This window comes from Octopus sinensis, unplaced genomic scaffold (assembly GCF_006345805.1).
Source record: "Octopus sinensis unplaced genomic scaffold, ASM634580v1 Contig13757, whole genome shotgun sequence".
Lineage (NCBI taxonomy): Eukaryota > Metazoa > Mollusca > Cephalopoda > Octopoda > Octopodidae > Octopus > Octopus sinensis.
Genome location: NW_021833039.1, coordinates 20,845 through 86,457, shown reverse-complemented (window position 1 = coordinate 86,457; position 65,613 = coordinate 20,845). Strand labels below are relative to the sequence as shown.

Genomic DNA, 65,613 nt, shown 5'->3' with positions numbered 1-65,613 from the left:
CGTCAACCCACCACTACTGTTCCCCCTGAAAGATTTCAAGCAAACAAAGTTGTTGGACAGATGAAGAGGCGATCGAGACCTCCTCAGGGTCCGGGCACAAAAGGCAGGGACATCGCCAGCCGGGTGCTTGGCGCTGAGAATTTTGAGGACATCCGGGTTATCGAACGGACGGAATCGGAAGACGAAAGAATACGGACCGCGAGCCGACATCATGCGCCCATAAGGCAGGAATTGACCGTTTGGCGTAAACGAATACGATATCTTAAGAGTAGTTGGGTCATGGGACTTGCCCAGAAGAGGAGGCAGAATGAAGGAATCCTCCATGAACTTATTAATATTTTCCTTGATGGAAGAGGAAAGGGATTTTACCGAGCCCAAGCCTTGAACTGGGGAGCCCAGGGCAAATATGGCAAAGCAAAACAACCGTTCCAATTCGGAATGGACTGAACACAAATGACTGACTCGATCAAAGCAGACAGAGCTTCGCCGCGAAAAACGGGCAGAACGAGGAATTCTATAGGAATACGATAGGACGCCCGGTAATCACGAGCGAGTCTTAAGACAGACTCTGGATTAAGCAGGAAGGTTCCGGCGAAGGGATAGGATTAGTAAAATCAGAGGACCCGGTACAGATGGCAGAGCGAAATATGACGGGGGAAAGAAGAGCAAGCAGAGCAAACCATCGGGAAGGGAAGGGGCAGATTTCTTAGAAGCTTGATGCAGGATAAATGGAAAAAGGCATAACAACGGTCCCAACGGAATGGTCTTTTTCGATTTTACGGATATTGCAAACAGAACAGACAGACATAGATATGGAAAATTAGAATTAGCAAAAAATGGATTATTGGTGAGATAGAAAGAAATAGAAGAGGAAAAGAAAACAAAAAAGAGAAAGGGAAGCAACAATGGATTATGGATAGCAAATAACAAGAAAAGAAAAGAAAAAAGTCACCACAACACAACAACGTGCAGTTTTTTTTTTTTTTTTTTTTCCGTGAATATCAAATAATCACCTGTCAAACCTGAAGTCATAACCTGTCAAACTGATTATTCGCCATCGTGGGTCGCGACATAATCAAATCACGAAGTCTTCATTACACAGAATCGCACAAGTTCCCGACGTGGAACGTTAAAGGATTAATTAAGGGGATACTTAGTCTTAAAACGGGAATAAGTCGACTTAATTGGATAACCTAGTCTAACTTCCCGAGTAGTGACAAAATACATGAGAGATAAAAAATTTTTGATCGGTATTAAAAATTCGCCGAAAAAGTTGAAATATTTGAAAATTAATAATTTGCAATATTGGAGTCAATACCGAATGGATAGCCAGAAAATGTATTTATGTCAACGAAATAAATAAATAAATGTCAACGAAAAGAAAAATTGCGGAAGTTTGTAAAAAAACTTAAAAAATTAAATTATAAGCTTTTCTAATCTTAATGTTAATGCCAAAGAGGCATGTTTTTCAATCTAAAAACACTGATTCTGCATCAATTTTTTTAGATTCCGTTTTATTTCACCAGTTTAATAAAGCACCAACTTAACTCATCATTCTAATCATCTGTTTATTTTTTTCAGAAAACACTTTCAGATCATCTATTATTCACTGTAGGAGATTTATCACTCGGACTGCCTAGCATTTTGAGCAGCGCCCAGATAGATAACAAATAATACAGACGATAAGGTGTCGCCTTTTGGAATATAAATTTCTATTCCAGTGGATTTACAGATACACAAGTCTGGGAACTTTTAACTATTTCTTGCATGGTTTCTCTATATTCTACGTTTTTCTTTGTAGTTTTAATACAATTGGTCCTTGTTTTATAGGAATATCTCGACGAAATCAGACTGCATTTGTTATTTACCTAAATGCCAGGTCTCTTATAAAGTATGAGTATTAGGCACAATCGATTGAATAGTATTTTTTACTTTTTTAATTGTTTTATTCAGAACTTGCGACAAATGTGTAAATGAAAATCATGTAGCAAAGATCCACAGTCTTGAAACCAGCAATGATTAAAAAAGTTGCACAACATATGAGACGTAAATAAATAAATTTAATGACATCAAAGCAATTGTTAGCTACTACAATGCCTCCAAACAATTTTTCAGCAATTATTTAAACCAGAATAGGCTTGACTTGCAAAAATGCTTATTTTGATATCTGTTAAAAAGAATAGAAAACAAATTATTCCACAAATCGTTCAAAAGTTAAATATTGCCATCTGCATTTTTAATATCGTTTGATTCATCAATTCATTCATTCACATTTTATTCATAGTCAAATGTTGTTTCAAATTATCTTAGAATAATATTGGCTATTTATTGATAAATATTCCAAAACAAAACAGGTTAAAAAGGATCCTTAAAGAAAAGAGACAATAAATATATGTAAAAAGTAATATAAAATCAAGAAAGACTGTCAATCAAATCACGAAAGGAGCAAACCAAGCGATGAACAAGTGAGTGATTGCCAATAGCCGACTATTATGAGGAGAAGACAATACCTCATCAAACTCATTTCTCAACATTCTACTAAGCCTCTCAATTATTGACTGAGTGGAAGAGAGAAAATTCCTCAGAGAATAATTAGCAGTAACCCTTTCAGCATAATACTTGCAGCCTGGCAGTTATAAGAGAACTCATACACTCCAACAAGTCACAGCATCTCTCCTCGACGGACTGGACAGTGCTGACACAGGCAGTCCACCCTTGGATGTGGAGTTGATGGTTCAAACACTTGCTCATATATTCCAACAACTATAATCAGCCACCACCCCACCACCAATAAATACTCCTCTGCACAAAAACAAGAGCCATCCACCACTTTCCTCTGCAGAGTGGACAGTGTGGCATAGAGGAGGAGACCGTCCTTTCCGTCCTCCACACACGTCTTTTCGTGACGAACACACAACTCCATCAATTTGGCTGTGTGGTCTCCACTCGGGAGGGAGGCCAAGGACAACAAGATTTCGAGATCTCTGAATTTGTGGTTTATATCAAGGAGTCGTTGATATGCTTGAATGGCCAGACTGACCTGAGTGGTGTCGACAGTGAGCTGGAATACTGAGACGAGGGGAGTACATATAACACATTCTCCCACACTTTGGGGTTGTCGTAGTCCAGACGGGCTGCCTCCTGGGCCATTCGAATGCACCTCTTCTTACTACGAGTAGACAGACACAAATACTCGGTGTCGTACTGCATTACACACACTGACAAATTGGTCCACGCTTTGGAACTCTACAATATTGACAGACAGACCTCGTTCTCTATTCGAATGCAGGCCAGGAAGCATTTGGCGGCCTCTTTGAAGAGGACTCGGCCATGCAGGCACAGCCATAGGAAAACCAGACATAGTACTGCATTACTAACACCACCAACCATCAACGAATTAATTTCCACTGCTCGACGGAAGTAGGGAATGGACTCCTTGGTTTGTGTCCGGTGGAAGTGCAGAAATGCCAGTCCTCGCTGAGCCGCCCCGGACTTGTGCCCCGACAGTTCCCAGGCTCGGTGGTAGTGCTCAGCCTCCTTGGTCACACACCCCAAGTAGCACAACAGAGCAGGCGTCTCCTTTTCTGCAATCCGCCGTCTTATCAACTCCTCTGCCTACAATAAAGGACTGCCCGACCTTCGCTCTCTGCTCGAGGTGTCCATAACACTCGATGAGGTCATCCCACTTCTCCAGACTCTCCAACAACTCGAGGGCGGAGGAGTACAGTCCTCCACTCATATAAACACGACATAATTTGCACTACAGTCAGACCCCCGCGTACTCTAATGCAGTAGAGGGAGGGTGGACGAATCGAAAAGAAGTGTGCCAGGGTGAATGCTGTACTTCGAGGTTTGACCAACTCCTGCCAATGTGAGCACAGGCCACCTCCAGTTGCATCAATGCTCTCTGAATTCTGTTGGGGGAGGACAGTTCGACCAGACACCGAGTGAAGAGGACTGCCGCGTGGGCAAACACGTTCAAATCGAGACTCAGGAGGGTCTGTGGGTGAGAGGACACAATACTTGGCAATATGCAGACACAATCATGTCCTGAGTGGCATCCCGAGCTCGCCGACTCAGTTCATGTCGACTGGATGTTAATCAGGCACATACGCTTCGAAGAGGACGAGGGCCACTTCGGAGGGGGACAGAGAGGGGACTGGGGGCATCTCCACTGAAGGCTTCATTTTCTCCAGGAGAACGTCGTCATTGAGGGGAATATCCTGAATGGGGGAGGGGGAATGTGGGGGGAATGGAGGGACTGTGTCGGCAGATCGACGAATGAGCACCACCAGCTGGGTCACGTCGAATGTTTGGTGGAGAGTAGTCCGCCCAGGCACACCTGAGGGTCACCACAACACCCGACCAGTCGACTCGACCGTGATCTCCTTCTTTTGGTGGATGGTTTGGAGAACTTTGTTCAGTTTGTCCCATTCGAAGTATTCCTCGTAAATATATCCAATCTCCAACAAAAAGTCCAACTCAGTGGTGCCCTCCTGGGACATGAAACAGGGATATTCGGGGGAGTGGGTGACTGGGCATTACACAGACACTCACTTGAGTCGACCAAGTGGAGGCATTTGTCCTTCAAGAGGGGGGACAGTTCAGAGAGAGTGCTTTGGAGGAGAACGAGCACTCGCAGTCTCCACAACATCATTCTCTACTCTTAGGGATGTGCATTACAGTCGACTGGGATGGCTGGTTCACCAACAAATAGGCCACTGAGAGGGCGGGAAAATTATATCCTGGAGTGAGGTTCTCTCCGTTTGAACATAGGAGGGCTTCCATTGAATGTGAGTCAATCTGGGCTATAAATGTGGTCTTTTACTTTGATGGGGAATGGGGGTGCCTCTTTAGGCCTGGTGGAATAGTTATGTGTGATGAACTCACAGACACATTCCTTTACTGCCTCGACGAGGTCTCTACGAATACCACAAGAGAGTACGTGCTCTGGTTGAGTGCAATAAATGATTTGATGTGTTCCTCTATTTCCTCCACTGTGCTCTCTGTGGGAGGCAATCCCGCAAAAAGTTGATTAAGGTGAATCATCTGGTTGTGCACGTGATAAAGAAATATTATTTGAATAAATATAATTAAAATATTAATTATTTTTAATTTTCTTCCAGTTCTATGAGAACACCGTGGCAATCCTTTGGGTGGAGGAAAATAACTCTACTTCCGTGAGCCCCAATGAAGGGCTTCCGTGATATCGTCCTCACGCCATTATTTCTCAGTCTGGTGACAAACTCGTCCAGACTGGGAACCTTCGAGTCACCAAGAGAGAAATACGCCCAGGCAAATGTGATGGAGTCCCTTTTTCTGCTGGACAAACCGAGATATTGGACTGTCGTCGCCCAGTGGACAAATGAACTGGAATCAGTGGGCAAACCAACCTCGACTTGTGTGTTTAACGAGTTGTTAAAGCAGACTTTTACTCTCTGCGAAGTGACTGGCTGGGGTGAGGGAGTGGAATATTACAGTGAAGAGGGGGGTGGTCAGTGAGAGGAGGTGGTGGAGAATACTCCCGATTTGTTGGGGGGAGGGCACTGCAATGGCCACGTGTTTAAGTTGAGTGATTCCTGTGGAGGACAGAGTGCGGGAAATGACACAGGTAAACATGTTCGAGCAAAATAATCAGTCTTTGTTTATTAAACTAATTAATTTAAGATAAATCAAAATTAATATTTTTAATAGTACAAGTTATTCAAACTGACTTGTATTGTTGTTAATATATTCGTATAAATCATGTCGCCGACAGACACTTTTGAGGTGGAAAGCATTAAGGATAAGAAGGTGGTCAACGGCATCACCCACTATTTGGTCAAGTGGAAGGGGCTCCCCAGGTATTCCGCAATGTCATTTCAGCGACAAAAACACGTGGGAGGCGGAATGTGGCATGTTCTCCCCTAACCTCATCAAAAAATATGAAAATAAATGCAAACAGATTAAGCGGGCCAAAAAAGCAAAGTCGGCCAGTTCAAGTGTGAGGAGACTTGTGGAAGTGAGTCCCACTGGACTGGAGGGGGAGACGGGTTTTAATCGAGGCCTTCTCCCCGAGAGGATTGTCGAACTGCAGAAAATAGAGGGAAGGCCAATGTTCCTGATGAAGTGGTATCCAACCCTGTCGATTGTGCAGGAAGTCGAGTACTCCCCTCTACGACCTGATTCCTGTGTCGGTGGCGAATGCTCGGTGTCCGCAGACGGTCATCTCCTTCTACGAGTCCCGACTGGGTTACTATTGCCAATAAAGTGTGTTTGTTGGGTGTGTCATGTGGCGTGTGTGATCGATAATTGCATAACTCTGTCATATATATAGCCGTAGTGTCGTCCACTCCACCACAGAGTAGTTTTATTATTATTAATGTTCATTTAGTAGTGATGACTGTTATTCGAATATGTTTAGGTCATGGAAGATGACGGAATCAATTCCCGTTATTCCTTTGACGACTCCTTCTACTTCCCCATCACACAGGAGACCGAGGACTACCCCCTTTGGCCACACGACAGTCACTTTCTGCAGTACCCACAACTCCCCGAATGGCCCTATTTCCTCGACTCGAGTGACACCTTCTGCAAACAGGAGGACGTGCCCGAACACACAGACAGGGACTACCGGGAGAAGAGGATGAAGAACAACGAAGTACTCCCCCCTGCCCAACCAGGCTGCCAGGAAGTCCCGGGAGAAGAGGCGGTATAAGGACAACCTCATGTCCTTCAACCACTCTGTGTTGAGTGAGCAGTTGGGGCAGTTGACGTCTTTGTGGGACACCATGCAGAACCACCACTACTTGCTGGCCAACCAGACCGTCGTCTCGGATGTGCTGTTCAAGAACCAGGACATGGGGCCGCACGAGTGCAGAGTGCTCCTCGACAGAGAGAAGGACAAGGTGTGTGCTCATTCACATTCCAGTTGGACTACTCCATCCAAACCAATAAAATGCGCATGGCCGACGACACTTTCTACAGCCAACCAGACATGCCAAAGCCTGATTTGACTGACCTTTATTTTGATAATATATTTTTCTAAGACATTTTCATAGTTCTCTGTGGACTGAAATGGTTTGCAATGACTGAAACGGCTGTTTTTGTATGGGTGAGGAAATGACATGGTCTGATTCCATGACCGCACTGAGGAATTGCAGGTTCCGGATGCGAAGGTGATCTTCCACAGGGAGAATGGTGGTTTCCAGTGGAGATGGTCGGAAGGAGTGAATAACATGCATCCGGCAATTGATCGGAAAGCACCATTTTGGATCCTTTGGAGTTTTTGAATGTTGCTGGATGAAAGAGAGGAGCCCCAAGTGAGGCTAGCGTAGTTAAGGGAGGTCCTGACATATTGTTTGTAGATTATTCTTAGCGTTTCTTTGTCTTGACCGAAGGAGGATCCGGCCACTGCACGGAAGGCATTCCTCTTTTTGTTTACTTTTTTGATTATGTGGTCAACATGAGGGGAGAAGGTAAGAGGTTGGTCGTAGATCAGTTTTTGAGATGGGGAGGCGTTCTCCAAAGATTTTCAACTCTGGATGCTGGTCTAGCTGGCGACGGTCACTGGTGAAGAACGTAACACTGGACTTGGAAGGAGAGGGTGGTTGGTTACAAGCCAAGACTTCAATAAATCCAGATGAGTTTGTAGGCCTGTGGAAGCAGTTGAAATGTTCTTGTTTCTAGCCGCCAAGATCAAATCAGCAGCATAAGACAGGATCAAAGTGTCTTCCAGCTTAGGCAAACTGCTCAGGTGGAGGTTAAACGAGACCGGGGAGAGAGCCGATCCTTGCGGGACTCCATTCGGTAAGTATCGACATGAACAAAGTGCGACCCAGTCTGCCGGATATGAACGACTTGAGCCATTTTTGAATCATTGGGGGAATGTTCGTCGCTGTAATATTGTTTGAAAGAACATGACGGGAAGTCTTGTCGAAGGCTTCTGCAATGTCGATCGTGGCCAGAATTGTGCGAAGTGGAGGTTTGTTGTCATTAAAACCATCCGCAATAAAGTCCGTTAGTTTTGTTAGGTGCGTAGAGGTGGAGTGAGATGGGCGAAACCAGGTTGGTGTGCGGATATATGTGATCCAAAATGAATCTCCCAAACTTTCGAAGCGACACAAAGCAGAGAGATGGGTCGGAAAGAACCTGGATCCCGAGGATTCTTGTTCGAGGGATATATGTGTCAGCGAAGCTACAAGAAGATTACAGAAAAATATAAATAACCTGTGTATATGGCTCAATGCCAATCTGTTGAAAGCAAGCCCGGAAAAGTCTGAGCTAACCTTTTTCACAACTAACAAAAGACTGAGGAATTAGTCGATAAATGTGACCATGGAAGGGAAATCAATTCCTCCAAATAAAACTCTAAAGATACTGGGATCACCTTTGACACCTTTCTAACCTTTACTCCCCATACCGAAAACGTGTTGACGAAATTAAACCTTTTAAAGCATTTCTTGGAAACTTGGAAGACGCCAAAGGAACTTACGGATTAGAGTCTCTATACACCCAATACATTAAACCGACAATTGGTTACGGATGTACAGTATGGGGAAGCAATCTAGCATATTCAAATGTCGAAAAAATCGACAATATTCAAATGGAGATTGTAAACCTCCTAGCGAATGTCACAGGGAACAAAATTCAACCAAATGGACTAGAAGAAATCGTGAAAGAAAACGGTGGAGACCTCAGGAAAAAAGTTCGGGATCCCCGCCCTCTTAGACAATGCGCTGTAGAACACACAGAAAAGATGCGAAGGTTTTTAAAAGAGGCTGGGATCACCTGAAATAGTTAATTATGGTTATGACGTTGTTTTTGTTCCTAATAAATAAATTACGTGTTATAAATTGTTGTTTTTGGTTGCGTCTTGTTGTCCAACATGCGAACAGTCGTTAAAAAGATTAAGATAAATAAAGTATCAATCAACTACCAGGAGAACGGGACTGTTACTCTCTCCAATGTGTACTCGACTCGTCCTCTAAAATCAATTTATATAAATGGTTCCCCAATTGTGCACAAATGGTAGATAAACCACTCGAAATCACACAAATGAAATCAGTATGACCACCCAATATCCCCCTAGTCCACTCCACTCAAGACATCAGTTGTCGTCCAAGTGGGAGATGCGTCCATCAGAGAACAACCAACGTCGACCAAGGAGACTGGTCCTCCCACAAAGAAGACCCACGCGAAATCCTCAGAGAAGCGAAAAAGACCAGGAAAAGAAGGACTGCAATCAACAGTGCTGGATCGGACTGTCCCCTCAAAGAAAGCGAAACCGACGACGAACACGACGGTGGTAATCCGTCCAGCGAGTATTGTGTGTGGTGAACGGACAGACCCTCCGAATGTAATCCCAACTCATACGTGGGTGGGCGTGCACAAGGGAGCCCCCTTCCGATGTGTCCTCGCAGTACTCATTCCTGGTTGTATTGCAGTCCGGTCGGGAGGTTGCCCGGGATGTCTGGTTCAGTCGAGTTCGGTCAGCGGGGGACAGTCCCGTCGAATTGGCCTCGAATGACACTTTCAGTTGTGGGGAGGGGGAGGTTGTGCATGTCGTGGGGTTCTGGCTGGACGAGTATGGCCGGTGGATGGTGACCGTCCTCAAGTATAAGGACTGTCGAGAAGGGTGGCTGCTGGCCACAGGAGAGGACATGGACATTAGTCTGGACAAATTCGGGAAGAAATGTGTGGTGCTCAATCAGAGGGAGTATGCCCGGTTGTGCCAGTCTGTTTATTGGCAGGCTGAGGGGCGGAGTGGTGAGGAAGGAAGTGGGGATTGACAGACAGGACTATGTCAGGTCCAGTTCTATTCTGAGTGGGCCAGTCAGGTCGAAGGAGAGTTATATATCGGAGGACTGTAATACTTTTTATTGTGCAGGTTTTGAGTTGTAATCAGTTGTTTAAATAAATTGAATTAATTATATAATTGACATGAGTTTTGTTGGTTGTTGTTATCCAGCCCTACAATGTAGAAACAAATGCGAGAAACGGGTACATGAATCCCCCTCTCCCCCCTCAGCAGTCCATTGGGCATTTCCCCCACACACTCGTAGTGGACAAGTGCGAACTGATTGTCAGCAACCTGGCCCCCTCAATCACCCCCGAATCGTTATTCTCCCTCTTCACGACAGTCCCCAATGTACGGCCTCCCCCTCACTCAGGTCACCAACTGTCGACTGATGATGGACCAGTCGTGTGGCACCTCCCTCTGCTACGGATTCATTTCCTACGGCACACAGGAACAGTCCCAGAAGGCCATCGACACACTCGACGGGCATGTCGTCGACCAAAAGGCCATCCACGTCAGCTTCTCTCGCTGTCAGACGGGCAAGACTGAACTGCGGAATTTGTACGTGCAGAACCTGCCGCCCTCGTTCATGGAAAACAATTTGAAGATGCTTTTCGAGACATTCGGGCCTGTGCAGTCCCTCAAACTGTTGGTGGACGCCCACGGCATGTCCAAGTGCAGTGGAATGGTCATGTTCTACCACCCTGTGTGTGCAGAGTCGGCCATTGCCGTGCTCAACTGCAAACAAGTACTCCCAGGCACTGACAAACACATAATTGTGCGATATGCCCGACAGTCCTCCGTCAAAGTGACCACTGGCTTCCTCCCCTACTCCCACTATGACTACTTTCGGTATAGTCCTGTTGCCCGGAATGTGCCCCCTGTGCAACACCACTGTGTCTATGTGTCCAACCTAATCCCAGGATCTACTAATCTCCACTTGTACCAACTCTTTTCTCGGTTCGGGGCCATTGCCTCGGTCAATTCCCTCCCAGGCAACACCACCTGGGCGAGTAGTATTGGTTTTGTCAACTTTGTGAAATACGAGGAGGCCTGTGCTGCCGTGGCCGCCCTGAACATGTCCAAGATGGGTGCCTCAGAGGGTAAGACATTGAATGTGTCCTTCAAAAGTGATTTCCGTCGTAATAAATAGCACATATATTACCTTTTACATTGATCGTTATGCTTATTACTATTGCCATATTTATTATTATTCACATAGGACTGCCGAGGACACGGAGGATGTACTCACCTTCCATTTGATGGGTGCCTCAGAGGGTAAGACATTGAATGTGTCCTTCAAAAGTGATTTCCGTCGTAATAAATAGCACATACTTTATGCTCATTACTATATTTAATATTATTCACACCACTATAGGACTGTCGGAGGATGGTGACTTATTGGACAGTCCTCTCAGTTTAGTGTGAGGGCAAACATAGCATATTGATTATCGACTAACAGCTCGGTCAAACAAGAAGAGAGAGACATAATTATTAATTGGGTTAGTGTCCGGTTATTTGTTATCTACAGAGCCAGTCCGTCCTCCGAGGGACCGTCCCTCCGCTAAAATAACATCAGTTACGATACAGATGAGGATTTGCCGGATGTCCGAGAGATTGTTCGGAACAGTGCGAAAATGCAGAATATGATAATTAGTACTGTGATTCCTGTTGTCAGTACATTTTTGTCAACTACACATATCAAATGTCGACAAATAATTACCATCCTGAGCTCCCTCTTGAGACCTCAACTAAAGAATTTAAGGAATTCAAGGATTCACAGTTCGGACGAGTCGAGACATGAGTGATTCGTAACAGCACACATTATCCATATTTAGACGCAACGTATTACTTTATTCAAGTCTATTTCATACATTTATTAGGGTTTACCTCGATAAAATTACAAAATGTTTATTGAACTAAAATAAGATACAACTAATTGTAATTTTTAAACTCATTATACCTGCAACAGTAGACACTTAACTATGGACACGACCAAAGCTCCTTGGCGTTTATTTGGGCACATGTGCTAACTGGGCATTGGAATTAAATCACAAAGACGACAAAGGACATCCACGAACAATTTACTGTTATCTCAAAATACTTTCAACGCAGTAAAAGACAGCAGGGGTATAGCACACAGCTGCGGATAAATGTGATCCATGTGTTGCCTATGTGGGAACTTTATGATAGTTCAATAATGAACTCCTAATTTCGACTGATTAGAACACCGGCTATACTGATTGTTATTTGTGGAGAACATATATTCCCTGCGGACTATTCGTATCTGCATTGATTATTGGATTGACAGAGTCATCGCCGTCGAGTGTATAAAGTAATATTTATAAATATAATTTATTAGTTGTTATACTTGAAATAATCGAAAGCGGTATTGATTCTTCGCAATAGTAATTTCCATGACTGCTTGGGACTACACTTTTTGGGTAATTCCTCTGCCTCCTCCCTCAGAACAACTTTGGGGACTTGACTGACTTTGACGCGAAGGGCATCGACTTTTACGCGCAAGTGAACGAGTTCTGCAAGGACTTTGCGGCAGCCACCAGGAACTACGGGTCCACGCTGAAGTATGGGCGTATTCCAACGGTAGGAAACTGTCGGACAAGTACTACCAAATAAAGCTGCGGGAGTACTGCAAGTTGGTGGGATGTGTTACCCAGTGACGACAGACTGGTCTTCTCTTCCGTGCTCGACTGGACGAGGGAGGTGGGGCAGTTGTTTGAGAAGGTGTTCGAGAATTACAGCCAGAACGACGAAATATTCAAAATGAACATAAACTCCTTCAGAACGAACAACAAGAAGGCAATGTGCTTGTGTCACTCCCAGGCAGAGAAAGCCTACGACTCGACATTCTCCAAGATATCGAAGGAACAAGGAGTATTGGCACAGGTCTGATAAAATGACCAATTCAGCATTTCGAGGCACATCGACGAGCCTTCCTCGACGCCTCGAAGGCCCATCGGCGGACAGTGGAGTCCGACAAGTCCGAGGAAGAGCAAGACAAGTCGAGGAAGAACGAGGACCTGCGGAATGAGATCTTCTCCCGCGTGGACACTCTGTGCAAGGACGAGGCCACCAAGTTCAACACCCTCCGACACAACTGCATTCTCGTACAAGTCGACGCGTTGGTCAAGGTTTCCCCCACCCTTCACGCGCAGGACTTGGCCTCGCAGACCGAACGGCGGGTGGAGGGGGAACGGGATGTGCTCAGCCACTTCTCCTCCGTTCTCCACAGCCAATTCGAGCTTGTGTTTGGGAGAATCGGCCAGTTGCCCAGTTTGGTGGACAAGTTGAGTTATTCCAAGGAAGCCTCGAAGTGTAATCCCGTTTAGGTGGTCGAGGAAATGTGTCAGACGTCCATCAAAAGGGAGTTGCCTGCCCCCGTCGTGCCGCCGGACTACGAACAGAACACCAAACAGGACAAGACTGTCGAACATTTGGTCTCCACATTCACAAGTTGGCCAACCAAAGGTGAGGAGGGCAGTGGAGGTTAGGCTGAAACTGGGGGCTCTCCGAAATGTGTACGAGTCCAACCCCAGACTGGGAAACATGTGCCGACTGGAGTCCCTTCTTTCCAAAGTGGACAAGAACATCAAAAATGCGTTGAAAAAAGTGTCGGATGAAAGGGTATACTTTCGAGTGATTCAGACCTGCACGACACTCGTGGGCAAAATACTGGAGGCAGAAAGTGTTCTCAGGTTAGGTATGGCTGACTATGAGCAGGGGCGGTGTGTGCAGTCCAGCCGTTCGGTTTACGTTGCGAGTTGATTTGTAGGCAAAGCAGAGAATTCTCGTCAGTCTACGAACCCCTGTACGCGTTGGTGAAGACGGACTATCACTGTTGGTGTTGTGTGTTAGTGCAGCGACTTGCGACCGGGCCATGTCGGTGGCGGCGGGGGAGAAGTTGGAGATATTGTGCGAGGGGTCGAGGATTGGGTGGCACTACGTCAGTCGATGTCGGGGGAAGGAGGAACAGGGCTACGTCCCCGTCGACTGTCTCAGAGTTGTGTCACGAATATGAGTAACATATTAATCAATGAGTGTCACTTATCCCTCACACTAAATGGAGGGCCATGTCCGGGCACTATCACGTCGGCTAATCCCAAAAGCTCATTCCTGCTGATTAGTTGCCGTTCTTGGTCAAAGCTGTGTCCTTTCCATAACTCATCGTCATCCTTACACTCGAATGTGTCCCCTTACGTTATACTCCTAAAGAGACCACAGAATACGACTGTCCCCTCCGGAGTGTCCCTCAACAACACGGAAATGTCCCGGGCGTCGTGACCCGGCGTGGACAGTACTTCGACATGTTTCCCAATGCTGTACTGACAATACACCTCCACTCAAGTCACCCTCCCCGAACATCCCATGTCGTATAAATCGTTATTGCAAACATCCTCGGACACAATCACGGTCGACCAGGTGAAGAGTCCAATGTTCCCCACGTGATCGAGGTGTCCGTGTGTGCATATGCAGTAGTCAATGTCCCGAGGAGTCAGGTCATGTCTGCCCAGCTCTGTCATTAGAGTCGGCTGATACCCTCAATTAGTCGGTCTCTATCCCAGGGCGACCCTGTGTCGACTACTATGTTGTAATCAGCCTGGATGAGGGAAATGGTTGCTTTGCACTCGAACAGGTTTTCTATCACAAATTACAATAATTCGATTACCTCTGACAAACCGGAGAGGAGTGCCCTCCTGAAGTATCCAGTAGGCCACCTCAGCCATTAATATTTATTTACGACAATTAATCTTAATCGAATTACCATGTTAATATTTCATCATTATTTTTCAGACGTCGCAATGTACTTCCTTCATCCGGAACATTCTCGCCGAAGTAAGCTAATGTGGAATTAAACGGGGGTTTCTTCTCGGATTGGCTCTCTTTGCTTTTCTGTCATTACATAACACGTTTATATAATACCAAGTTTTGCAAGTTGTTAACGACACGTAAAAAAACTGGTAGCTGTCAGGAAGATTACAGTGTAATCAGAAATATTGGAGAGTATGGTAGTTGAGCATATGGAACGATGATAATTACGTTGCTGGCATGCACCTCTTTTTTGGAGGTGCAGGCTATTCAACCTGGCAGTCCTGATCACCTCAAGAATAAAAAGTGCATGTATATTAATAAACAGTTAAGCAAAGTACGGGAGGTCTCAAGAGGGGTTTTGAAAAAATATAAAAGCGGAAACGTAATTACCAAAATAAAGAATGCAGAACAAGTTCGAGGAATGCATCTCTTTTGTAAACTGAATGAATATATCCTTCTACATAAATGTGATTCGCCAGGCTATTTTTTGTCTATGCCTACTGACAAAACTCGTTCAAATGTGATCTCTCCAACTTTCATAATCCAAAACGGTCTTGCAAATATTGTGACAGATTTTACTACGTGTTCTGGGAAAACTAGCAAAACGTTTCTCGGCGATGTTATAGAAGTTCCCTTTTTCCCACTTCCTGCCTCCTCTTCTGCATAGGATCTGTTTTTGTATTGCCGATGTCCGTTTGAAACCCTTTTTCGTGGCACGTGGACTGTTACGGACCACAGAATTGGAACTTAACAAGATCAGGGCTGTAAGCCTCGAAGTCCACAAAGTATACGTCCCGCATCGTTGATGACGACATTCGAAATGATTAGACGCTATCTCGTACTAATTCCTAACACTCTCAGCACATTTCCTCGCCACTACTTGAACGTCAAGTTTCTTCACAGGTGATTTGGCAGGACTCAATTGATGTCCGGATATTTCCCAGTCCACTTTTCGAATGTCAGAAAAGATCCCCCTTTTGATAACTGGATAGTCCTGGGGGTATTCCTTAAGGAATAATGGACTTCATCGTCTATAAAAAATATTTTGACATCTTGGTCACTTCCAGCGAACTGTGCGTCCCGTCGCAGGTTAGTTAGAAAACTGATTTCTTTGGATATTTGTCGAGTCTTTGAAATGGGTAGGGCGTAGTGAATTATGCGGGAATCTCTCTCGATTCCAGAAGGAAATAAAAGATCTGTCCCTTTATTGGTATCTGATGAGTTTTTGGGAGAGAACATCTCCAGAAAATATTTTGATGTCTTGTACACCTCCGAGGAAATTAAACCTCTTTGTGTAGTCCCCATTTGGATGGATGGAGTGCAGCTATCATTACTTATTTCAGACGAAGCTACAAATAAACCCCTCACCGAGTGTCGTGTGGTGGCGATGGGAACTAGATCCGTGCTCCTTTGTATTTCTTGCGATGTGAATTGAGACAATGTTATATCCTCAATTCCCTCCTCTAAGTGAATGAATAAAGCTCGGGAATGTAGAAGAGATTAAGATTGGTTAAAAATTAGCAAATGATTGTAATTCTAATTATTGGCCGGGAGCGAACAACTGGATGGTTGTGGTGCATGACCTAAGAACCGATTTTTATGTCAAACTACTCGGGAAGGTCGGTCTGCGGGCTATTTGTAGAGAGTCATCGTCTTCGCGGCCTGCGACGTGGACGCGGTGTGTGCATGGGCCTGTCTGCAGGTAGTCCTCCCGGGGTATGTCTAGCACATGCTGGAGAGTGACCAACTCACCTACACCTTCATCCCCGTCTCTGGCTGGAATGAATTCTGCGAAAAATACAATCAGCAGACCTGGGAAGAGGTTGCCCGTCATTCGGAATGTGCAGAACGTCGTGGCAGTTCTAATAAATTTTGGGGCCACTTTGGACATTTGCGAGCTGCTGGAACAGCCCGAACATGGGAGATTCTACATTCTGGACAAGTCTGTGTAGTCCTGCCTGACACTGCCAGTCACCGCCCTTTGGACGTGGCGAACGTGTACAACTCCCTCCAAGTGGTCATCTGCTCGAAGGAGGACCAAGTTGGGCACGTGCCTCCCTACGAGTCCGTGTTCCGCGACCAGGAGAGTGAGGAGGACACTTGGGAGTGGACTGCCAATCGGTGTGGTGTGTGTCACTAACATAGGGATTCCCTGCTGTTTGAGTACTCCAAGTTCAGTTGGTCAGTTTCGAGTGTAATGATGTGCACTGACACGCAGACTGCTCTCCTCATGTTCGAACTGTCGTGGAAACTATCCAAGGACAGCAAACTGTTGTTGTGGTACGCAGTGGTGGGCTGCACTGAGCAATTCCTGACCAACAAAGTGGTGGAGGACAAATACATGGAGGCGGTGATTGCCCTCCAGTCACACGCCCTCCGCCTTAATAATCGGTCTCCTCCCCAAGTTAGTGGCAGAGCCTCGGAGACGCCCCTCACGGTCACATTCAGGAGGGAAATGAACATTGTTCTCTACCGACATTGGTCACTGTTCGAGAGTCTGTGGCACACACTCGTCCCCGCCTCCGTCTTCGGGATATGGAAAATTAACGGAAGGAAACGTTTCTACGAGTTCTTTGCCCAGTTGGGGTTGGGAGGAGTTGTCGACTGGCAGGATTCCGTTGGAGCAGTGCAAGCAGAAGTACGCCTCGATGGACGTGCACTTCAAGTCCAAACTGGAGACACTGATGGAGACGCACATGCCCGAGTACAGACTGGAGAACTGTGGTCTGTTCATGTCCTCCTTCACCATCCGACAAGGCTACGGGTCTGCCTTCGCTGCCTCCGACCATGTCCACATCCTGTCCAGTGTGTTGAGTCAATCGGTACTGGTTTGGGTGAAGGGTAGGAGGAGGGGGTGTCGGGGTCGTCCTACTTTGCGGAGGCGATGGATTATGTGGGCTGGTGAGTGTTGTCCTCATTCACAGCTTCGACATCGCCAAACTCCGGTCGCCCATTGACGTGGTGTGTCAGAAGTACAAGGCTGCCTTCCTTCAGTTGCAGAGTCTCCTCGACATGAGACACGTCATTTCCACGGGGAACTTGCTCTACTGCTCCCAGGAAGTTGTTGTTTTTATTAAAAGGAGGATTCCTCCCTCTATAGTTACTCCAGTCCTGTCAGTATTCAGCTCTTTGCCCGGCATCTGCTCCACGCATTCGTGTCCGTGGTTGGCATTCACTTCCCCAGAGTAGAGTCGCCATCGACGGGCCAGGACTCTCCCGTTGGTGTTGAGTGTGCCGGCCAGGAGGGCTGACCAGACTATTATGATTGTGGGCATTCCCCCCTACGACTCCTCCGACGATTCCAACAAGTCAGTCCACTCTCCTTAGTATAGTCTGTTTGGCAAGGCATTCGAGCAGGCGGCCGTGCAAAGCAATGCCCGCTTTATTCCCGACTACTTTGACTCCAATGGTGAGGTCTCTCCCTTATGAGTAGTCGTCGAGGTTTTCGACGAGGACAAGAGTAGATTCTTTGACGCACTTGTTAGTCTTTTGCAGGAGTGACCTGTTAAATATGTTTATTGAGTTGGTTAGTTCAGTTTGTAATCCATTTCTGCATCATTTCCATTTCCTTTCTCCTGGCCTCGATCACACTCTGCGAGTCGGAGGGTGAGGACTGCATCAAGTCAGAGTGGTGAGCTCCCCCCTCGATCAAAACGGAGATGACACTCTCGTTGATGTCCTCCAACACTCCCATTCCATACCACGGATCCAATTCTCCATTGCTGAATACAATGTTGCTGTAAGCTGTCATGTCGTGCAGGTTGTATTCCCTCGCCAGCCATTTTATCCGGGGAGTAACGCCGTACTTCTCATGACAGATTGTGTTAATAAAAGACAAGTTATAATTCAGAGTCGGAAACATGTTCGTGTCACTTTCGACCGAGCAAATGTGTTCTGTCAGTTGAGTGCAGACCTACTCGTCCCTCCACATTGCCAACCTGATAAATCCACACCACGTTTTCGTCCACGTCAGGATTAATGCACTCCAAGCTATTTCCTGAGTAATTGAAATACAAATTGATTGTCGATGCGAGGGCGTCGATTAGCTCGTCCTCCTCCAAGTCCGGCTTCGAAAAGAATCCTCCAATCAACTGGAAATGATTACGAGCGTACATTGACTGGGTTGGGGGGCAGGGCAGTCACGAATGTGGATGTGGTCGGGTAGTTGAACATTGCCGAGTAGAAGAATATATTGAGCACATTGTACAGTAAATGGTTATCAGTATTGTTGCACAAGTTTAATCTCCCCAACAAGTATGCGGTGTCTATAATCGAACTGCCGGCCCTACCCGCCTCCTCCAGCAGTTTCCACAGCCTTTTGATGTTTTGCGGGGAGTGTTTGTTAGCCTGACGGAAACTGTTGGTGATGGTCTCGTAGGGACGGGAACAGTCGCCGAGTTCGTTGGACAAGTATAAAGGCGCGGATGACGCAATGGCCCTGAGTAGTGCACACACCCTACCCGGCTATGTACTGGGGGTACTTCATCCTCAGCCACGCACTCAACAGTCCCCCGTACGACCCACCGATTGCGATTATTTTGGTGTCCACCGGGAACAGACTGGAGAGGAGATGCACATAGTCGGACAAGGCCTGTTCGATGGTCAGGTAGTCCAGTGTCGAGAGGTTGCCGTAGGGCACCGACTCTCCGTAATAACGGTGTTCTGCGAAGACCACGGTGGCGTTCAAGACTGGGGCGTACTCCCAAATGAACCCCTCGGGAGTGGAACATAAGCATTACAGTATTTTGGGCAAATGTCTCCACTGCTCCTTCATTCCCCGGATAGAACAACACGGGACCACCGGGCTTGTAGTATTTATCCGAGTACAGATATTTCAAATTGAACGAGTCGTTGTTGTAGTAGCCATAATGGTCCACCTGTTCTTCATTAAAAGGGAAACACGACCATCGTCTCGAACCACCTCGTCTCATACTCTACTTGTAATTCTTGGATATTCTGAGACCAGCCCCGAACTGTAGCCAAAATAAAAACAAAAAGTTGCATTGAAACAAGATTTTATTGTCATAATTGAAATAATGGGTTTGCCAGACAATAGTTTAGTATTAATAATAATTTAGATATTACTTCTTCGATCACAACACCTGCATTTATTGACAACTTAGATTTAAAAAGACAGCAACACATCAACGTTTAGTGATCATGTCAGAAAACTCAAAACGACCCGACCCCAGCAAACAAGTAGGGGACACTCCACCAATCCGGTCAGCCTATCGAATGGAAAATGTTCTAAACTTGGTGGGAGACATATGCGAGGACAGTCCTCTTGTCCAGGCTGTCCTTTTGGGCATATTCGAGTAAGTATTTGCTCAAATAGTTGTAGAATATGTCAGAATCGAAAAAGCTCTGAAAATGATAAAAAAGGCGACCGATTGGTAGGCGAGCATACTTTCGTGAAACTCTGCCTTGCACTGTTTGGTGACATCCCTGACGTGTGTGTGGGGAGTGTCCTGAATACACAGGCAATCGTACAGGAAAGGACTTGAGAATGTTGGCCACGTCGAACCAGAAGGTGTTGCAGTAAAAGTGGTTGAACATGCGCCCCCGCACTCCTTCCTCCCTCATTCGGCGAGTGACAATCCTGCATGGAGAACACACACAAACCACGTGAACAGGACCATGAGTTTGAACCAGGAGGAGAAGGTCTCCGGCATTCGCAGGCCTAAACACGGCGAAGGGAGTACCCTTCCGTAAGTATTCTTTGTTGACTGCACAGAGAGTGTGCGTGTAGAGTGTGATGGCCGCCGGCTTGATGACCTGCCTCTCACATTGAGCAATACCGACTTTCTGTACTTCCAGGAAGGATTGAACACCACCGACAGGGGACTGCTATACACGACCGAACTTAGTAAATTAAAGTCGCGGACAGCCCGTTTGAGGAATACATTTGGTCGCACTAACATGACACGATTTTTAATTTAATTTTTTATACTTTTTTAGTTAAACAATAATCCCTTTAGTCAAAGGAGTATGCCCATCTCACTATGATTTTCATCAGTACTGCCTCGAGGAGTCTTCATTATACAGACGAAATATTTTTTTGTTTTCGCTGCAAACAGTTAGTGTTTTGTTTTAAAATGCCACTGATACTCGGAGTTCAGTCTACCATGCAAAGTACTGTGAACGAGTTATTGTAGAAGGCTACGAATTTGTCCAGACACGCGCAGGGGATAAACACTTTCAGTCCTTTGGACAGGATTGTTAAGTTAAAAGAGCACATAGACGTGCTTGAGGATATTCTTTATCCTGTTTTCTGTTGTCCCCTACAGTGTGCACTCCGGATACTTCGGTAGGGATAGAAAAAAGTTTGTGAGTAAAGACGTCAAGCAAGAATCTTCAATAATGACTCTCCGTTCATTCAAAGATAGTTGGTCAGTACATTCACAAGTTATATCAACATGAGAAATTGAGTTTCAAATAAAGACCAAAGTGATGAAATTATTTATTATAATTTTGCTTCACTTGTATGGTCAATTTGACGCTCACCTCGTGCTTCTCGAATTAGTTTGTTTTGACAGTGCTGTTCTAAAGATTGCCAACATTCAGGAATTCTCAGCTGAAAAAGTCGCACTCGGTGAAAGAAAATATGTTTCTAAAAAAATTAAAAATGCAGTAGTTTATAGTATTTTTCCACGTCATCTCAAAAAGCGAGGATCATGAGAGGAAAATAAAGTCACGTATGTCTTTGATCAAAGAAATGTTATATTTGGACAATTAGTGGCTTATTGTTTTCGTGTGTTAGTATAATAGTGAGTTGATGCATTTGGCTGGACTGACTGCCAATTAATGAAAAGTTATATTAGAATGTGAGTTACGAACATTACTTTTGTCAGTTTTTTATTGTCACACTGATCAAAGGAGGCGGCACATTGATTAACTAATTCAATTTAGTATATAATATTAGCACTCTGATGACTCCCAATGGAACCAACCAGTAATGACTCTCATTCCATTCCACACACCAAACCCCGTCCTGCTCTCCTGGGACGTCGGAGACATCGAACTGCCTTCAGTCAACATCAGCTTGAGGAGCTGGAAAAATCATACACGGAAACACAGTACCCCGACATATTCGTCAGAGAACGTCTTTCCCAGTTCATTAACCTCTCTGAAGGGAGGATCCAGGTTTGACTTGTGAACATGTCGGTAGGTCTGGTTCCAGAACAGGCGGGCCAAGGACAGGAAAAGCAAAAAGGCGGCGGCTCAACACGGCAACCTCAAATTCGCGGAATATGCGGATGTGTCTGGGGACAGTGGGTACTACGGAGATACACTTCATTCCACTCCGACAGAATATCAGTCCACCTACGACTACTCGTCGACCGAGATGTGGGAATATTGGCCAGACTATAAGCCTGAACATTATTTTGGGCATTATTTCTAATAACAGCCTCAATTCTTACAATTAGTCGCCTCTTAGTGTGGGGAGTCGACAAAATTAATTAGGATGGGTTTGTTGGGTCAGTAAAAAGTATTTATCGGGTATTTACTAAGAGCCTCTGTGGGTCATTAACTGCACGCCAGAGTCCTCAGATAGGACAAGGATGCGATATATTAGCTCATACAGTTTATGTCTTCGCCAAGCATAGCTTTCCTAATAATTGAGAGAGGACATATTACTGAGACACGTTAAGAAGTAAAATATTATCGTATTCTCGGACATTTCTGACAACAGCTACAAAACATGGGAGACAGAGAGCCGCGAAATGTGTTTATGCAATCAAAGGACTCATTCCTCACTAATATGTTCCCAGGCCGTATTCGTTTAAGGGGGTTTGGTTCACGGAAATCTTCAGAATTTCAGTTTGACTAGTAGTCTTTCCTGTTTGGCGAAAAGATTCGTTAAAGTATTAATCATTAAATTTTGTTTAAACGAAAATAAATTAGTGATAAAAACAATACTATCTAAAATAGACAAATAGTCTCTTAGCGTGATGTCGAGAGAACGAAATTACGGAGGGCCGCACAAAACGGAGCCGGCGACTGACCTGACTCGGTGGAGACTGCTTTGCGAGCGCGGTAGGTGGGGAGGATATAATTGGAAGGACGACAGCGGTGGTTCTACTACCCACAGGACAATGTCGAACAGCAGAGCATTTTGGAGAGACACTCGGTGGGGCTGAGCATCCAAGACATGACGACAGCGAGACACCCCACGACAGCGGGAGAACATGCCGAACACGCAGCACTCTTCATGCGAGCCATTCAGGCGACTGATGGACATTGGGCGTACGACTACGGCGGGCCACTCTTCCTGATGGCTGGTTGGTCTCCCCCCACACGGAAGGAATGCTCATTGTGTGCTACATCACAAAGGTCGAACTGTGTGCGGAGAAGAAGGCGGAGATGATTCGATATCTGCGGTCAGTCGAGTGTCCGTCGGGTGGGTGGGGACTGTACGATTCCTCCAATTAAGAGTAGACACATCTGTTCCCCGCCCACAGTGCTGGGGACTGTGCTGAACTACGTGTCCCTCCGTCTGCTGGGAGTGGAGAGTGGGGAGGACATCATGTGCAGAGGCAGAGCTGTTGTGGCTCGACTGGGGGGCACTCTGGGAATTCCCAGTTGGGGCAAGTTTTGGTTGGGAGTGCTCAATTGCTATGATTGGGATGGATTCAACGCAGTCCTCCCCGAGTTGTGGTTGGCCTATTCGAGTAAAGGAAGGCTCCTCCCCGAGTGGTTGCCATTCCACCCGTCCAAGATGTGGTGTCACTGTCGAGTCATCTACATTGCTATGAGCTACTGCTATGCCCTCAGGATCACTGCCCCCCTCGACGACCTCATCCTCCAACTCCGATCGGTTGCCTTCCTCTCCTATTCCAGGAGTTATTCCCCGATGGCCCATTCGAGCCAATTCAGTGGACTGCCAATCGAATGAACGTGGCCGAGAGTGACCTGTACACTCCTCACTCCCTCCCCCTTCGCTGCTTCCACGGACTGGCCAACCTGTACGAGGCACTCCACTGGCCGTCCATCCGGAAGAGGAGTTTGGAAGTGATATACGAGCATATCTGTGCGGAGGACACGTTCACGGACTACATCGGAGTGGGGCCGGTGGGGTTGTGTGTTGACTGGCAGATATCCAAGTGCATGAACATGCTCGTCCGGTGGCACAGGGGGGACATGCTGGCCTTTCAGAGACACGTCGACCGACTGGACGACTTTTTGTGGCTGGGGGTGGACGGCATGAAAATGGGGGTACTGGTCGGGCTCACTCGCAGGGGACGAACGGGTCTCAGTTCTGGGACACCGTGTTTGCATGTCTGGCCATGTTGGAGGTTGAGGAGGCCGTGTGTTTGGTAGATGAAGGACATGGAGGACCACCCGGAAATAGTGGAGAGTGTGAGAAGAGGAGTGGAGTGGGTGATTGACTCGCAAATCGAGGACAACCCCCCCGACTATGCCAAGTTCTATCGCCAGCGGAATAAAGGGGGGTTTCCCTTCTCGACTAACGACTACTCGTACATAATCAGTGACTGCACTGGGGAGGGACTGGCTCTTCTTGTTCTGTGCAGGAAATATAGTTGCCTCCCTCAGGCGGGATTGGGGAGACTGAGAGACTGCGTGGACTGTGTACTCCCCTCACTCGACGACAGATTATGGACATGGTTTGTGGGGACGGGGGATTCGCCTCCTACGAGAGACAGCGAGGGGGACGCCTGCTGGAGTTGTTCAACCCTTCGGAGGTGTTTGGGAATATAATGATCGACTACACCTTCGTGGAGTGCACGAGTGCTGCCCTCAGAGGACTCCTCAAGTTCCACAGGGAGTTCCCCGACTACCGAGGAGAGGACATCAAGTTGTGTGTGGCACTCACCTGTCAGGAGGGTGGTCGATGCCGGCTTTGACTTTATCCGAAAGAAGCAGAGGCCGGACGGGTCGTGGATTGGGTGGGTGTCCTCCCTCATCGTAGGTCGTGGGGAGTGTGCTTCACCTACGCCTTCTGGTTCGCCATGGAGTTCTTTGGGGAGTACGGGAGGACGTGTGTGGACGGGTGAGTGTAGGCCGACCATTGCAGTGCCCCCCTGCTGGAGTTGACCAAGGGAGTTGTCTTCATGTTGGAGAGACAGTTGGCCGACGGAGGGTGGGGGGAGGAATTCGAGAGTTGTGAGTTGAGGAAGTACGTGTCGTCCTCCACCTCGCAGGTCGTCAACACGTCCTTCGTCCTGCTGGGACTGATGGCTGTCAAGTAGGAGTTGTCCACATTGTAGGTTCCCCAATGTGTCCGTCATCGAAAGGGGCGTGTCCCTCCTGAAGAGTCGACAACTCCCGAACGGGGATTGGCCGCAGGTGGAGTGGGGCAAATAGTGTAGGAAAACGTGTCGGGAGTGTTCAACGAGAATTGTGCCATTTCCTACAACAGTTACCGGAATGTGTTCCCTCTGTGGACACTCGCCCGATACTCCCGACTGTATGATCACTAACTCTGTTTTGTGAATTCATTTTCTGCATTCCAATCGATAAACTGTGGCATATTGTCAATGTTGAAATTGGATTGGTTTTGATTATAATTGTTTATGTCAGAACGATCCAATAAAAGGAATAATTTATGCATAAACCAATAGATTCCATTTTCGGTTCGGCCTTTTTCTTGTTCTCATAATTCTAAACTGCGTCACTGCGCAGGTCATGAGCATAAATGGCCTACGACGATATTCCTAAACATTCTAGAATGTTCACCTCTACCTGTTTGTCCAAGTCTGATGACGAGTTCGAGAGTCGCTACCAACTGGGCAGCCAAATCGGAAAGTACTGCGCTCTGTCAACGTTAGAGGGGCCTTCTCGGTGGTCAAGAACTGCGTTCACATTGCCACCAGAAAAAACATGGCCGCCAAAATATTCAACACGGAAAAGTTGCCCCTGCGCGGTAAGTGATGTGGGACATTGCAGACTTCCAGAAAATAGAGCGGGAAGTGCGGATATGTCGGAAACTGAAGCACGAGAACATTGGTGAGTCCTCCCCCTCACGCACAGTCGAGTTGTGTGACGCAATCATGTCCAAGAGAATGTTCTACATCATCCTCGAACTGTACGTCCAGTCCTCATTCCCAGGGTGAGTGGAGGCGAGTTGTTCGATGACATTGTCGCCAGGGACTTTTACAGCGAGGCCGACGCGAGGTATGTCCCACACTCACCCTCAGTCGCTGCATGAAACAACTCCTCTCCGGCATCGCCTACTTCCACTCCATGAAAATAGTCCACCGAGACCTCAAGGCACGCCCTCACTTAACCACAGCCCGAAAACCTCCTCCTCTCCTCCAAAGACCGCGACGCTGTCCTCAAGATTGCCGACTTTGGGCTGGCCGTCGAGTCCACGGGTGCTCCCGCCTGGCATGGTTGTCTTGTCCACTCATTCCTGGTCTGGCTGGCACTCCCGGCTACCTGTCCCCCGAGGTGGTGTCCAAGGTGCCCTACTCCTTCCCCGTGGACAACTGGGCGGCGGGAGTGGTCATGTACATTCTCCTGGCTGGGTATCCTCCCTTCTGGGACGACACGTCCAAGGGGCTGTTCAGACAGATCAAGTCGGGGATTGTCAATGTAGCCACCTCCCTTATTCCAGTTCCCTTCCCCCGAGTGGGATTTGGTTTCCGAGGAAGCAAAGTACATCATCAAGAATTTGCTCAACGTTGACGCCAAAGAACGGTTCACAGCAGCCGATGTCCTCAAACTGCCCTGGATTGCTGTTTGTCCTCGCCTAATTCGGCCAGAATGCGGATAACATCATCCCCGCTTTCCACCGCCAGGCCACTCTCAACCAACTCAAAAAATTCAACGCCAGGCGGAAACTAAAGGTGAGAGGGAGACCTTTCTAGTCCCAGGTTGCCATTCTGTCGACACTTTTCGCGACCAAGAGCGTCACCCTCAGTACCTTGCTGTTGAGTATTCCTAGATAAGCTGACTAACAATTCTGGTGACAAGAAAGTGCATCCTGCGCCTCCCCCGGACGAAATAATCAGATTGTCTAATCAGTTGGTAAATTGCATTGCTGAGAGCGACAGTGACACTTTTCGGTGGTCTTTCTATTTTACATTTCAGTAAACTCGTTTCCAAGGACGCGACACTGCTGGACATGCACACTGGGGGTATTCTCGTGTGTGCTCGCGAATACTATCAATCGCAGTTTAAACTCAGTTTTATTTGTCTTAACGGACAGCCACAATCCCCATGGTGTCGTCGGTGGAGCTCCCCAACGTGCGCATTCTGTCAGACAACAGCGCGGTCATAACACTCGTCTCCATTCTGCGTCGACAGGATGAGTTGGATAATTGCTCAAAGTGTTAGGTCGGTGTTGTACGGAGTGAGTTGTGTTCGATTTGTCCAGACTATTGTGTGGCAACGCGTCGAAGGCAATTGGCTCGCAGTCCACTTTCATGTTTCACAATCTTCTGATCAAAGGGCCCCCTAATGATCTGTTTTAATGAATAATTTCTCGTTCGATATTTAATTTATGTCTATTTCTTTTAATGCTTTCTATCCATTTCAATTCTCGAACTTTAAGAATGTGATAAATACTTTAAATAATTGCATCATCACCGCATTCAAAAATCTGATAAAATTTACTTGCTTTAGATGTATAATTTAAGAGAAGCAAAAAAACGGTTGCCGCTCAATATGGTAAAATGTTAAACAAAAATTGCCTCCAAGACACAATGAAATAGTAGACTGTATGTGCCTGTGAATGAAAAAAGAAAATTAGAGATTCTCTTCAGTCAGTTACACCAAATGTTGAAAACCAAGTAGATACGTCGACTGTATCGAAGGTTTAAGTTCAGCAGACCATACATTTTCGAAGACAACAAAAGTACAAATGAAACGCCTCTGTTACTGATCTCGCGAAGATATCCCAATGAACCCTAAAAAAATATGCTGAAGAACCCTTTAATGAAGATATGTAAGAAAGTATTTTAGAAAAAAAAGAGAGGTCACAAACACTTTAAACACTTTATTAACCAAAGGACACTTTAAACACTTTATACAACAATTTGGATTAAAGGATTGAATTAGATAGTTCAAAAAAACTAAGCAAATTTTGGTTTAATAGGATTTTATTTGTTAAATATCATTATTTCATTGCATTCTCGAAATAATGGTCTGATATTCACATGGTCCCGACGGCATTCCTATAATTCTCCTGAAAAACATAGGGAATGAGGGAATCAGTGTTCTCATAAAAATCTACAATTGGTCGATTAACTACAACTCAATCCTAACGATTTGGAAATTGGAAAACATCCGCCCAATTTTGAAGAGTGGAAAACCAAAACAAGAGCCGGCCTCCTTCAGGCCAATTTCCCTATTATGTTCCATGTCAAAAACTCTGGAAAAACTCATCCTCACAAAAATCATTAACAGCATTCCCAACAAGGCTTTCCAACATGGATTCAAAAAAGATTGTTCCACTGCAAGCTTCCTTAGCTCCTTGACTAACTTTATCCATTCTGGCATTTCGTGTAAGCCAAGACATCAGAAAACTGTACTTTGTTCGCTGGAGATCCACAAAGCCTTCGACGCTGTGCCTAGAAAAAACCTAGCATAGAAAATCTACCAATCAAACATCCCTGAAGACCTCAAACTCTGGTTGACTAACTTCCTCAGCGGTCGAAGAGGAAGAGTATGCTTTGGAAACATTCGTTCCATTTCCCGTCTATTCCCAAATGGTGTACCCCAGGGCTCACCATTATCACCTTTCCTATTCAATTTGTTTACGGCCGATATTCCGAAGCCTAATGGCATGACGATCTGCTGCTGGCCTATGCAGATGACATTGTATTGGCATCACGGGACCAGAACATCCAAACAGCAAAAGGAAGATTACAACAAAACCTGGATCACCTAGTTGAGTGGTTTAACGTAAACCGGATGTCGATCAACACAGAAAAATCTGTCACAACTCTCTACTCCTCAGCCAAAAGACTATCGAAAACTTCAATCGAAGTTGTTGTGGAGGGAAGAGTATTACCTTTCAGCAAATGGCAAAAGATATTGGGATTAACTTATGACACGCACATGAACTTCTCTAAACATGTCACAAATGTGTTGAACAAATGTGAAAAGAAAATCAACCTCCTGAAATGCCTAACTGGTCTATGGAAAATGGGAAATCACCCTATACTTAAAACACTCTACTCACAGTATATCGAACCATGTATCTCATATGTTTGTGCCTCATGGGGGCCACTGATTTCGAATACAAACATTCGTAAAATCTCCGCAACCCAGAAAAGAGCTTTCAACTTACCGAAAGGTGGTATACAGGTGAAGCTATCAAACCACCAATCTCTTTCGAAACTCTCATTGAGAAGAATATAAAAGAGCATCAATGGTATAAAGGAACGATCCGCCCTCAACGATCTTGTGTGGGCTCAAGAGAGCAGCACAGAGCGAAGCTGAGAGCAATGATCAAATTCGTCGGGATCACCTAGTTAGTTTTTCTTTTGGTTAACGGTGGTCTTTGGAATAAATTTTGATTTGATTGATTTATCTGCATTGATGCCCATTTAAAGGGGCAGTTGTCCGTATTGGATGACCTACGTACACTAAGTGACCAAACTCACGATCATATAGGAAGGATATCAAAAACATATTTTTTAAGAAATGTGTTATCCCGATAATTTGAATAGAAAATCAAGTTCCCCTCTTTCCCAATACTTGACCACAGTCGCGTATAAACTCTGAACAAGTTGACCATCTGATATATTAGGGTCATGGCTGTCGAAATGAGTGGATAGTATACCAAGTTACAAGTGTACCATGGGAGTCGTAGTAAAGTGTGAGGAATTCTACTGCCTGGTAGTTCTTGACGTAGAACACGCACTCTCCGTTGTGCATAAACAGTCCTCGTCCTCGTCCGCATACTTTAAAGTGCTGGACACTGCCACATAGTCCATACCTTATGCACACATCCACATGCAGTATTCATCACAGGACCACGCATCACACTTCCGCACAAAAGACAGAGGCCGCTCAAAGGATAACTCGAGTTATTCTGTCTACTAGGAGTCATGCCAGCACACCCTGTCTGCAATGAGGTCATACAAGTCCACGAGGTGGGTCGGCAAAGAAACGAGAGCAGGATCCGGGACGACATTGAGGAGACTAGCCTGCTGACCGAATGACCAAATAAAGCAATACCTCCGAATGTGTGCATTCCGCAAACAGTCGAGCAGTGTCCCGTCTCACCTCAGAAATGGAAATACCCAGAATGTCACAAATATCGCCAATCGAGTCAGTTGTGGAAGGGTTTGCTTCCACTCCGAACAAGAGGGCTTGCAGAATGGCGGAGATTTTGAGGAAGTGGGTTAGCAGGTTGGATTCGGAAACCAGGGAAGACGTGAGTACATCCTTAGGAGAGAGACCCTCCGACACGACATGTTTGAAGAATGCCAGTCGACAGCACGTGGTCACCAATTGAGGAAAGTGTTCTGATTATTTCACAGGACCTACTTTCGAGTAAATGGAGGGGGATGCTGAGGGAGAATGCGAGTAGGAGGGTGATGGGGTCGACAAACACAATGGGCAGTTCGCAGGCATTCGGGTTGATGGTCAGACAGTCAAAGAAATGGAGAATGTCCTCCACGTGGGTGTACTTCTGCTGAACCACTCCCATGAATGACCACAACTCGACTAGCACGTGGTTGGGGGACACCAACGGAAACTCGCCGATGCCCGGATAGTGGAATCCGTCTTGAGGCAAATCAGTCTGTACTCCAATATTTGTCTTAATAGAGGGGGCACAGAACTACCGAATGGTGGAGGAGAACACGCAGGAAATGGTATCCTCGGAGGTGGGGAGGACGAGAGGGTATGCTTTCTCCGGCAGTTGGTTTGTGACCACGTCAAAAAACTCGGTAAGGTTGTTCAATTTGAGCTGGGACATTATTGAGGGCACTACCCGATGGTCGCGGAGGTCGGCACCAAAAGTGTCCTCCAAACATTCACGGACACTCCGCGTGTCAGCATTCGAGGCGGGTTTCCTTTTCTTAGTGAGTGGGGTAGCCCAGTTGAAGGTGGTGGAGCACAGAGGACAGCACTTGGGGGTGGCTTTAATTCGAGACATGCACTTTTTGTGAATGACATGTTCGCAGGACGTCACCAACACTCCATCACACAACGACAGGTTAATCACCAAATTGACCAGACTCTGCAGTGGTGAGGTTGAGGAGTACAATTCGGTAGTTTTTGTATAAACATTCGATCTGGCGGGCCATGGAAATGTTGGCGGGCACCCCGTCCTCCCCCGTCCGAGTGAACCCGAGCACTGCATTACAATCACAGCCAACCATCCCACGACTTGACCGAGAAAGTGTGGCACAGCCTGTTCTGCCACGAGTCCCCAGTTTCACGGCAGATGACACACCGAGGCAGCAGGTCGTCCGATTTGCTCACTTTGGCGGACAATCCTTCCACAAATCGACTTTGCAGACATTTGGTCCGACGGACACTGAATTCCTCGAAAATTCGATCTTTGGTGCGACGGGAGACATTCGAGAAGTGAGGCTTCGGCCAGGGGAGAGGGGAGTGAGACACGTCGTGGAGGACATAGTACATCTGAATGAAGCAGCAGGCATACAGCATTGAGGAGACGCAGAACGTGTTTGCGCGGGGTTGCCCCCTCCAGTGCCTCACAACTGGGCTTGCCCGGGGAAATGTCCTCACACAGGCCCCCGTACGCTTGATAGTTGTGCAGGACAAGTTGGAGAATGCTGTATTTGGTGGATTCGAACTCGAAGGAGGCGGTCACGGCTTCACTAAACTTGGAGGAGGGGACAATCACATCCTCGGCCACACAGGTGGACTGGGGGGGTCGATGGGCCCAGAAATAAGCCGAGCAAAACAAAAAGTGTACAATCAACTGGAGAGGGAGGTCAGAACACACGTCGGTGAGCATGTTCCGATCAATCAACTGAAAATGGGGGAGTGGCCCAACCACAAGACTGGACAGAATGAGGCTGAACCAGTGGGGCGAGTTGATTGCCTCAAAGTTCGTTTTGTCTGGGTTGAAGGGAAAGGACAGCCAAATCTGGACGTCGTGAACAGTTTTGGACATTTTCTTGACTCTACGAATAGAGGAAGGGACCACCTGAGTTGATATTCGTGGTACATTGTGTTGTACATCTCTGAACTGATCTCTGTTCGGCACGAATATTCCCCGTCGAATAATTTGAGGGCCAACTCTCCTTAATGTGAGACAATGCCCATTTGCCTTTGAGAGAATAATGTCCGGAGACAGTTTCCCCAACGTGGCGACAAAAGTATGGTTCGCGGTAGTCAGCAATGTCCTCGAGCATTGTGGAGGGCTCGACGGAGACGTTGTAGACACGATTCCAGACCCTGAAATACTTGGCGATGTTAATGTAAGTGGAGGCTTTTCTGAGGAGGAACACAGAAAGTTGTTTTTCAAGCATGTCTCGGTCGGAAATGGCGTCTGCTGTGGCAACACGGGGACTGAACCGTAATGCAGAACCGTGGCGTTGGCAATGAACCCCAGAAGAGACATGAGTCGGCCACTTCCGCATGTTCTCAAATTGCCGGTCAGGAATATGTCGAGTGACTTGTCTTCCCTCAACAGGTTGTCGATGAAGGAGGAGGGGGACACTCGGAGAATGGACTGCAACTCAAACGGGCAGCCAACCTGTGCCAGAATTATGTTTATATCCAAATACAAGCTGGTTATCATTTCCATCCAAAAAGGGCAGGAGCGCCCAGCCTCCTCTCCACACAACTTGATAGCCAGCAAATCGTGGAGGACGCGGGGGTTAGTGGGGGGGACCAGTTCGAAGTAACCAAATTTGGAGGCGTTAAGCAGAAGGAAGGCCCAATGTCGATAAAGGGGGGTCGATTGTTGTTTCTATGAATAGTCGAATGAACTTGCCTTTGGAGAAAGGAGTCCCTCAATAACAGTGGACACAACACCCGCGGATTGGAGGAACACGTCGTGGGGGAGGGGATATTGGAGGAGAGTCTTGTCGAACAAGAATAGGTATGTGTCGAGAGAGTGGAAGACGGGCGTGGAGAAGAAGATGTGGGGATTGTTGGGAAAGGAGTGAAAGAGGTGATAATCTCCGTGTTCTGTGGAATGGAGAGAAGGATACCCTGGAGATGTGTCAGGAGGGGAATGTAATATCCCTCCTTGTGCTCGAGAGAGAGGAAGAAGAGGGCGGCACTCTCGAAGTGGTCGATGAGGGTTATCAGGTTGATGAGTGCCCACACCAGTGAGTTTGTCCAAATGTCAGTTTGCCCGACAGTCCCCAACACAGAGTGGAAGTACGAAACAAATCGGAGACAGCACTCTCTCGACATTGCTCCCACGTTCTCCAGTAATTTCAAGGACATGTTTGTAGTGGCAAAGTGAGTGATGGGTTGTATATCGCAGAGGGGGACGCAGGGGAGGGCGACGGCCATGCTGGCAAACACATCCTCCAACTACTTTACTTAACAAGACAAACAGTGGCAGAGGACATGAGCACACTCCCGAGTCGACACAAACACTCAGTCTGATGACCAAGCAGGCAAATCCAAGTGACTGTCTCATCGAGCAGACTAGTAATGGGTGGGTAGTCTACATCAGGAGGAGTGCCCTACTTTCGAGTTGTAGTCGACGAACACTTTGCTGCTGAGTGGAGTGGATGGTGGGATCCCCCTCCGACATGACTAAGCATGGTCTAGTCCCTCTACTTTGATTTATCAGGACATAATGCTGATTCTTCAGACAGTCTACCAAATGGGGAATACTCTCCTCCTCCAAGTGGGAGACGAGTTTGTCGACGTAGAGCATGCCCTCGCTCACTTAAATACAAAGAGGAGGACACATTTGTCCATCCGAATGTACATCACGGCCAGGATCACCAATATGACAAAGTAGTCCATCACCAGTTTGTCCTCCCCGTAGAGTGGTGGATTGTCCAGTCCTGGGTTCCCTGTCGAGCAAGCACTGTCTTCCTGCCTCCACTCTGAAAATACGGAAATGAAGTTTTGAATGGAAATGGAGTCATCGGTAGCAAAGACTTGGCGGACGAGCGGGACGAGTGAAATGTCAGCTTGGGGGAAGAATAATTTGAATAGCAATTCCGACTGGGTTTCGTCCATCTGCTCTACTATAACTCTATTTGTATAGTCAATACAATAAATTAACTATTTTTAATGACCTTTATAACTATTTTTAATGAATGACATTTTCAACATGGTTTTAAGAAGGCCAAGTCCACGTCTTCGTACCTCCAATCCTTGTCAAACTTCATCTGTACCGGTTTTGCCAGCAAACCGAGGCACCAAAAGACCGTGCTCTGCTCCGTCGACATCCATAAAGCCTTCGATTCCGTCTCGAGGAAGCTCCTCTCAAGGAAGATATTCCAATCCGACTTTCCTCCGAAGCTAAAAATATGGATTACCAACTTCCTAAGTGGACGAAGAAGAAGAGTGTGCCTCGGTGGTCTGAAGTCCAAATCTCGTCTTCTACCCAACGGAGTACCTCAGGGATCCCCCTTATCCCCGGCTCTCTTCAACCTATTTTTGGAAGACCTCCCTCGCCCCCTCGACAACAATGACATTGTTCTCTCATACGCGGACGACATCGTGCTAGCCTCACGGGACCGGGACATCCAGAAGGCCTCTGAAAGGCTCCAAGCTAACTTGGATCGGCTGAACCTATGGCTGACGGACAACCGGCTCGTAGTAAACGCGGCGAAGTCCGCCACGTCCCTCTTCACCTCGGATAAAAGATTGGGAAGGACGTCTGTCGACTTAAAGCTGAATAATATATCCGTTCCCTTCTGCAGGAGTCAGACGGTCCTAGGGGTAACCCTCGACATGCACCTCTGTTTCTCCCCTCATGTGGACAACCTCCTTCGTCCTTCGCAAATGCGAACATAAACTGAATATTCTGCGAACTCTATCTGGTATTCGGAAAAACGGGTCGCACCCAGTACTGGCGAATATCTATCGCCAGTACTTCGAACCTTGTGTTGCGTACGCTTGCGGATCATGGGGTCCGCGGCTATCGTGGTCCAACAGGAGGCGAATCGAGGAGGCCCAACAAAGGGCCCTCAGATTAACCGATCGTTGGTCACTTGATAGCCAACGCCCCGGTCCAGCCTCTCTGGAAGACCTCATCAAGCTGAACCTGGGCCCGTCAGCGACTGCTCCGCCAAAAACGGCCTGCCGCCCAGTGCGATCTTGTGTGGGCTCGTGGAAAGACCACCGAGCGAGGATGAGGTCCCTGGTTGAGTGCATCGGGATCACGTGACATTTGTTCGGTTTTTAGCGTGGTCTTGGTGATTTAATAAATGTGACTCAACCACAATTTGTTGTGCTGGACAACAATCGAGTGCGTATAATGCACACCTGCGAACAGAATGCCTCCATCCCCCTATAACTGAAATGTTTCAAAGGCGTGAGTAGAAAGAATGTGAAATGACAAATTAGTGCACATTAGTATTCGCTCATATGCCCACCATCATGCGGACGGGATCCTCCACGGCCTCTTTAATGGACTTTAGGAAGGTGACGGACTCGCGACCGTCGATGAGGCGATGGTCATATGTGAGGGCGAGGTACATCATCGGCCGAATCTCCACCCGTCCGTCCACGGCCACAGGTCTGTCCTCGATGGCGTGGAGTCCCAAAATGGCGGACTGGGGGGGATTGATGATGGGCGTGGACATGAGCGACCCGAAGACCCCCCCATTGCTGATTGTGAAGGTCCCTCCGTCCATTTCCTCGACAGTCAGTGTCCCTTCCCTCGCTTTCCTCGACAGTTCCCCAAGTTTCTGTTCGACCTCCAAAAAGTTGAGTCCGAGGATATTTCTGAGGACGGGGACGACGAGTCCCTTGGGGGTGGAGATGGCAATGGAGATGTCGACGTAGTCCCGGTAGATGATGGAATCCCCCTCCACCACCGCGTTCACCACGGGAGTGTCCCTCAATGCCCGTGCGGCCGCCACAATGAAGGCGGAGAGGAACCCCAGGCGCACATTCCTCTCCTTCTGGGCCACATCATTGTACTTTTTGCGCATGGCGATGACATTGCTGGGAGTGACCACCACCTACCTCATGTCCACTTGGTTGAACGTCGTCAGCATCACGTACGTCGACTGAGCCTCCCCCAGTCTCTCCCCGATCCTCTTCCTCATCCGAGACATTTTAATCTGCAATCACACAATCCCCCTCACCCTCGTCTCTCCTTCTCTGCTCTCCACATCCCCCTCACTCGGTGCAGTAGGGGGAGTCCTGGGTGCAGTAGGGGCAGTGCTGGGTGGAGTAGGGGGAGTCCTGGGTGCAGTAGGGGCAGTGGTGGGTGCAGTAGGGGCAGTGCTGGGTGCAGTAGGGGCAGTGGTGGGTGCAGTAGGGGGAGTCCTGGGTGCAGTAGGGGCAGTGCTGGGTGCAGTAGGGGCAGTGCTGGGTGGAGTAGGGGCAGTGCTGGGTGCAGTAGGGGGAGTAGAAGGAGCAGTCGATTGGTCAGTAGGGTGGAATGATGTGTCAATGCGGACGAGGTCAGTGCCGGGAGTGACACTGGACTCGTCGGAGGCAATGAATTCGGTAATCTTGCCAGAGGAGGAGGCGATGACAGCGAGGGAGGTCTGTTGGTGGGTGGTGGATACCTTATCTGTCTCTATTTCTCCCAGGACATCCCCCACATTGACGACGTCCCCGAGGCCTGTCAATTAGTCGTACTCCTACATTTGTGCCACTTTATGTCTCCCTCACTTATCGACTCGGCAAAGTTGGGCGTCTTAATTATTATTTGTTCTGCATTATTAGTTGTGCTAACTCAGAGCTGGAGGAGTAGTCCTCAATTGACGAACAGTCCACGATCTTGATGCCAGTCATGTATAGTGGTTACCCTGAGGGGGGGAGTGCTGGACTGAGGCACAGACGGGGAGCTGGAATAATGGCAGAGAATACCCTTAGACAAATCCCTGCTGGCAGTGAGCTTGGCCGAGTGCTACGATTATAACACGAAATGAGTACACTAAAACAGAGTCTCAGCATTGGTTAGACTTGTATCACATTTTTTGTATTTGAAATAATGTTTAAATAATTTATTTAATTATATAATTTCCTAGAATGCCTGTTCACTCTAAAACGTGACGGTCGTTAATTATTGCCGTGGGAATATGCAGAATAAAACAAGGCGTCTCTCTCTGTATTCCGTCCACTCGACTGTTTTCCTTGACCTGAAATAGGTGTTATTATTATTTATGATAATATATTAATTTATATTACTCGAGCGGAAAGCGTCGGATATTTAATCAACACTTGATTTGCCAATTTATTTTGAACTTGCGAGTAAGTATATTGCGTAAATATTATCAGCCAATTACTATCACCACATTTGCGTGAGTATATATTCCCCTACTTGACTGGAAAATAATTCATTTAGCCCAATGTCGATCGATTCACCCGACCAATTAGACAGCACCCAACAAGTCTTGAAACTGACCTACAACCAACTCCGGACTATATGCAAGCGACACGGCTTCAATGGGCGTCGCAAGGTAGCCATTTCCCTATTTACTGTAATGCGGTCAGCCCACATAATATTTATCAATTATTGGATCACTAATCAACACTTAGAAACAAGAACTCCAACATGACCTTATCTCCAAATTCGGGCTCACCCCAATCAAAAGGCGTGAGACTGAAAGTGTCCACAGAGTAAACGAACAAGAACTGATTAACACCATCGAGGCAGAACTAACCTGCCACATTTGCTACTCTCTACTGAAGCAGGTTGTGTTGGCCTTTACTCCAGAGTGTGGCACTCAACTGCTCACATTCATTCTGTCTGCTCTGTCTGGAAAAGTGGACTCGCACTGCCAATGCCTACAATCTACATGGATCATGTCCCATCTGTCGTTCCCCAATCACGTGCTGCTGTCCCTCACTCGTGGTGGACAATTTCATAGAGCAGGCCGTGAACTTGATTGGAGGGGAGTACAAGGCTGATCGGGAGAGGGCGGTCAATCGAAGTAAACGATTCAAAAAACGGTGAGTTTGTGAGACATTTGTAGTGCCTCCATCGACCGAGTCATTCAAATGAATACTAAAAAGGTGGACAAGACTCCCGTCCCCCCCAATTCGGGTTCCCACGTCTCTCACCATTGCAGGGTCGAGCAGTCGGCCTAATCCTCGAGTGCTGTCCAGTCTTTATTCGTTGGTACCCCTGTTGTACCGTCCGTAGATTGCCCCGTCAGTTGAGCAGTGAAATTCTCAATCCCCAATTCACGGAAACACCCTTCTGTGCCTATGCTCGTCTCCACCATGCCAACACTCTCACCTCCCAGACAGAAATACCCTTTCCAAACCTGCCTCTGCCCAGACAGAGATACCTTTTCGAATCCCGCAGCCACCACTTCCCGGCCTTCAACCATTAAACCGCCGCTTTCAAAGCAATTGTGATTATTGTTGTGATTGCTAACATTATTTTTATTCAATTTAGTTTTCGGGTTATCTATTTTTTAGTTATTTGCTGCATTCCATGGTTTTGTTTATGATAGAAAATGTATATTACTCTCGTTCTACCCGATTCCACTTTGTGTTGGAATGAAGGTGGACTGGTTGGGTTTGCCTACAGCCGTTTGAAGGGAATAAATGTCCTGGATATAGCATTATTCAAATTAATTAGATTATAGGCTAACTAATTCAAATGGGGTAGTATGTTCCGTAAAAGTGTGGTTGTGTCTTGAGGAGGTAGCAAGTGGCAACCCCCGAGATCAACTGCGGTGACCAAGAAAACATACCGTGAATAGCAGAAAGACGATTCCCACGGAAACAGACAACACAAAGTATTTGGAGTCGAGGGAGGTGATCTCAGACTCACACCCAACAGAGACAGGGTGGTCGCACACAGTGTCATTACTATGAGGACAGCAACTGAGGGGGATAGACATGTTGAGGGCACTCCAGTCCCCGGGACCGTCCACTCCACAGCAGGAAAACTGGGGGTTATGCAGGCACTCACCAGTCGCTGAATAAAGTCAACTTTGTCGGCGGTGGTGTTGTAGTTGGTGATGGCAGTGCGGAGGTAGTCCACTGCACGGAGAGGCAGCTGGGCGTGAGGGCGGGGAGTACTTTCTGGTGGTTGATGAAGCACAGCACGAGGACGGCCAGGGTTATTCCCCCAATGATCATGACGAGGATGAAGTACTGGCAATACACAAACACTCGTACTGTTTTCCGCATTCTTATGTTATTCCGGAGAGCACACAGGCCGAATGTGGCAGCGAACACGAATATTATGGAGAACGTGAGGGACATTGAGAAGGGGATCAGTGAGATTGGGAAGGTTTTCAAATCAAATTTGTGGACAATCGGGAAGAATTTCTCTGCACTCAACACGGTCGAATAGATTGCTAGAGCACCAATCCCCTGCATTATGTTAATGGAGAGTGGACTGACTGCAAATAGAAGGGAGGCCGTTAGAATCAAACAACGAGCACTTCTGAGACCCATTATCGATCTAGAACATTCCTATTTATTCGGCATATTTAGCAGGTTGACCGCATATTAAATAAATAGTGTATAATAAAATTAAATAAAAAATAGACTGAAATTTAAAAAGGAGGAAAAAACAAAGGAGGAAAGAAATCAACGACGACGACGTCTGCGAGTGCTGCGTGCCCGTTGGTAGAGATAAGTCTTCAACTCGTTGGAGATGGCCCGGATGTGAAGGAAGTTACAAAAGCCTGCCCGAGTGCACTCACTGGGAGGTGAGAGGGAGGAGTACCCCACTTCGTGCTGCCGACAACAGGCATCCCTGAACTCGGTGACAGGGGACAGGTCTGCGTACAATGGTCTGCCTCCGAACCACCGGTCGTTGAGTGCATGGAGTGCCCGCTCGGCGTCCTCCTCCTCGTAGAACTGGGATGAGGGGAGGCCACCACCTTCACATAAGTATTCCCCAGCAGATGGTCGCCCACGTTTTCGCACACGTTCATTTCCTCGATGGGGCCGTACTACACACGTCAGGAGGATGACCACCTTGTCGTTCATTTCCACAAACACCTCCTCGAAGAATTCCTCGAACTTCCTCTGGTCCTCCGAATTGGTGGGCACTGCCGGTTAGTCTGCAGACCAACTTGGAGCTGACCCCGAGTAGAGGTGACTCACCTGTGCCCCCGGGAACATGTTCGTGATCAGCACGGTTTGGCTGAAGTTGGGTTTGTTGTGAATGCGCGTGCACTGGTCCCCGTGTCTGCATGCTCCGATTTTGAAGAAAAATGAACAATTTACTCTGCTTGTGACTATACCCTCTATACTTGTCTTTTTCTGACCCATAAATCGAAGCGAGCTGCTCTGCCATCAACAACACAATATTTAATTTATTTTTATATACTTAAAATGTTAATTTTGTAAGAAATAATTAAAAGTAAAATAAAATTTCGAAAAGTGGCCAAATTCTAAATCGGCCACCTTTTCACAACATTTTCTTAAAAATAAAAATTTAATTAACAGATGTCTTCCAATTTTTGTTTGTGTACGCTATATGTAGCTTACTTTAATGAACTTCTAATCAATGTTGAGAAAGAATATGAGTTTTTCAAACTTCTCAAAATACAAAAGTACAAAGTAAAAAACGAAAGAAACAAAGGTTATTGATTTTAGTGAAGAATTAGTCCTTCCGAATACGAACTGCTTAAGTAATTATAAATTGAATACTTTTTGATGCTAAATTTATGTTTCGATCGATTTACCCCCATAGTTTTATTTATAATTAGGAAATTTACCCGAGAAAAACCAAATTTGTAATTAATATATGTTTTGAGGCTGTCTTTACCGTCTGTTTTGTTGATTCAGAAATATTATGCACCTTCTGTAAGTGTTGAAGCTTGTGGAGTTGATTAGTATTTTCCAGATATAGCTTTCTGTCAATAAGAATGAAATTTTCGGCTTTTTCAGTCGGAATTTTTTAACTTTCGAAATATCCACGTAATGCTCTCCAAGGAATAATTTCAGTCAGTTGTATTCTGCGTCATCATAGACAAACATCATAGCCTGTTAGGATAAAGTAATTATTTTGTCGTGGATTATTATTTTATGGTGACTTAAGACGACTGTCAGTGTTATGACATCTGTCACGATTTCACCCTCGACATATTCATATTTTTAGGTTGAAGGCATATAAGCACTTTTGTTTATTTTTTTCTTAATTTGTAATTATCAATTGATTGAAGCCATATTTATTCTCAAAAAGATGTTAAAAAACTTGTCGGCTTTTCGTATTGAGTAATTCACTCATCAAGTCGATTGCCACCTCCACGGAAACACGTCCCAAATCCAAGTTGGTCCCAATCACGTGAACTTGATTTTGCATAAGCTCTTCCCGTCCAATGACTGGGCGTAGTTGGAGTGACATATTACCCAGAGTAAAGCTTGAATTCTTTTTTGCGTTATTGAGTCGATCGGAGATGCAACAGTCGAAATTCCAAGACATGACTGCCCGAATGTGCCGTCTTCGGATAGTTTGATAGACCTGGGTTATAACCACCAAGAGTACCGTCTTTGAATATTCCAAAAACTCCTCTCGCAAAGAAACGACGGTGCATTGTATCGGGGAAAGCCAGAATGGCCTGAGGTCAGGAATGTGAACAAACCAATATCCCTTGTAGTGGTGAAGTAAGATCTTGGTGAATTCTTGAATGGACCCAATGATTTGATGATGAATGATTGCGGGAGTCTTTCTGCAACCATCACTAGGCATTGGACACAAGGGTGAGACTATTCGTAGAATAAATCAAATCTCTCCCCCGAAGTGAGGTCCACCTCCACGATCCCGCACGTGTAAGTGGAGTCGTCATACGTCCGGACGTTAAAAGTTACCTAGTACATTAGCCAGGAATAGTACAAAGGGCAGTTGGGAATATCCAGCGCTCTCTTCGAAGGTGATCCCCGTCGCCGAGAGAGCACTCCGAATTATCTGGTAAATTAATCACCGTCAACTTGGGTAATCAAATCACACTCCTCGTGTCTTGTTGAATTCATCAAAGGCTTTGAAATGAATTTTGCCGACAAGTCGAGGTCAAACGCGGAATAAATCGACTTGCACAAATTAAGGACGCCGACGAGTTCGTCTTGCAACTAGAATTGACAAGTCGGGAGTGACCTTTTCCCTGGAACAGAACACGCACGAATCGTCGTAATTGGAGACACTGTTCAAGAATGTCATGTCAGAGTGCTGACCGGCGTTTGAGAAGATGGGATCGTAGTCTACCAATTTAACAGGCAAGTCCCAAGAGTGGGGACTCATCTGTTTGAAGTAGATACTACAAAATGAGTGGACTGGCGGACCAATGAAAAGGAATTTTCTTATTTATTAGATAGGTTTTTCTGTCTCGTGCAGGACAGATGAGAAACATGTTCTAGAGTAGAATTTTACAATTATACTTCGTAGGTCCCCACAAACTCATTTCCATAGCCCATTCTATCCCACAAATCCCAATTTGACGACGCCGGGGATATGACTCGGAAATAATTTGCGACGTCGTATTCGTTCTGCAAATTTTATTATGGACTGACCTCCAGGAATTTGAGCAGCGCGAAAAAGACGTTGATTCCTTGTTGGTTGAAGGACATTTCTAGATTCGAGTTTGTGTCGGACATTTGCAGTAATCGAGAACTCTGGCTGTTAAACAACGAACCAACCGGAAGAACATTTTCGAAGCTGCGGACATGCATCCATTTTATCAGCTCGATTTCGTCCTCGTACACAAAGCCAGAAATTCTTCTACAAACTTGGAGATCCTGGCTACATTCCCCGAACGCGATCCCATTCTACGTGTTATTTAATCGTTCGAACGTCAAAGAGTCTACATTTGATGGACTTGGCTGGGGGAACAGGCATATCGAGACTGTAATGATACGACAATTACTAACTCATTTAAACATTTTCCCTCAACTACAAATTTTTCAATATGTCGGAATAGAGTTTGGATGTTCAGATTAGTCCCCACACCCTCATAGTTGTCAAGAATCTGATTAAGCAGTCTCTGGAGTGTCTCCAAATCCAACACTTCCCTACAGATCAAAATCGGAAAGTACTGCGAGTCGGGGAAATCAAAGTCAGAAAAAAATAGATTGTCCTCAAATCGTAAGCTGGTCATGATCCAATCCATTTGGACCTCAACTAACCAGCCCGTGAGGATTCCCGCATGCCAAACTACTGGAGTAATCGTTAGTATATTCACCTGGGTTGCCACTGTTTGGAAATTCCCTGAACATTTCCTTCAGCCTGCAAATTGAACAGCACATCGAGGCGTCGACGGCGATTTCCAATATATTTTTAGGATTATGCTAATTTATAGATTTTTCAATTAATCTGCCGAACTTTTGACTCAGGTTGGCTAATTAACATTAAAAATATTATACGAATCAAATTACGCGACACTTCACAGATTCTCAACCAGACATCATAGAGAGCACGAATCAGAGGGTGAGATGGAAAATCTTCTAGAGTATTCATTTTTCAGAATGATCAAAATTTCTAATGAATTTCACATTCCATTCCAAATAAAAATTTTCGAAGCTAAATTAATTTCCCTAGAAAACTCACCAAAGTAAATTTCTGTGTTTATCATTTTGATGTTGCAATGTCTCCGTCGCAATCCGGTCATTCCTTTGTGCTTTGTTTGTGACTGAAACGAATTTTTATAACTTTGGTTGTTACGTTCGTCGATGTGAAATGAAAAATTGACACATAAGTTATATTCCCACAAATGAATAAACTCGTTAGTTGAGTCTTGTTTTGTTAGTCCTTGTGTCCGATGTTTGACGATGCGTTTTGATCAAGTCGGAATTATCAGATATAGTTCCTAGAAAAAATATTTTTATATTATTTTTGGCTTCCTGCTAATAATAGGTAAACAAGAAGTTAATAATTTCCTTATGAAATACACATTGTCGTTGAGTCCATTAATTTGCTTGGCCCCTCGGGATTCTGTTTTCAGTAGAGTGGGACTCCTCGCATTTACATTCTCTATGTTTCTCCAAATTCCATGTTTTGATACAATTCAAGCAATGAATATAATCCGGACTTTACTTTTCAGCTTTAATTTACAGAAGTGAGATTTTTATTTTTTGGCACCCACTCTTCAAATTAAATTTCTTAATTTTAGACTTTAGTTTGTTTGGATTTTAATTTGATAGACTAATTGATCACATGACTGCAAATAAGTAATTTAGGGCTTCTTTATTATCAGAATCCATAATTTAACCTCGATGGGGTCAATTTAGTCTCGAGTAAAATTTTTGTCTCAGCATAAACCATTGCTCATAAGAGTTTAATAGAATTATAGTCGTTTTAGTAAAGCCAGAGTGAATTAGGTCATTCGCAATACATGTTATTAACGAGTCTTTCCCTTTCCAATTATGAATTTTACTCTCTTTGATCGACTCATTTGTCGTACTTTCAGGCTAAACAACTTTGATTAATCCCTTATTTATTACAAGTCAAGAGATTATAAGAAATCTAACTTCGAAAAGGGAAATCTGCTTAGTCTTTTACAGTTTGTAGGTTTGCTTGCATTCAAGGTCGTCAAATCTGATTTAATTGAGGCTGATATAATATCAAATAACTAACAATTATCATGACATGCACATTCGAGATGTTACGCCTATTTAACTCATTATTATACATATTATTTGAGTATTGCTTAAAATCATCGGCCACCGAAGTTGGTTACAGTTACTTCACTTCATTATATTGTGCTCTTCATTTCAGACTGTTGTTATAATTTATACTCAAGCCATATTTGGGTGGAGATGCTATTCATACTGTATTTACTTAAGCTTTTATAATGGAATATCCAACTCCCTGAGGATTGAAGAAAACAGAAGAGATAGAAACCTTGCCTGTTTAATTTCATTTTACAGGCATAGACAATTGTGAATGTGCAGGGAAAAGCAAAATGAATCGAGAAGCCAGTTTATTGAGAAGATTAGGATGCATGCAATTTGATAATTGATTTGCTTATTAGTCTAGGAAACAATAAAATGGTACTATTTTAGGGAGATTAATCCCACTTATTATAATTTAAATGGAAATTATAATTATCATAGTCTATATTTGGCAAAATTTTCATGATTCGTAAACTTTTTGAATGAAAGAGGGAGCAAATGGGGTTTCCCGATGCCCCTGAGAAACTCAAACAATGAGTATTTCGACAAACTGGAACGGCGTATTCAATGTCCGGACCAACACGATATTTAAATGGACAAAACGCGTCTGTCTCAGAAATGTTTGGGAAAGACGGGGAGTACAACGAAATCACAGACGATCTAATTTTCTGCACAGTTCCCAGAGACGGGACAAAACAGGAGAATTCAAGAACTTTGATCAAAGGCTTTCTCCGAAGATTCAAAAGTTCCGAGGTTATCCAAGACTTTGTTAAAGCAATTGTCAACGGAGGGCGTCAAGCGACAGGATGTGTGAGCATCGAGTCCACTGTTGATGGACGAATTCAGGTTGACTTTCCACGACTGATTCAGATTGCCGGGAGAAAACACTACCCGCACGTGATTATCTTTCGTCTCTTCCGGGTGGAGGATGTGGAAATCTGTGAGTTGGTTTCTTTGTGCGAAAACGGATTTCGGAAAGGGCAACTTCACATGTGCATAAACCCATACCACTACCGATGCGAGAGAAGCGAGAGGCTGCTCATTGGTTGAATTAATCCCTCATTTTAGAAAACAAGTTACACGAGTCGACTTGTTCCACCAACTCGGAACTGAGTATTTTTGGAGTGATTCATGACTAGTGCGAGGACTGGATGAAATATTTGAGCGATATCTCCACATTTGTATGCAATCGATATTTAATAGAGATTATTATCATTGGTGCTCCGTCCAGTACTGGGAGTTCGGAGTGTCGAAAGGAGGCGCTTTCACTGCCTGTCCTTCGATAAATCAGTTCACAGTCACCGGAAATCGTGTCTTGGGGAGTAAACATGAATATTCCGTGGGAGCAATCATAACTACTCAGAGTAACAAATGTTCCGAGCATTCAAAGTTTTACACTTTTCAGTCATCAAGTAGAAGTTACATTTGTGAGGGGGTCACCTTCGAAAGAAACCCACGACACGTGATCAGTTTGACTTATAACGCGACTCGTTGTATCTTTGTTGAAGTGAATCATAAGTCGGGGCGCAGTATCACCAGACTAACGAGTAGGCAGAGAATCGAGGTAATTGGGTGACTCAGCACTAGGAAGATCTGCAACATGCGGCAAGTGTTCAGAGACATCATCCAAGATATTCAGTTGTTTTTGACCGACAACAACAAATGTAGAGATAATCATTAACATGTCAGATGCATTCGATCAGCGCATGTTTAGATGGTCTGAGTGGTGCACTGCCAACGTCAGTTTCAACAAGGGGTTTGGAGACGAGTACAATTGGAAGAAGGTCACTGACACTCCTGCCTGGATTAATGTACATTAGCTTGAGTTTGTTCTAGGTGACTTTTTCTCTTTTACTGCAGATGGTTTCAGCCATCGTCGATTTTGTCAATCTAGAATTATTCAGACAATCTAACACATTTCAATAAAGCTGATTATTTATGTTCTGGTTAGCTCAGCAAAAAGACCGAACTTGGGAATTAATTTTGAAGGCGTGACTTTTGATGCGTCCTGATTGATTCGAAAGCATATGTTCACTCTATATATAAATACACAATGCTCACACTACTTTAGATGATTATATTCCTCTTTGCATTGTGTCTTGCCATCTATTCAACTGAAGGTTTGTCAATTAGGACAGTTATTGATAGACTGCACTGATCAGAAAAAATTTTGCGACTTGAATGCGAGGAGAGGGTACTGTGTGTATCCGAACTGGATGGGCTCACAGATGCGGCAAATGTGCAAAAAATCATGCGGGTTGTGCAAGAAAGGTACACATTTAATAAACAGTTTCATTCAAGTGTGCAAGGATACTTCATCTTTATGTCAAGATATACAAAACAATTGTAAATTTGAGGGTTTTTCGGTGTTTATAGCAAAAAACTGTCGCAGGACATGCAATCTTTGTTAACGTGTCATCAATAATTTCAATTACTTATCTTTACTAAACTAAATAACATCTGACAATTATTCTAATTAATGCATGCTGTTCTCTCAATACATTTGCCCGAATAGCTGACCTCATTCGGAACTCTTACTTAAATTGAAGTAATATTTTCTATTTGTCTATCGTGATCGACATTTGCAGGATTATAGACACCAACCCGGTGAATGACCTCTAACACACAAATGTGATCAGCCCTATTGCCTAATGTTAGTTACTTGAATTTTTTTAATTGTATATGTTTGCGGGAACTTCTTTGTACAAAAACTGATGTCTATAATTATCACCTTCCTTCTCCCCTGCATTCTACGATTTATTAGAATAGTGGGAAAAACTAGGCGAGTAACTTTTCAGAATCCTCAGATTGTGCTAAATATTCAGGTAGTGCGATTTAACAAAGGGCACAAACTAAATATGAGCTGGTCAATAGATTGGACATTCTGGTCAATAGATCCACGCATTGACTACAAAGATCGAATGCAATCTCTCTGCACTTTTGACTGGGTCGAGGAATATTGGCAGTTAGCTAAGCTTGGAGTCATGCTAGAGCTTTCAACAGTGTCGGAGTAACATTTGTCTCTTCAAGGCTTCTGCGCACATTGACGAGGTGCAATAGCGGAAAATTGAAAGGCGGGTTCTGGTGCATCATCGTCAGTAAGGACGGCCATAACACGACGAGCAAAAAGCTGTGAGAATGGAGGTGGCCACAAATTTATGAGGATGACTTATTCGGGACCCTTTGGACGGACAACATGAACGGGATCACTAGCGATATCGTGTTTTAGCGTCTTAAAATCATAAGGGACCAATTCTGATTAGAAATCGCAACTAAATTAAATTATATATTATATTTTTAAAAATTATTATAATTAAATTTATATGTACAATACTGTGGCAACCCTAAATTAAATTTTTTAAAACTACATTTTTTACAGCAATTTAGTAAAAACAGAAAACAGTGAAAACTCGAATTATTAAGACAAAGGATCTGAAATTAATAGTTATTAACATTTAATAATGCATTCCCGCCTCCACAGGGATCGTATCATTTCTCCACCGCTATTCAAATTCCGCCGATAAGAATTAAAAAGAACACGGGATGTTCCATTCATCCTTTTAGCTTTTTCTTGGCGTGAGACACAATGACTCGATTCCCTGCGTAGTGGGAGCGATTGTTCTGGTCAACAAAATTGCGGCTGTGGTTGACTCTTAAATCGGCATATCCTAGCAATTCGATTCTATTGTAGGCTGGCCAATAATCCGTACAGATAATCGAATTTTTGATTAGCTGATATTGAGCCAACCAATTGACCGATCTTGCGTGGTCATTGTTATTTCCACAAAATCTCGGTGATTCAATTCAAATAGTAACAAATCATATTTTGGTTATAGTCGATGCAACGGCCTTCACGAGACATCAATTCAAAATACTGTTAAAGCGTTGCAGATAATATATTTTGATAATTATATAATTTTTTAAAAAATCATATAATATATTAATTTAGTTGCGATTTCTAATCAAAATTGGTCCCTTATGATTTTAGACGCTAAAACACGATATCGCCCGGATCACTATTAACGTCTGGTGCCAAGCCAACAAAATTAGTGCGCGATCAACTACTAAAAGTCGTTCGAAATCGTAAAAAAATCGGATTGTCCCACCTAATCCATGATATTTCACTTTATAATCTTAACGAGTGACGTGACGTGTGTTCTAGTGACCAAAAAAATAGAAATTAAAAATAAAAAACTCACGATGAATTATTCTAAATACAAAAAGAATCTTAAATCTCCGACTACCCAGGCCTCTGCGTCACTTGGGGGACTACGTTTTGGATTTCAAAATGAAAGAGGATCTTTCCGGTTTTGTCGACTACTGTACGAATAACCAACCTTTTGAGCCAATTGGTCACAAAATCGAGGAGACAAAGCTACGTGCGTCAGTGATAATGCTTAGGAACTTCCCGAATTGGGTTGGAATCGAGGAACTTGTAAAGTATCCGGGTAAACTAATCTCTCAGGGTTTTCTGATTGAGAGATTTTCCCGGAATGGAAGTCCCTTTTCTTTGGGTAAAATGACCATCCCTTCCAGTTCTCAATTTGAGTGTCATTTTGGGGCTAAGTTACAAATACAGCGATACAAATAAAAAACGGAACACTCATTTTCTCGATTTTTTTCTATTGAATGATTGATTTATTTTAATAAAAAATCGAATTTCAAGCTATAATCTTAACTTTTGCCTTTTATAAAAATCCAAACGTCAAAGATTTTAATATGTATTTAAACCAATTTTTTTTCAAACAAAATAAAAAAGAGAACAAAACAAAATAAAAAAGAGAACAAAAGAGTTTTTTAAACCATTTTTTTACTTTATTACACGTGTTGATTCTTGTTACATGGTTTTACAACTTACATTACAAGAAAAAGCAGAAATTATTACGTATTATAAAGTCGGAAAGTCATATCGGGAAATAAGAAATTTGACCGGAAGATCTCTGAGTGCCATCTCGAGAGTCATTCGAAACTTCACCATGAATGATTCCTTCCAGAGAAAAAAAGGCTCAGGACGAAGATTTAAACTTAACTCTGATGATCTCGGAATAATTCAACGTGAACAAAAAACTGACGTTGTTTTCAATTCCGTAAAATGTTCGGAAATTTTACGTTCTGAAACGGGAACTGCTGTCACATCACAGACAGTGAGGAACTATTTGAAAAAACTGAACATATCGACGTTTCAGCCTACGAAAAGGCCATATCTGTCGAAAGAACACAAAAAGACTAGACTTTCTCAGTGCATTAAGTGGAACATGTTGCCGAATGTGTTCTGGAATCGAGTTATCTTTAGTGATGAATCGAAATTCAATCTATTTAATCCCGATGGAAGAAAATTTGTCTGGAGAAAAAGGGGACAAAGGCTTTTTAGCGAAAATGTTACTACAACAGTCAAGTTTGGAAAAGAGAACGTAATGGTTTGGGGCGCATTTACATCGGAATGTTTTTCGGAACTTGTTTGGATAAAGGGAATTATGAATGGGAACTTGTATGTAAGTATCTTGGCGGACTATTTGTTGCCTTTTTGGAGAAAACCGGGATCCGGTCTCCAATTTATCAGCAAGATAATGATCCAAAGCACACATGCAAGGTGGCTAAAGATTTTTTTAATGAACACCGAATTGAGTTATTACAATGGCCTCCTCAAAGTCCCGATTTGAATCCAATCGAGCACGTGTGGGCCTTCATGAAACATAAAATAAAAGGGACTGAATTTAAAAAAAAGAGTGACCTATTTGAGGAATTAAAAAATATTTGGAATGATCTTTCAATAGAATATGCGACATCCCTTGTTGGAACAATGCGGAACAGAATTTTAGACGCAATTAATGCTCAGGGGGGTCATACTAAATTTTGAACTACCATTGTATACTAAAATGTAAAATTTTAGAGAAAACTTACCCTTAATGAAAATATTTGCGACACTCTTCGATGTCAAAATTGGAGAATGTCCTGTACGATTCCAAATGTAATTAAGTGATTTGACAAGAAATTTAGAGTTGAGTGCCTTATTTTATAATACTTCCCTTTTGGAATTTTACCAATGTCTACCTAAAGAAAAATTTAAGAATCTAGTGAATAATGCATATATGAATGCTTCAATTTTCTGATCAAAATATACGTAAGCGAATCATTTTCAGCAAGATAGCTAAGATTATGTGGAATTTCGAATTTCGGAAAGAAAAATTAAGAACAGATATAGATGTTTATTTAAGTTTATTGTTGCGGACCTCGACATATAATATCGTACCAGATTTTGAAAATATGACTAAGTAGTTTATAAAGTTATTTAAAAAATGTGCGGCGATAGCGCTCAACTCTAAATTGGATGTACACAGTAAAACAAAAATCACATGTATCTTCTTCCGTTCAAACTGAAATAACAAATACTTTATCTTTGTTAAGTTAAAAAAATGTGCTGCTAAAAATTCTTGAGAACCGCTGCTCTAGACCTTAGATGAGTTCTATGAACGATCCATCAAAAAAATTAACAAATGTGCCAAATGAATTGAGAAGAAAGATGACTTATTGAAGAAAGTGTATTTTTACGAAATGGACGCACATAAAAAAGTCAGTATTTAAAAATAATTTAGTGTTGTTCAGAGATCTCAGTTTCATCAAAGAGAATGTTCGTCAAGAGAGAACTAAATGATCTAGTGGAAGCATTATCACATTGCGGCAGTGCAGTTACTGTCCTGGAGGGTCAGCCGCCTCATCATTTCACTACGATTTATAAAGAAATGCGACCCCGTTTCTATGACTTACAGTCGACCTAATACCGGTTTCCAGTGTCAATGCAGTGTGATTGTAGTTGTGGAACTGTAAGTATTCAACGATGAGAAAATTTAGAAGTTGGACTCGGTGAGGTGGCTTAACATGGTTTTGATTGGAGCTCATCGCCCTGCTTTCTCGAACAAAATCATTTATCTCGTCTCGACAACATGGTCTCCAAAGCTCTTGAACTACTCGTAAATATCAAATTCAAACCTTCAGACATGCGACGGGTTAATCTACCTATTCGTTAGGGAAGCATCGGCATTCGTTCTTGTGGAGATTTATCCCTCCCATGTTACCTCTCCTCGTTGTCTGCTTCCGCTGATTTCGTCAACTCTGTTCTCTTTTCTTTCTCTGAACACCTCGAGTTGTTGGAATACGCGGCAGGTGTCAACATGTGGATTTCTCATGGGCTCAAAACCCCGGACGTCCCCTCAGTTCAAAAGAACTGGGATGATTTAATTGTTCGCATGTACTCGAAGATATCCGCCTACGTGCTGACCAGTTTCAATTGGCAAGCATTAGTTAGTTAGTTATGTTACCCCGGCTTCACTAACACGTAGGAAGCCGGCTGCAATCAGGTAGCGAGACGCGAAGATCGGGCGCTCCCAGAGATCCCGAATCCCAATAGGCGGAGACAAGTGAGGCGGTCCAGGACAGGGGAAGAGGTCTTCAGGGGTGAAGGAACGGTATGTTTCGAAAATGAGTGGATGATGTCCCGAGCGAATCTGAGCAAGCTGGACACGGAGGTATCTGCCGAGTGATTGCTCTGAGGAATGGACCAACGAGGGGGAGAGTTGAGAAGTTTGTTGTTTTTGAGCATCCTGATAGCACGAGAGGAGATGTAGTCATGGATTAGTTTATTCGCAGTTTTCCCATTGTTGGTTGAGAGTATTTTTGAAAGACATCTACATTGATCGGCCAGAGTAGAAATGATGTGTCATATGGTTAGATCCTAGCCATTTGGTCAGAGAGTCTAGATGAGTTTGGAGTGAGTTTGTTGCAGCGTCGATGGAATTGTTTCTTGAAGCAATCACTATGTCGTCGAGAGGAGTAGTGCAAGCATTAATTGTGCCTGTCAACCCCACTCGCCCGATTGGCTTGACGCTTTGCTGGTTTCCTCTGCTGGAATGTACCTGGACAACGAATTCGTCCGCATTGGTTTGTGTCTACGCCTTGGGATCGAGATTTGCCAGGCACATCAGTGCAAATGCGGAAAAGTCATTGACAGGAGAAGGCTAAACCCATTCCCTTGTCGCCTCAGTGCCGGCCGAATACCCAGACATGCCGCCTTGAATGATATTGTTAAGCGCGCGCTCAACGCCGCTGGATTCCCTTCTGTCCTGGAGCCGGTTGGGTTAGACCGTGGTGACGGAAAATGTCCCGATGGGTCCACGCTATTCCCGTTCAAGGGGGGACTCGCTCTCGTTTGGGACGTCACCTGTCTCGACTCGTTTTCCTCGTCATCTCTCATCGACTCTGCCTCCCGCCCTGGCTCACCCTCCGCACATGCCAAAGCGAAAAAAATCGCAAAGTACGTCTCATTGGAGAACACCTGCATTTTCGTCCCCCCGGCTTTCGAGACGAGTGGGATAATCGGTCCAAAAGACCTGGAGTTCCTTTCGGAGATCGGCTTGATGACCTCGAGGAAGAGTCACGAGAGACGTGAGTCTAGCTGGTTTTTTCAGCGCATTTCGCTCGCGATATTGCGCGGAAACTGCCTGTCTATTTGCTCGTCCTTTCAATCAAAGAATTAACGTGGATGAATTAGAATTTAATTGATTAATTTGGAAAAATAGTTATATCTTGGTCAATAAAAAGTGTTAAAAGCAATTCTACTTTGTCAATGTATTATTATTTTGATCAATTCTGGTTCCATGTGGACCTCGCTTGATCCCAACAAGCAAGAGAATTGTTTTTTCCATCGTCTCCTACGCGGAGCAACTATTCATTAAAATACAACTTATTCAAGATTAATTGAACTGCAAATATGTCCTCTTTTACTAATTGTAGAGTCCATAACAAAAGTCAATTCCTGAAGGTATTTAGATTGTCAGAAGCATTAATAATGCTTATCCCTTTCCCTTCAATTGAAAGATTCAACTCGTTAAGGTGATTGAAATTGTCAGCCAAATATGCCACCAAAATAACAAAATCAGGAGATTTGATAGAATCAAGTAGTTCAGAGTTTTTTTCAAATAGAAATTGCTTGATTTCAACTCTGAGAATCTTGTTAAAACACGACCTCTTGAATTCCATCTAAAGTCAGTATGATACAAAAGAACAGTGGTGTCAGCATCATAATCAATACATAATGCTTTGAACAATCTATGATTCAAAGCTCTTCCTCGAATAAAATTCACAATTTTGACGCATGAATTTGAAACGGTATTCAACAGAACGAATATCCATAGTCAAAGGCAATACTCTGGCTATCTACCAATGACCAGTTTTCTTTAGTCTTTTAAAAAAATATTTTTCAACTTAATAGGAAAGAACTTTGATAAGAGTGTATATCGATGAAGGTAAATTCATGTTTCGGAAGCGTTCCTTTAATATCGTATCTGACCCTTTTAGCCTTTAAACATTCGAAATCATTTCCTGAACGTTTTATTCCCCCGTGCATAACCAAAAAAATGCTTGTTCAGCTACAATGGTTTCAAATTAGAGTTAGAAAAGATTGCATCACAAATGATAGGCTTTGACACAGAAAAAAAATATTTCAGCTATCAATAAATTCAGTATTAACATACAGTGAATCAGTAAACGGCGCGAAAAATCTTGTAGAACACATTAAAAATGTGTACACGTAATTATTAATATTTTCAACATTTAGAGATGCTTCAAGAGTGGATCACCTGACGATAGAACTGCGAATTCACAAGTTTTTGAAATCTATAAAAATGGAATGCAAATATACTGTAAACTTAAGTTTTCTGAATGTTTAGCGAGTCATTTTTGTATGTTTTGACGGGACAATGATTTTATTTCAATAATCGACCGTGAAAGGATTGCTAGATGTCATACAAAAATATCTACGATTGGTTCAGGATCTCGCCCGGCATTTAAGCATGCACAAAAAGTTTCCATATACAATTAATTTAGTTACCCGAGCGAACATTCCACAAAAGAAGATATAATTAAATTAGCAAATGGAGCAATAAAACACGCTGAAAAATCTGACAAAAAAACGGGAGGACCAATATTTAGTTAATCTTATCTATAAATTATTAGTCGTCTCTCTTTCCATGAACGGCATCATTTTTGAAAGTTATCGATGATCCAAGTTTAGTTTAATGCAAAAAAATATTTTTTTATTAAAATAAAATTAAAGTAAAATGAATAATTAAACAATATTTTCCAAAGTACATTGGTGCTCGACAGCAAGAAAGAGGTTTAGTTTTCTACAAAACTCGTCTCTAGATATCTCTAGATAGGTGCTTAAATAAGCGTCGGCTATTTACTGATTGATATAAATTAAAGGAATTAAATTCAGAAGATATATTCGTATTTTGGTAATTTATAGTAAATTACAGTAAACCAAAATAAAAAACGAACACTACATTTTTCCTAAAATTTCCAAGAAACGAATCAAAAAAATATCTAAATAGAATTTTAACAATATAAAAAATGAACAAAATTTTTTATTTGTAAATGTTATTAAATATATAATTTTTTTTAAAATTATTAATACATTCAAACCCCGGTTAGTCGCCACCCCACTTACTCGCCACCTCAGTTAGTCGCCACTTTTTTAACGAAAAATCAAATTTTATAGGAAGAATTCAGTTACTCGCCAGTTTCAGTTACTCGCCACTATTTTTAATTTTTTAATTTGAAATTATTATTTAAAGACCAAACACGAGCAAAGCCAGTTAATTATAGTTATTCTCGTGATCACCGATCCAAACGAGGGAGATCCTTCTGAAAGGTTCAATCCTTCCCGCAAGATCGGCCTGAGACGACGATGTCCCAGGGTCTGAGAAGCTAAGAGTCCTTTTTCGGTAGGCATTAAGTGCCTCCTGAGCGTTGCCATATCCGAAGGAATTTCCAACTGACATGGTGGACCCCGTAACGCCACGCTAAGCCCGGAAGGTAAGAGAAAATGGTTTAAATTAAAACAATAAAATAATTTCCACATTTATTCACCATGCGGAAGTGTACTCGGTTATCTTTTGAGAAAAAGCAATTTTGAAGAAAAAAATTTCCAGAAGATGGCTAAACGATCTAAAAATAAATAAAAGCGGAATAGCCTCTATTAATCCAATTTTTTGGGGGAAAAGTCGTCTATCTTGCGGAAAATTCCTTGCACTAGAATCGGAAGTTGTATCTTGGCTCGAGAAAATCTAACCTTATAAACTGTTGTCATACTAAAATGTCGATAATTTCGAGGACGTCTATTTGCCAGATTGTTCGTTTATTGTGAATGTCCTTAAGTGTTCCATACAGAAAATACATAATCCATTTTATCAATCTTAAAGAATTAGAAAACAATGAAAAGTACACAACTTTTCTACAATTTAGATGAAATGCATTATTTTTAATCAATGAAAACAATTCCTTGTCGACTTTGCGTAGTGTTGAGCTGCTTCTCAACTCATATCTCACACTTCTGAGAGCTGTAAGACGATGGAATATTGTTAACCAAAATGAATATTGGCAAAAAACAAAGAAATATAATAAAATTAGTTGTGGTTTTTGGAAATTGGGAGAAGAATCGGAAAACCTAAAGGAATTGTTCACATTCAGAACCGACAGTAGCTTCAGACAAGAAAAAAACGAAAATTGGAGTCAAATCAGCTTGTGGAGTTGATAAGGCAATCGGAGAAGAAAAAGACAGAAAAAGAAGACATAATGGCAAAAGGGTAGATGTCAACAACACTGATGAGATAAGAAACAACTCCAAGAAAAAGGAAGGAAGGATTTCCGCATGTAAAATAATTTGAATAATAAATTTGAATAATTATCCAAAATAACCAGTTCTTCAAAATCCATGAAATTTGAGAATGGGAAAGATAAATCTTGCAGATAGAGCTGCCTGATTTTGACATCTGTGAATAAACAAATTTGCTTGCAAACAAACTGTCAATCCTCAATGAAGCAAAATTAAGGATTATTTTAATTGTCTTGACATGGAGTTGTCTCAATTTTCTTTAAAAGTCACATGGATAAGTTGCCTTCATTGCACGAACTCTGGAGTCAGTTCCTAAAAGGATTCCGAGATACTTTGATTTCCGATTGGGTTCTTGAGCCAACCTGGAGAGGTTCATGGCCAGCAGGTTGCCCTCACTTCTGGTGGGGAATACCTGTGCCAAAATACGTGAGTTGGAGGCGCTAGATAATGGGATCAATGCTGCCCTGACTGATTATATGCGAAATAATTTCAAACAGAACTCAGTGCAGGGGCAGTCACATCTCACGCTCCCGTACCGGATGTTAAATAAAATTAGGTTCAAGCGCCGGCTGTCCAGACTACGGGACAAATACGTTTACGAGGTAAACCGTTTTTGGTTTCGTGTCTGGATTAGCCGGCTTAAAAGGGAGATCAGAAGATCAGAAAAGCGGGCTTGCAGACGAGTTGACGCCCGCTTCCCAGACTTCTGGAAACAGCTGAAGAGCCTGTCGGGGACAGCAGAGGCAAATTTAGTGCGCCTTATCGAACCCTCTTCTCGGACCAGGTTGAGGTGGCTGAAATATTTTCAACCCACCTCAATGACATCTCTGAAACTGACGGAAGTCAGTTCGTGGATACACCGTCCTTTGATACTATCCAGCAGATACTGTCATGAGTAGGGCAATTTTTTTCTAGCACTTAAAAAAAATTTTTACGCTAAATCTAGCATTTATAATTTAAAAAATTAGCACTTAAAATGATCAAATCTAGCATTTAAAATTGTAAAATCTATAACTTAAAATAGTAAAAATTTATTTATTTAAAAACCAAGAGCACCGTCAGGCCAGAAAACAAGATTAATTAGGTGATCACGACATTCCCAATCAGACTACGCATCTTCTCTCTGTGTTCGATATGATCCCCAGGCGCAAAATAATAAAAATAACATTTAAATTTTATCTCCGTTAATTTCAACTTAATATCGGGATGATTTACATGATGTTTAGCATTTGATACTAAAACTCCATCTGACTGAAATGCGTTAACAATTTCACAAATTTTTTCAAAATTCGTGAAATAATATTTCGCTGCTTTAAACCAACTTCCACATCTGCATAAATTAAGAAAAAGTATACCTAGTAATTACGACATCAAGGTGGGTATCCAACATCCTTAAACAAATTACGACGTCTTCGGTTTTTTACTATGGCAGCTTTAATGCTTGCAATTAAGCCATCTATTTCCGGATATGCAGACTTTATACGTAAAACCGTATTGTGTAACAAATGAGAAACACAAGTCACATGATGCATGTTGTTATACATGACCATTAAAGTTTTACCGCCTATTTATTTAGATACTTTTATATCACCAGAAATCATATAAGGAGCGGCATCTGAGATTAACAGATAAAAATTGTCACGAATAATCTTCATTTCACTAATGACGTCATCTATTATTTGGCAGATGATAGCAGCATTGGCATGATTTTCTAGTGGTTTGCATCCTTCGGATATCTGTTTCATCAATTATTATAAAAATCTTTTCGTTTCTAAAAGTTAAAAAATAAACTTTAATACGTTAATAATTTTGTCAACTCATTTATCTTTTTTGTGCAAGAAATTTAACCGTAGTTCTGCATGAAAATTCGGACGGAGTGTTAATGTTAAATGTTTTAAACATTTTTTTGATCGAATCATTTTTTAATTTGTATAGCGGGATGTTTGCTTGTACAAAAGCTTCCGTGATCGTTTCTTTAACCGAATCTACTTTGATTGATTCAGTTAATCTTGTTTGAACTGAATCACATGAATTGACCTACAATTGTATTACATTTATACGCATATTGTTCTGATGTTTAAAGAAGAACGATGAGAATCGACAGAAAATTTTTTTGCACAGTTGACTTTGGATAAACAAAGAGAACAAAATAGAAGGCCATGGTCAGCAATACAAAACTCATCTTTGAATTCTGAGACTATACGCTTGGCTTTCTTAAGCAACGAACACTTGGGTTTTGGCATCACTGTGCTAAATTATTTTATTTAATATGGGTGGCATTAAAAAAATTTTAAATGCAATTTAAATTAGCATTAAAAAAAAATTAGCATTTAAAATTACAAATAGCATTTATAGCATTTATAATGTATGTTTTTTTAACAAAATTAAAAAATAATTATTCCAAATTCAATTTTATATTAAAAAAATATAAAAAGTAAAAATAGCATTTTAGCACTTAAATTGCCCTAGTCATGAGACAAGCGCTGCCAGCTGGACATATCAAGGGACGATGCAGGCGATATTTCCGATGCGGAGATTCGAACACCGATCTTCCGAAGTAAGAACACCGCGGCGGGTCTGGATCAAATCCCTATGGGCATCTTTAAGAAGACCCCGCCGTGGTTGATCACCGCCTTACAGGTTTTGTTTAGCGGGAGCTTGCGACTTGGGATGATTTTCTCTGGGTGTAAAGTGGCTGAGGTAATTCTTATCGGAAACCCAGGATGCCTCAAACTACACTCCTCGACAAAAAAAATGATTCAAAATTCATATTTAGTTTTTCTTTGAAAATCTTATAAATATTCTAATTTCAAAAAACTTAGTAGATTAGTTGTAATTATTATTATTTAATTTTAATAAAATATTTGTTAATTACATTAATTTGGAAAAATTAAAAGCACGACACACAATGTGTTAGTATATGTCAGTGACAAAAAAAATGATTCAAAAAAATTATCCAAACAAATATCTCTTTATAAGATTTTAATATCTGTATTTTAGGAAAAATCATATGGATGACTTCACGAAAGGAAAAATTATTGCCTTATATGAAACCAAAATGCCATTTTGGGCAATTTCTTCAAAAGTCGGGGTACATGAGGCAACATTGTCTAATTTTATCCAACGATACAAGAAGACAGGCACGATTCATCGAAAACCAGGATCTGGACGACCAAAAATACTTAATGAAAATGATTTAAAAGAATTGATAAAATATTCTGAAGCAAATCCAACAAAAACATCGAAAGAGATCTCAAATGAAATCGGGAAACTAACAAATAAAAAAATTTCATCAAGAACAATTATAAGAAATCTAAACGAAAATGGTATATTTGGGCGTGTCGCTAAATATAAACCATTTTTGAACAAAAAAACACTGAAAAAAGATTGAAAATAACGAAAAAATTTTTAACCATATCTTATGACGAATGGAAAAGTAGAATTTTTTCGGATGAATGCGTTTTTCACGTGATTCCAAACAAAACAAGAAAAATAGTTTATAGGAAAAGCGGTGAACAATTTAAGTCTAAAAATATTTCAACAACTGTAAAATTTGGAACAGGTTGATTTGGTCTGAAATTTTACAGAACAAAAAATAGGGAAACTCATGGTATGGAGATGTTTTTCTTTTAACGGGGTTGGAGAATTAGTTTGTGTTGACGGGACATTAAATTCGGCGAAATATTTAAACCTTTTAGCCAACAAGCTACAGAGATCTGTTGCAAAAATGGGACTTTGCGATTTCATTTTTCAGCAGGACAATCCACCTTGTCATACTGCTAAGTTAATTATGGATTATTTCGAAAAAGAAAACATGATCTGAACCCAATTGAGCACATATGGGCTCATATGAAGGCTGAATTACGCAAAGTCGATGTAAAAAATGTCAAAGAACTAAAGCAGGAACTTCTCCATATTTGGAAAAATATTCCAAAACATTTTATTGAAAAACTTATTCTATCAGTTAAAAAACGATGCTGGGAAATTTTTACGGCAAAAGGAAAGCATACCAGATATTAATTAGGAATGGGTTAATTTTGAATCATTTTTTTTGTCACTGACATATACTAACATATTGTGTGTCATGCTTTTAATTTTTCCAAATTAATGTAATTAACAAATATTTTATTAAAATTAAATAATAATAATTACAACTAATCTACTAAGTTTTTTGAAATTAGAATATTTATAAGATTTTCAAAGAAAAACTAAATATGAATTTTGAATCATTTTTTTGTCGAGGAGTGTATATATTTATATTGATTGACCAGGACATATCCAATGGTGAATACATCTCATCTTTTAGATTAATCAAATTTGGTTGGGCCCAAGTCGGAGTAGAAAAGTGTCTGATAAAATGGCAATTTGTATGTAGTTTGTTCAGGAAAGAGTCTGCAAGTAAATTGCAGCAAGGAGACCAAATTAAATGACAAAATGTAGTCCCACATTTCGTAGCTATTGATCCTACTGTTTTATTTTGAATGACTGCATTTAGTTTCAACATCTTCTAATATAGTTCACGGTTAACTTAATTATCTACTTCGTTACAAGGTTCTCTATGAAAAGTTTTTAAGGACCTGATACAGAAAGTCGTGATTGATTCGAACGCTTTCTCGACGTCAATCTAGATAGAAAACAAATTATAAATCAAAAAATAATAAATTCATTTGATTAAAAAACATTCATACTAGTCAATTTATAACTTGAATAGGTACCTGTCTCTAAGACGAGAAAAATGATATTATAAGTCCATAGAATCAATTCTCTGAAAGATGTCCCTGTGGAGACTAATAACCCCCTAAAAGAATGTCGTGTTAGCATCACAAGTACTTCAGATGTTAATATCAGAGAAGGAGATTTGGTTGTTTCCCAATGGAAGATTGTGGGCACGATGATTCTTGTTTATCCCAACCCAACCCTCTTTTTCCACCTGATAACGATTTTCGCGTGAAATATAGTTTTAAAATAGCATTTTAAAGAAGAGATCGAGATTTTTGATGAAAGTGGTTTTTAATGACTCACCCGTGAGAAATGAAGTGGGTGGATAATCAAATCCGTTTTTGGTCCAGTTCAAGTGAATAAACAAGATTTTTATTCCTTAAAACAATTTCCTTCCACACTTCCGCATGACTCGCAAGGCCACCCCAAAAATGCTTTAAAATAACTAATAAATAAGGAAACACAAACGATTATTAATCATTATAATATGTCGCGAGCGCAGCGAGCGACCGAGCGCAGCGAGCGACCACTCAATTTCTAGATCCGACCAATCAACAAATCTATAAATTGACAAATACCCAGGCTGGTATTTGGGTTTAAATATATTCGATAACAAAATTTAAAATCGATGCCAAAGCAGAATGAGCTTTAAAACCGATTTCATAAATAAAAATAATATTTTAAAATTTATAATGGATATTTTAGAATAATGAGAAAAAAATCTAAATGCTTCATAATTTATTAAAATGTCAAAACAAGAATCTTCTGAAGGAGCAAGCCTGTCTGCACAGTTCATTTTGATTAGAAGACCTAATTTTAGAGATTAAAACGAAAAAATAGCAATGAGATCTGTTAAATTATTACCCCCCTCACAACCTAAACCAATTAGCGTTCAGTATTCATTGATTTTACTTTTTCTATTAAGGTCTACTTATAAATTATTTTATGGGATTCAATGGAAAACTTAAGTTATTTCAATTTTAATTTTAAATCATGTTAAAATTTTAAATAATTTAATAAATATATTTGTTGATGAATGAATGAATGAATGAATGAATTTTTATTAACGGAAAAGCCGAAAAAAGAGGGAGAAAGTTAATGAGACAACGTATGCCTCTTCTTCGTTGTTTCCCTCTTTTTTTTTTTTTTTTTTTAAAATTTAATTCGAGAAGAAAAGGCTCTCTCAAGAACACTTCCAACCGTTTCCGTCGCGTCTTCCATCACTTGAGGGATGGGTTGGTCCAACTGGAGTCCATTTGCCAATTTGATGGCATATCGCCTCGTCTTATTTGTTGATGACAGGCTTGTTAGCTGTCAAAGTCGCGTCTAGCGCTCGGTCGCGCGCTGCGCTCGCGACATAATACACACTACTAATCGATTCAAACTTTTCAAAACAGTCATCTCCAAATACGATGGCCAGACATTTTATATGACCACGCACCTGTCCATCAAGTACATATGTACTTGCAGATTTTTTCCGCAACATCCTGTGGCAATACTCACACCGATCACGTTCAAATTCAAGTTCCAGAAAATAATTCTTTACGAATGCTGTATTCAAATCTTTCTCATCAAATTTCCACATTATCACAAACAGAAACTAGTAAATATTTTATTTACACTTTTAAATTTTTAATAGAATACTAGCTCGGCAGCTCGCTTCGCTCACCGCGACCTAGCTCCTGCGGAGGGCCTGTTTCATCAAACAACTATAAGTTATGTAGATGTATAAAACTACTGGTTTATTTAACCCTATTCTATCGCCTGTTGATAAACGATGTTTGTCGTCCGTCCTTCCTTGGCATATATGAATAAATTTTCTCTTCTGCCTACCCTCGAGCATCCCACATACAGCTGTCCATGTGAAAAGCACTCACTCTCTAAAAATAACCCAACTACCTTTAATGACTGTCCCTGGGCCTTGTTTATTGTCATTGCAAAACTCATCCTTAAAGGAAATTGCAGCCTTTTAAATCTAAATGGTAATTCATCAGAAATTATCGGAATTCGTGGAATATAAACATCCTCACCTCTATACTTACCTGTTAATATCGTCGCCTCTATTACGTTAGCCATCAAATTTTTGATAACTAACCTCGTTCCATTGCATAATTTAGGTGGCGCAAGATTTCGTAATAAAACCACTGGAACGCCTATCTTTAACTTTAAAAGATGATTCGGCATTCCATAGGGATCTAAGGAGTTTGAAAATTCAATCCGGTTGAATCCAGCAATTGTATTATTAATAAGCACACCGCAAAATAACTTTAGTAAAGTTATCTCGCTTGTGCCACCCTCTCCTGGATGCGTTTTGTTAATCGCTTCCCTCTGTTTCTCGATAGTTCCCTCAGGTGCTCAAGATCGTCTGCTGATTTCAGCCCTTTTCCAATCAAAGTTAGGTCCTGGAGGGTTGGTAGAGTGATTCGTGGTCTTCCTCGGAAGTTTGTTCCCGGATGGGGGCGTAGTAGTGTTCCATTGAGAGATTTGCAGGAGTTTTCCTGTCCATTCTTGACCGAATAAGCCCCATCTATTACTTCTTATTTCCAGCAATTGAAGGACAGAGGAAATTAACATGTTTGATTGAAATTAACAAAATTAGAATTGTATTAGAATTTATTATATTAAATTTTATTATCTTAATAATAAAATGGTATGGTGTGTGTCTGTCTGTCTGTCTGTCTGTCTGTGTGTGCACACCAACTTCAAATTGGCAATACGATGTCCTCGACTTACATGATGAGGTCCTTAAAACCTTCCCCCCCAAAAAAAATAAAAAAAAATTTTCTGCATTTTGGTTAAAATGAACAACTACAATGTCCTCGACTTACATGATGAAGTCCTTAAAACCTTCCCCCCCAAAAAAAAATTAAAAAAAAATTTTCTGCATTTTGGTTAAAATGAACAACTACAATGTCCTCGACTTACATGATAAAGTCCTTAAAACCTTCCCCCCCAAAAAAAATAAAAAAAAATTTTCTGCATTTTGGTTAAAATGAACAACTACAATGTCCTCGACTTACATGATGAAGTCCTTAAAACCTTCCCCCCCAAAAAAAAATTAAAAAAAAATTTTCTGCATTTTGGTTAAAATGAACAACTACGATGTCCTCGACTTACATGATGAAGTCCTTAAAACCTTCCCCCCAAAAAAAAATTTCTGCATTTTGGTTAAAATGAACAACTACGATGTCCTCGACTTACATGATGAGGTCCTTAAAACCTTCCCGCCAAAAAATCAAAAAATTATTTTCTGCATTTGATTAAAATGAACAACGTTAATGTCCTCGACATTCATGATGAGGTCCAAAAATCTCACGTATTAAGAATATCCTTGATGAAAACGACAGCGAGAATATTAACAATGATGAACTCACAATTATTCGCGATAAAGAAATTCAATTCATCCTATGATTTTCTCTTTAAAATTAAATGCATATATCATTATCGACCATGAATCAAAATTAAAGCTATTATCATATTTGACTTTGACAGAATGTGCAATTAACAGATTTTGAAAAACACTTTGATAGTTAAAACCACATTAGCACAATCATTAACACAATTTACCACCAATTGACAGCGCAATCAGAAGAATTTGCGTAAAAATATTAACTATTTAGTTAAGTTTTTCGTAAAGATAGAATTTATTTTCGGTATGCCTCTTTTCCTAAACTTTTTTATTATTCAAAAAAAATTTTTAAATAGATAACAGAAGGAGGAAAAACGAAGCTGAAGAAAAAACGGTCAGCTTAAGGTAATTAATTAAATCTTTTTTGTGTGTCGCTTTTTTGGCTGCTGCTACTCTGCCTGCCGCATCTCCGGCTGCCCCATTTCCGCCAGTGGTTTGTCTAATCAAGGTCACTAAGCTAAATCTCCGGACTATAAAGGCTCTTAAGCATTGTCTTAATTGGCTGTTAAAAAATTAGACTGGTTGTTGCCGTGGAGGCAGAGATTTTTTTTGTTTATACTATTTTACAAATTTTTAAAGTTTTTTTTTGTTTTTTTTTATTTTTTTGTTTTTAAATTATTCATTTTTATTTGTTTTTCTTTATTTTTTTGTTATTTTCTAAAAATTCAACCGGATTGAATTTTCAAACTCCTTAGATCCCTATGGAATGCCGAATCATCTTTTAAAGTTAAAGATAGGCGTTCCAGTGGTTTTATTACGAAATCTTGCGCCACCTAAATTATGCAACGGAACGAGGTTAGTTATCAAAAATTTGATGGCTAACGTAATAGAGGCGACGATATTAACAGGTAAGTATAGAGGTGAGGATGTTTATATTCCACGAATTCCGATAATTTCTGATGAATTACCATTTAGATTTAAAAGGCTGCAATTTCCTTAAGGATGAGTTTTGCAATGACAATAAACAAGGCCCAGGGACAGTCATTAAAGGTAGTTGGGTTATTTTTAGAGAGTGAGTGCTTTTCACATGGACAGCTGTATGTGGGATGCTCGAGGGTAGGCAGAAGAGAAAATTTATTCATATATGCCAAGGAAGGACGGACGACAAACATCGTTTATCAACAGGCGATAGAATAGGGTTACATTAAACCAGGTAGTTTTATACATCTACATAAACTTATAGTTGTTTGATGAAACAGGCCCTCCGCAGGAGCTAGGTCGCGGTGAGCGAAGCGAGCTGCCGAGCTAGTATTCTATTAAAAATTTAAAAGTGTAAATAAAATATTTACTAGTTTCTGTTTGTGATAATGTGGAAATTTGATGAGAAAGATTTGAATACAGCATTCGTAAAGAATTATTTTCTGGAACTTGAATTTGAACGTGATCGGTGTGAGTATTGCCACAGGATGTTGCGGAAAAAATCTGCAAGTACATATGTACTTGATGGACAGGTGCGTGGTCATATAAAATGTCTGGCCATCGTATTTGGAGATGACTGTTTTGAAAAGTTTGAATCGATTAGTAGTGTGTATTATAATGATTAATAATCGTTTGTGTTTCCTTATTTATTAGTTATTTTAA

General features: G+C 42.7%; 7 protein-coding genes, 1 long non-coding RNA gene and 1 pseudogene across 8 annotated transcripts; 6 read left to right on the top strand and 3 right to left on the bottom strand.

Annotated features, from left to right (window-relative positions):
• The first annotated feature begins 5,417 nt into the window (after positions 1 to 5,417).
• LOC115229876 lies at positions 5,418 to 6,248 on the top strand. Its single transcript, XM_036499368.1, has 3 exons — positions 5,418 to 5,611; positions 5,695 to 5,894; positions 6,137 to 6,248. The coding sequence occupies exons 2-3, from the start codon at positions 5,746 to 5,748 to the stop codon at positions 6,246 to 6,248; spliced, it is 261 nt and encodes an 86-aa protein (XP_036355261.1). The 5' UTR covers positions 5,418 to 5,611; positions 5,695 to 5,745.
• Positions 6,249 to 10,127: 3,879 nt separating this feature from the next.
• On the top strand, positions 10,128 to 10,931 carry LOC115229875 (ELAV-like protein 2). Its single transcript, XM_029800144.1, has one exon. It carries the CDS (start codon positions 10,128 to 10,130, stop codon positions 10,929 to 10,931), a length of 804 nt encoding a protein of 267 aa, XP_029656004.1.
• Positions 10,932 to 11,275: 344 nt separating this feature from the next.
• On the bottom strand, positions 11,276 to 11,611 carry LOC115229869. Its single transcript, XR_003883366.2, has 3 exons — positions 11,560 to 11,611; positions 11,502 to 11,529; positions 11,276 to 11,470 (listed from the first exon to the last, which is right to left on the bottom strand). It is a non-coding gene; the product is annotated as an uncharacterized LOC115229869 (long non-coding RNA).
• Positions 11,612 to 16,771: 5,160 nt separating this feature from the next.
• Positions 16,772 to 17,565, top strand: LOC115229874 (cell division control protein 45 homolog). Its single transcript, XM_029800143.2, has 2 exons — positions 16,772 to 17,225; positions 17,275 to 17,565. Exons 1-2 carry the CDS (start codon positions 16,806 to 16,808, stop codon positions 17,563 to 17,565), a joined length of 711 nt encoding a protein of 236 aa, XP_029656003.2. The 5' UTR covers positions 16,772 to 16,805.
• A 4,995-nt stretch (positions 17,566 to 22,560) lies between these two features.
• On the top strand, positions 22,561 to 23,120 carry LOC115229873 (lanosterol synthase-like). Its single transcript, XM_036499367.1, is given in 3 exon segments — positions 22,561 to 22,746; positions 22,836 to 22,907; positions 22,910 to 23,120. Coding segments are annotated over 3 exon segments (390 nt in total). The 3' UTR covers positions 23,042 to 23,120.
• Positions 23,121 to 25,334: 2,214 nt separating this feature from the next.
• On the top strand, positions 25,335 to 26,345 carry LOC115229872 (annotated as a pseudogene).
• An 8,683-nt stretch (positions 26,346 to 35,028) lies between these two features.
• Positions 35,029 to 36,420, bottom strand: LOC115229871 (dihydrolipoyllysine-residue succinyltransferase component of 2-oxoglutarate dehydrogenase complex, mitochondrial-like). Its single transcript, XM_029800142.2, has one exon. The coding sequence runs from the start codon at positions 35,635 to 35,637 to the stop codon at positions 35,065 to 35,067; it is 573 nt and encodes a 190-aa protein (XP_029656002.2). The 5' UTR covers positions 35,638 to 36,420; the 3' UTR covers positions 35,029 to 35,064.
• A 523-nt stretch (positions 36,421 to 36,943) lies between these two features.
• On the top strand, positions 36,944 to 37,763 carry LOC118761470. The gene is made up of 2 exons (XM_036499365.1): positions 36,944 to 37,119; positions 37,199 to 37,763. Exons 1-2 carry the CDS (start codon positions 37,009 to 37,011, stop codon positions 37,568 to 37,570), a joined length of 483 nt encoding a protein of 160 aa, XP_036355258.1. The 5' UTR covers positions 36,944 to 37,008; the 3' UTR covers positions 37,571 to 37,763.
• A 462-nt stretch (positions 37,764 to 38,225) lies between these two features.
• LOC118761471 lies at positions 38,226 to 39,107 on the bottom strand. Its single transcript, XM_036499366.1, has 2 exons — positions 39,023 to 39,107; positions 38,226 to 38,992 (listed from the first exon to the last, which is right to left on the bottom strand). Exons 1-2 carry the CDS (start codon positions 39,074 to 39,076, stop codon positions 38,582 to 38,584), a joined length of 465 nt encoding a protein of 154 aa, XP_036355259.1. The 5' UTR covers positions 39,077 to 39,107; the 3' UTR covers positions 38,226 to 38,581.
• Positions 39,108 to 65,613: the final 26,506 nt, after the last annotated feature.

What these genes read in the sequence shown, in the direction of transcription:
- LOC115229876 (XM_036499368.1), top strand. Translation starts at nt 5,746, where the DNA reads ATGTCGCCGACAGACACTTTTGAGGTGGAAAGCATTAAGGATAAGAAG. An exon ending in CACGTGGGAGGCGGAATGTG is followed by an intron (nt 5,895 to 6,136) that starts GCATGTTCTCCC and finishes TCGATTGTGCAG; the next exon opens with GAAGTCGAGTACTCCCCTCT.
- LOC115229875 (XM_029800144.1), top strand. Translation starts at nt 10,128, where the DNA reads ATGTACGGCCTCCCCCTCACTCAGGTCACCAACTGTCGACTGATGATG.
- LOC115229874 (XM_029800143.2), top strand. Translation starts at nt 16,806, where the DNA reads ATGATGTGCACTGACACGCAGACTGCTCTCCTCATGTTCGAACTGTCG. An exon ending in TTGTCGACTGGCAGGATTCC is followed by an intron (nt 17,226 to 17,274) that starts GTTGGAGCAGTG and finishes GTGCACTTCAAG; the next exon opens with TCCAAACTGGAGACACTGAT.
- LOC115229871 (XM_029800142.2), bottom strand. Translation starts at nt 35,637, where the DNA reads ATGCGCAAAAAGTACAATGATGTGGCCCAGAAGGAGAGGAATGTGCGC.
- LOC118761470 (XM_036499365.1), top strand. Translation starts at nt 37,009, where the DNA reads ATGTCGATCGATTCACCCGACCAATTAGACAGCACCCAACAAGTCTTG. An exon ending in GCTTCAATGGGCGTCGCAAG is followed by an intron (nt 37,120 to 37,198) that starts GTAGCCATTTCC and finishes ATCAACACTTAG; the next exon opens with AAACAAGAACTCCAACATGA.
- LOC118761471 (XM_036499366.1), bottom strand. Translation starts at nt 39,076, where the DNA reads ATGGGTCTCAGAAGTGCTCGTTGTTTGATTCTAACGGCCTCCCTTCTA. An exon ending in CGGCCTCCCTTCTATTTGCA is followed by an intron (nt 38,993 to 39,022) that starts GTCAGTCCACTC and finishes AACATAATGCAG; the next exon opens with GGGATTGGTGCTCTAGCAAT.